Source organism: Aegilops tauschii, chromosome 7 (genome assembly GCF_002575655.3).
Source record: "Aegilops tauschii subsp. strangulata cultivar AL8/78 chromosome 7, Aet v6.0, whole genome shotgun sequence".
Lineage (NCBI taxonomy): Eukaryota > Viridiplantae > Streptophyta > Magnoliopsida > Poales > Poaceae > Aegilops > Aegilops tauschii.
Window position 1 is genome coordinate 509516848 of NC_053041.3, and position 72089 is coordinate 509588936.

A 72089-nucleotide genomic window follows, 5' to 3' on the forward strand; every position below is an offset into this window, starting at 1 on the left:
GGGTTACTAGACCCTGCACCTGGCGTGTTGAAGAGGTTGCGTGGATCGTAAACCGGTGGGAGTCGAGACTGGGCCTTTTGATGCCTCCTTCTCATGACCTCATTGGCCGCGTTCTGATCCATCGTGAGTTGGAAGGACTGTGCCTGAATCAGCTGAGTCTGGGCATCGAGAGCCGCCCGCTCCGCAGCCAGCCTGATTCCTTCCGCTGCAAGATCCTCTTTAGCTTTCATCAGATCCAATTTCAACTGTGCCACCTCCGCCTCATGCTGGGCTTGATCCGCCGGGTCAACCGTGGCGGTCAACAGGGCCGTCATCTTATCCGTGAGATCCATCAGCACCTGAGCCGGAGAAGGCACCGGGTTTCCCGGTCCAGCCGCGGGGTTCTGAACAGGCTGTGCACCAGCCATAAACACTCCAACCTGACTTGGCGGCTCAAAAAGGTCCGGAATACTGTCGCCATTGGAACAACCCATGAGCCTGCCATCTTGAAGTTGGTACAACGAGTTTGACTCATCGGTGGCCGACTCGCCGTCAGAGCCGGCGGCCGCCTCATCGCCAGACCCAGATGGATCAGAGGGCCTTCCATGGATGCATCCCACAAAAGCGCACCTTAAGGCAGGCCGGGCCCGGGCGAGTCGTGCGCGCTGAGCCGTTTCGATGAGATCGGCGCAGAGATCCGGCTCAGGGCCCGGCTCACCAACCTTGCCAATGAAGACATGAATTCCGCCGAAGGGGACCCGGTACCCGTACTCGATTGAGCCGGCGTCGGGGCCCCAGTCTGCATCGTCGACGTAGAGCCTGCCGCGACGACTCTTGGTCATCCGGCCCACAACGTATCCCTTGAGCCCTTCGAAGCTTCCCTTCAAGAACTCAAATCCACCGTGCGCTGGCCCCACGGTGGGCGCCAACTGTCGTGGAATTGTCACGGCAGATGTCCTCAAGCTAGGACTTAGTCGTGGAGCCATCGCAGCTAGGAAGCTTGAAGGGGTTATGCGGGACAAGGAACACGAGGGTTTATACTGGTTCGGCCCCTTACGGTGAAGGTAAAAGCCTACGTCCAGTTTGAGGTGATATTGATTAGGGTTACGATCGCCAGGGAGCTAAACAGTTATGCCCGGCTCTCGATGAGATTGTTGTCGCCCCTAAACCGCTGCCGGGTCGTCCCTTTATATAGGGAGGCTGACGCCCAACAGCCCTTAGAGTCCCGGCCGGCTCATAAGAGTGTCCGGCTCGGACTCTAAACTATACTTGCCTTACGCTACAAGTTCTACTATAATAATGATTGTAACTACGGGCCTTAAGCCATATCCGGGTCTCAGCCCATCTCTGGCCCATCGTCTTGAAACTTGGCTCCGGGCTTCTGATAACGACCGTACGAGTAACCCGGCCCCTCCTGGCGGGTGACTCTAAGGTCTATATCCTCAACAAATTCTCTCCTCAAATTTCACTAAAAAAATTTAGGATCACGCGGGTATCTTGGAATCGTTCTGATGGTTTTGTGACGAGAACATTGTTCTTGGTGCCTCCTGACATCTAGGGGTTGTGGCAGTGTCCCGGGGAGTTGAGCTCAGAGGTGTTGTCGTCACAATTTTATCGTTGCAGTTCTGGAATACCTGAGTTTCGCCGACATCGAAATATCTTTTATGCAGTTGTTGGTGAGATCACCTCGACGCCACCCAGTACTGGGGCGGGAGTTCGGGAGTATTGCCATAACTCGTATAACGGATGTTTTTCGAAGGTTGAGGTACACGATTTCCGAAGGTTTCTTGGTTATGTGTTGACAGATGGATACAGCTGGATCTAGGGATTGCTAGTTTGGGTGATATATTTTGTGTCCCCTGTATCCCCAACACCAGATTGCATAACCAGAAAGTTTCGGGAGTTTATAAGTGGGAATTCAAGTAGCTCTTAGGATATCTTTCCGACAGACGCATGATATGAGATTGGGGTTCGACGTCTAGTGGTCCGCCTTTCCACGGTTGGTTTTACAGTGGTCTCGTAGTGTCTTAAAGAGTCCTTGGCTATGCCGACTCGGGGACGCTTCGTATGTCATGTGCACTGCCTTGTACATGATGGTGCTGTACGATCGAGCCTGTGTGGGCCCCACCATGAAAACTTTGGACGAAATATCTATCATATGTTTGTTCCGGCTTATTCTGCAAGCCAATACTTTGTTTTGTTTTGAATTGTGGTATTCTAGTTGCTTCGAAGTCAAATGTTGATTCCATATCTTTTTCAAGTGGCTTCTCAATTAATGGAAGTGTGATGATTTACTATGGAATTCATTCGTTCATCCTCGTTCGAATGTTTATTGTGAAGACTATATGTTGCAATTTCTATCTGTTGATTCTACTTGCCTATTTGTCTATCAAGATGCTAACGGATGTCACCCTCTTCAGGATGGTTCCGCCAACGCGTCAGAATCCGGATCGCAATGAAGGGAGTCAGGTGAACCCTCCGCCAACACCTCCGCCTCCGGAGGCATGGCAAGCTATCATGGCAGCCACCAACGCCAATGCTCATATGATTCTGCACTCTTGCAAGAACGCACCCAAGGGCAAGGCAATCAAGGAAATCAAGGTCAAGGCAACAATCAGCCTCACTTTGCTACTCTCAACCAGTTTCTCGCAAATCAGCCCAAGTCTTTCAGCTACTGTGCCGAGGCCACGGATGCCGATGATTGGCTCGTGGACATCAACAAGCATTTTGAATGTAGCAATGTCAGGCCTGAGGACTATGTCAAGTTCGCTTCTTTTCAACTCAAGGACCAAGCTGCTGATTGGTATCAACAATACAAAGATTCCAGAGGAGGTCATGTGATCACTTGGACTGACTTCTGTCGGGACTTCAAAGCGCACCACATTCCACAAAGTGTTGTTGAGAGCAAGCGTGAGGAGTTCCGCAATCTCAAGCAAGGCAACATGTCTGTGTATCAATTCAACATCCAGTTTCAGAAACTTGCTCGCTTCGCTAAACAAGACGTTCCTGATGAAAAGAGCATGATCTATCACTTCAGAGGTGGCCTTAGAGAGGATCTGCAGTTAGCTCTCGTTCTTGTTGAGCCTACTCAGTTTGATCAATTCTACAATATGGCACTGAAGCAAGAGGTTGCTCAGCTCAAGTGTGAGGCTTCTAAGAAGAGAGTCAGGGACGCAGTTCAGTCTTCTTCTTCCTCACTTGTGGCAGCTAAGCAACAGAAGTTCTGGTTGCCTCCTCCTCCTCCGTTTTGTCAGCCTTACCAGCAGAAGAACAAAGGTGGCCATGGTTCTTCCAACTCTTCCAACTCTGGATATCAGAACAAGTCTCAGAATCAAGCTCCAAAGTCCTATGCTCCTTATCATCGTCCACTCTCAGAGGCGACTTGCAACAAGTGTCAGCAGAAAGGTCACTATGCTAACAAGTGCTTCAACCAAAGGCGTCTTCCGCCTCCTCCTCCTGTCAGATCTTCCAGCAATACAGTGGTCAAGCATAATCCAAAGTCTGTAAAGGTGAACATGATGAATGCATCTCAAGCAGAGGAATCTACTGATGTGATAATGGGTAATCTCTTAGTTAATGGTATTCCTGCAAAAGTCTTATTTGATACTGGTGCATCGCTTTGTTTCATGTCGAGATTGTTCTTTGCAAAGAATGATTTTACTTGGTCTTATCTGGATAAACCATTGGGTGTTGTTTCTCCGGGGAAGTCAATGAGAGCCAACTCGATAGTTCCGGATGTTTCCATCAAGATGGGAAACTATAAATTTCTGTCTTCTCCAGTTGTTCTTGGTGACTCGGATATTGATCTAATTCTCGGGATGGACTGGCTTTCTAAGCACAAGGCTCAACTTGATTGTGCTGCCAGGGAAATTCAATTGACACACTCTTCCGAGGATGTTATCATCTATGCCGCTCATGATGAAACCATTCGGTTGTTTTCTCTCAATGAGAAGGGCGAATTGAATGCCATCTCTCAGATTCCAGTCGTTTGTGAGTACCAAGATGTCTTTCCAGAAGAGCTTCCGGGTATGCCTCCTCACCGGCCAGTTGAGTTCGTTATCGATCTAGAGCCTGGCACGGAACCCGTTTGCAAGCGTCCATACAAGCTTGGACCCAAGGAGCTGAAGGAATTGAAGAAACAGCTCGATGAACAAGAGCGTCTGGGTTTGATCAGACCGAGTTCATCTCCATGGGGTTGTGGTGTTCTTTTTGTCCAGAAGAAGGATGGCACGGACCGACTTTGTGTCGACTACCGTCCATTGAACAAGAAGACAATCAAGAACAAGTATCCACTTCCCAACATCAATGAGCTATTCGAGCAACTCAAAGGGGCTAAAGTATTCTCCAAGCTTGACCTTCGTATGGGTTATCATCAGATTCGCATTCGTGAAGAAGATATTCCCAAGACAGCATTCAGAACAAGCTTTGGTTCTTATGAATATACTGTCATGTCTTTCGGCCTTGTCAATGCTCCTCCAACATTCTCTCGGATGATGAATTTCATCTTCAACCCCTATACCAATGAATTCATCCTGGTGTATCTCGATGATATATTGGTCTTCTCCAAGAATAAGAAGGATTATGCCAAACATTTGCGATTGGTGCTCGACAAGCTCAGAGAGTATCAATTCTATGCGAAGTTCTCCAAATGTGAGTTTTGGCTTGATGAAGTTCTTTACCTTGGTCACATCATCTCTGCCAAGGGCATCGCTGTTAATCCCGAGAAGGTGTCCGCAATTGTGAATTAGGAACCTCCTCAGAATGTCAAGCAGCTCCGCAGTTTTCTTGGTCTTGCAAGCTATTGCCGAAGATTCATTGAGAATTTCTCTAAGATTGCAAAGCCTCTTTCCAACCTCCTCCAGAAGCATGTGAAGTATGTCTGGTCTCCTGAGTGTGACGTTGCTTTCAACACTCTTGTCGTGGAATTGTCACGGCAGATGTCCTCGAGCTAGGACTTAGTCATGGAGCCATCGCAGCTAGGAAGCTTGAAGGGGTTATACGGGACAAGGAACACGAGGGTTTATACTGGTTCGGCCCCTTACGGTGAAGGTAAAAGCCTACGTCCAGTTTGAGGTGATATTGATTAGGGTTGCGATCACCAGGGAGCTAAACAGCTATGCCCGGCTCTCGATGAGATTGTTGTCGCCCTTAAACCGCTGCCGGGTCGTCCCTTTATATAGGGAGGCTGACGCCCAGCAGCCCTTAGAGTCCTGGCCTGGCTCATAAGAGTGTCCGGCTCGGACTCTCAACTATACTTGCCTTACACTACAAGTTCTACTATAATAATGATTGTAACTACGGGCCTTAAGCCATATCCGGGTCTCAGCCCATCTCTGGCCCATCGTCTTCAAACTTGGCTCCGGGCTTCTGGCAATGACCACGCGAGTAACCCGGCCCCTCCTGGCGGGTGACTCTAAGGTCTATATCCTCAACATTAGGCCCCAGATTGATTTGAGCCGGCTCATGTCAATCTTCAACTCTTCTGACAGAAAAAAAACTCCGGCTTACCATTCATGTGAAGGCCATAACCCGGAGTGACGTCATCCTCTGGACTCCGGATAATCCGCCGTGACGTCATCCTCCATTAAGTCCGTTTTTTACTCCGCCAGATCCGCAACGGATCTTTGCTTTTACTGTCATTCCGAAAATCGAGGTGTCGTGGGGGGAGATAACCACGTCGTGGTCTCCTTGAATCTCGCGCCCACTTATGACCTTGCCTTATAAATAGGCCGGCCCGACTGGCTCTTCTCACGCTCCCTTCTTCCTCCTCGCGCCCCTGCCTTTCTCACTGAGCTCGCACTCCGCCGCCGTCGTCTCGCCTCCGGTCTTCGTCAACCTCGGCCGCTGCATCACCCTGACTCGGACCAGATAAACGGCGACGACTCCTGCACCTCTTCAGCTCCGGTAAGTTCTCACCATCCCGTAGAGTAGATCTGCAGTAGAGTTCATCCACGTTCTTCGTGTTCATCGCCATTGCCACAAGCTTCGGTAGTTCTCCTAGTCACTGCCCTTGTTTGATCTTTAGTCTTGTATAGAACCAGTGCGGCAGTTGTTTAGGACTCATTTCAAATGCCCGTAGATCTCTTTCTACTGCATAAATGCTTCATTCGAGCTCAAGAACATCCGCTCATCTGTTTCTAGGTCTAGAAAATTTTCATTTCACCCGACTATTTTGATCCAAAGAAGTTACTGCAATACGTGAAACCTGTTTTACCACACTTAGTAAAAACTGTAACCATTGAAACTTGGCGGCTTACAATTCCGGTTTAAAGAAACCACGCGACGTAGAATCTTCCGGCTTAAAGGAAACCATGCTTCATAGAATCCTCCGGCTTAAATAACCCACTGTATTTGAGTATATACCATTAGTCCCCTTCATAAGCCGCCACTGTAGTTTTGAACTGTAGATCTCCGGCTTATAATTAACCCGGACATTTTTCCTTTTTGTCATAGACCACCAACTTTCACCATGCCTCCCAAGGCTCCCATCACTTGCAACTAGATGAGGTCCAACGTCACCAACGAGACCCTAGCCAATTTTGTTAAGTCCGGATATTTGCCTAAGAAGGAAATCATGTCCTACCGTGCCCCTGACCCGTCGGAAGAGAGACCACAGCCAAAGGACGGGGAGGTGGTGATTTTCGCAGATCATATGAGCCGGGGCTTCGCACCGCCCGGCTCAAAGTTTTTCAGGGACGTGCTCAACTTCTTCGACTTGCGGCCTCAAGATATAGGACCTAATTCCGTATCCAACATCTGCAATTTTCAAGTCTTCTGTGAAGTTTACCTAGGAGAAGAACCTAGTCTGCTGCTCTTCGGAGAGCTTTTTTACTTAAACCGCCAGAATGAGTGCGCCAACGGGCCAAGTCTGGAGCTAGGTGGCATTTCCATCCAGCGGCGTAGGGACTGTCTGTTCCCTTATGCAGAGCCGCCGAGCCACCCCAAGGACTGGAACATGACTTGGTTCTACTGCCAAGATACGTCCCCGGCTTACGAAAGCCCGCTGCCCGGCTTTCGCCCAACACGTCTAGAGCCGACTCACCCACTGTCGGACAAGCTGACTCCAGCGGAGCGCCAGCCTCTGCTTCCTACTATCAATAAAATCAAGGCCCTCCTGGGCAACGGTCTGAACGGAATCGACCTGGTCCGGGTCTGGATCTCATGGCGGGTGATCCCATTGAGCCGCCGCCCCGGCTTAATGTGCGAGTACACAGGGCGAAAGGATGACCCTCAGAGGCACAGTCGCAATGATCTTCCAGAAGACGTTGCAGAGGAGGAGACCAAGGCTCTTTTAAACGAGAGCCTGGCAGACTGCGGAAGGACCGGGTTAGCCCCCTTCTGCAAGACCAATCCAGCCCCAGCGGTAAGCCGCTGATCTTAACTTTTTATCCTCTTCTGCATATAACCTTCATCTGAACCGTTTTAAGAATCCATCATTGTATTTTTCAGGCTGATGATAAGTTCTGGCGGGTCAAATATGACCATGAGGCGGCCAAGAAAGCCAGGAAAGTGAAGAAAGCTGCCCCTCGCAAAAAAGGAAGCAGGCCTACTGCTTCGGAGCTGATGCAATTAAGCGACAGCTCCGAGTCAGAGGTAACTCCTGAGCATTTAAATCCTTACTATATTCACTGTTTGCTGCTGTCCACCTTATCAATACTTGCTCATTGACAGGTTGACACCGGCGCAAGTAACCCGGTGGTTGAAGAGGTAATGTCACTTTCCTCCGACTCGGAGCCCTTGCCACAGCTGAAAGTCCGAAGGGTAACCCAGAAAGTAAGCTTTTCACATCCTTTAGCTCACCAAGACCCTCAATTTATTTTGAAGCGACAGGTTCATGAAAGCCGGCGTCACACCCGGACCAACAAGGACACCGATCTTTCCGCCGGGTTACCCGACGCAACAAGGAAGCGTCGAACTGAGGTTTTTTCTCACTTGTACCCTTTTCATCCGTTGGCGGGTGTTATCCGTCAACCACTCAACTCTTCTGACTCCAATTATCAGGAGACCTCCCCTTCTTCGGGCGACTCTATGCAGTCGAGTCTTCTGACTTTCAAGACCGCGCCCGGGTAATGACAACCATCTCACATTATACTTGTCTGTACTTACTCTCTTTGTGCTAAATGTTTCTGTCCTTTCAGCGCCCAGGCAAAGCTCACCAAAAGAGCGAAGAAGACCAGGTCAGCCGGAGTGCCGGACTTACCTGAACCGGAGGTGACGGCTCAAGAGCCGCCAGCTGCCTCCGCCCCCGAAGCCACCAATCTAATGGACACGGCACCTGAAGCCACTGCCCCAACTACCAAGGCAACGACCGAAGCTTCGGTTAACCCGGAGGCCTCCGGCTCAGCTCCGCCAGCAGACGACCCGGACGTGGTAATCACCCGGACGGAGTTCGTTGAGCCGGGGAGACCGACCGTGCTGGCCAAATGCTCCGCGAAGGGGGAGTTGCTGCAGCCCCACCGGGTGAACCTGGACCTCTCCGACTACACCAACTTGAGCATTGGAGAGCTCGTCTCTGGCTACATCAGCCAGGTGCACAAGAGCCGGGACGCGGAGGTTGCCATGGTAAACCAGATCCACCAAAAATCTGAGGTATTCTTCTGCTGTCTTCTTACTTACTGCATAGTTACCTTTGCCATGCTAGCCCCCAAGTCGACGACTTATGATTGAATATGTTGTAGACTTAGGTTCCGGCTTACTCCAGTGAGCCGGCAGTATGTAGATAGATACGTTCAATATGCATTAGCCCCCAAGTGCCAAGTGTCTTTGCTTGGAAAGTGCTTGGGACTTATATAATAACTGCTCATGTCCTAACCCGGAAATTTATACAGGCTGTTGGTAAGAAGCTAGAGGCGGACCTTGCGGATCTCAAGAGCCGGCTGAAGACGCAGGAGATGGAGACCCGAAAGGCAAACGCCAAGTTTGTATCCAGCATCGCCGCTCAAGAGAAGCTGAAAACAGAATTTGATGCTGAGCAGAAAGCTTGGGCCGAAGAGAAGGCTGCACTGGTGACCCGGGCGGAACAGGCGGAGAAGGCTCTCTCTGAGAAGACCGCCGAGCTCTTCGGCCTAAAGTGCCAGGTTTCCCAAATGGTGGCCGCTATCTTCGGTAAGTCGCCTCACCGGCTTTCATCAAGTTTGTATATGTCATGATTCATCCTTGTCACCGGTTTATCTGATTCTGTTAAACAGGTCCCAGGAGTGCCAACCTCAACCAGAGGGTGGTCACCAAGCTAAAGGCCGTGTATACCCTGGTGGAACAGCTCTACACCGGGTCACAGCGTGCCTTAGCTGTGGTGGCCCTATCCAACGAGGTGCCAACTCATCTGGCCGAAGTTCTGCGCCGACTCGCCGTTCTGCCTCAGCGGATCCAAGAGCTGCGACGGGCCTCCGCGAGAGCCGGAGCAATCGTCGCGCTGAGCCGGGCCAAGGCATTCCTGCCAGAGCTAGACCCGGCAGACATCGCCCTGGGTTATCCGAGCCTGAAGGAAGACGGCTCAGCTTTCGATCAAAAGGACTTCGCGGCGTGCGTGAAGGCTGTACGCCCGGTGGCCACCCTCATCGGGAATGACACAGATCTGACCAAATACCAGCCGGGTTATGACGCGGAGAATCAGAGGATTCCAACCCCTCGCTATGAAGCCCTCAACCTGATCCCGTCGGCTCGTCAGCACACCTTCGCCCCGGAGATTGACCCGGCCGGGTTAATTGACGAGGAAGCCCAGTTCGAGGCTCTCAGCGGCATCGATTGGAAGTCATCAACCTTCCAAGCCTTGGGATCAGCCGGAGGAGAGGACAGGAACGAGCCGGAGACTTCCACTCAGCGGGCATCGTAACTCGGCTGTCGGTTTACCAAACAATGCTCCACCCTTGTTAGATTTGATGAATTTTGTAATAAATTAGGTGCAACAGTCTATCTCTGCCGTGCCAGCGTGCACGTATTGAATGCCAAGGTCTTTTGAAGTTGTCTCTTTAATGTTTCTCCGGGTCATAATCATCCCTTTGTTTTTCTCAACCTCAAAGAGGTACCTTTAAGTATCCTGCATAGAAAGGCAAATCACAAGTCTCAAGGCGGCTGACCGCCCTGAGAATCAGGTGTTTGAGATAGATCACCCGGAATATGAATCAGAAAAGACTGGTCCTTAATTATACCCTTAACATAGCCGTAATAACACACTTAACAGCCTGTAAGCATACTTCCGGTTTAGATAACCCGGGTAGCACTGTTGGTACCTTAACTCTGATTTACTTGCCTTGATGACACCCATGATGTTCAACTAACACTTGTAAACCAAAGTTAAGCCGGCAAAGTGAGACCCGGCCATGCACACCTTGTCATAATCAGAGTAAACTTGTGATAAAGCAGAAGAACTTAGGGGCTTCCGGTTCGAATACGACCAGAGACCCGGCCCAAAGGGGTTAAGCCAAGATTCGGATACGATCATATAGCCCCCAGTGGGTGTGGCGATGCCAATCAAGAGGATACCGACAGCTATGTTCTCTTTGGTTCGAATACGACCCATGTTTGAACAGGAAGCCCCCAAGTGATGTTTTAAAATTGTTTAACGACGCTGATTCGAATACGATCCACGTCGGTTCTCAGAGGGGTTAAACTATGATTCAAATATGACCAAAGGTAACCTCCCAATGAGCTCGGCACTTTGCCAATCAAACGGGTATTGACAGCTATGTTCTCTTTGGTTCGAATACGACCCATGTTTGAACAGGAAGCCCCCAAGTGACTTTACTACTTACGGCTAGATTCAAATACGATCATAAGCCGGATCCTCCTTTAAGTCATCATGTAATCTTGTAATAAAAACAACACGTGCATTTTTGGAGGAGAAAAAAGGACAGAGGTCCTGCTTTATTGCTTTATCATAATATACACATGGCTGAGAGAAATATGTACACCACGAGAGCCGGTGGCTCAAGTGTAGTAAGGCCGAAGCTGAGCTATGTTCCACGGCCGACGGGTCTCTTCCTCAGACTTACGTGAATCTTTGTGCTCCCGAATGTCAACGAGGTAATATGACCCGTTGTGCAAGTTCTTGCTGAACATAAAGGGCCCTTCCCAAGGTAGGGATAACTTGTGTGCATCTGTTTGATCCTGGATGAGCCGGAGCACAAGGTCGCCTTCCTGGAAGACCGGGGATTTGACCCGGCGGCTATGATAACGGCGCAGGTCTTGTTGGTAAATCGCTGATCGGGCTGCTGCCACATCACGCTGTTCATCCAACAAGTCAAGAGAATCTTGGCGCGCCTGTTCATTATCCGTCACAACATAAGCCGCCACGCGAGGTGAGTCGTGACGGATGTCGCTGGGGAGGACTGCTTCTGCTCCATAAACCATGAAGAAAGGCGTGAAGCCTGTAGATCTGTTAGGAGTAGTATTGATGCTCCATAAGACGGAGGGCAACTCCTCCACCCAACAACCCGGCGTCCGTTGCAAAGGGACCAAAATCCGGGGCTTGATGCCCTTTAGAATCTCCTGATTAGCTCTCTCAGCTTGACCATTGGATTGAGGATGACCCACTGAAGAAACATCAAGTCGGATATGCTCTCGTTGACAAAACTCTTCCATGGCGCCTTTGGAAAGATTGGTGCCATTGTCAGTTATAATGTTGTGCGGAAAGCCAAAGCGGAAAATCACCTTTTTCATAAATTGAACCGCCGTGGCTGCATCGCACTTGCTAACTGGCTCAGCTTCCACCCACTTTGTGAATTTGTCAACTGCCACCAAGAGGTGGGTCTTCTTATCCTTGGACCGTTTAAAAGGCCCCACCATATCAAGCCCCCAGACCGCAAAGGGCCAAGTGATTGGGATCATCCTCAACTCCTGAGCCGGCACGTGAGCCCGTCGTGAGAACCTTTGGCAACCATCACATTTACTGACCAAGTCCTCTGCATCAGCATGAGCCGTCAACCAATAAAAACCATGACGGAAAGCCTTGGCCACGAGGGATTTTAAGCCGGCATGATGGCCACAATCCCCTTCATGGATCTCACGCAAGATCTCTTGACCTTCCTCAGGGGAGACACAACGCTGAAATGCCCCTGTAACACTGCGATGATGCAACTCGCCATCGATAACGATCATTGACTTAGCCCGCCGGGTTATTTGCCTGGCCAAAGTTTCATCCTCAGGCAACTCTCCTCGGGTTATATAAGCCAGATATGGTATTGTCCAGTCTGGTATGACATGAAGAGCCGCCACCAGTCGTGCCTCCGGGTCAGGGATAGCCAAGTCTTCCTCTGTAGGCAACTTAACCGAAGGGTTATACAGGACGTCCAGGAAAGTGTTAGGCGGCACCAGCTTTCGCTGAGAGCCCAGCCGGCTTAGAGCATCAGCCGCCTCGTTCTTCCTGCGATCAATGTGCTCCACTTGGTAGTCCTGAAAGTGCCCAGCAATGGCATCAACCTCGCGGCGATAAGCCGCCATGAGACGATCCTTAGAATCCCACTTGCCTGATACTTGTTGAGCCACCAAGTCTGAGTCACCAAAGCACCTTACCCGGCTTAAGCTCATCTCCTTAGCCATCCGAAGACCGTGGAGCAAGGCCTCGTACTCAGCCGCATTGTTAGTACAAGGAAACATCAACTGTAGCACATAATGGAACTTGTCACCCTTAGGGGAAGCCAATACAACGCCAGCCCCCGAGCCCTCCAATTGCCTGGACCCATCAAAGTGAATAGTCCAATAAGTGTTGTCCGGCTTTTGCTCGGGCACTTGTGACTCTGTCCAATCATTGATGAAATCCACCAAGGCCTGAGATTTAACAGCAGTGTGTGGCACATATCTGAGACCATGAGGTCCAAGTTCTATAGCCCACTTAGCAATTCTCCCTGTGGCCTCTCTGTTTTGAATGATATCGCCAAGGGGAGCAGAGCTGACCACAGTGATGGGATGACCCTGAAAATAATGCTTAAGTTTCCGGCTTGCCATGAATACACCATATACCAGCTTCTGCCAATGCGGGTATCGCTGCTTGGACTCAATGAGCACTTCGCTGACATAATAAACCGGCCGCTGAACCGGATGCTCCTTACCCTCCTCCTTGCACTCCACCACAATAGCCACACTGACGGCTCGTGCATTTGCCGCCACATACAGTAGTAAGGGCTCCTTATCAACCGGAGCAGCAAGGACTGGGGGCTCTGCCAGCTGCTTTTTCAAATCCTCAAAGGCGGTATTAGCTGCATCATTCCAGACAAAGTTATCAGTTTTCTTCATCAACTGATATAAGGGCATGGCCTTCTCACCCAAACGGCTTATAAACCGGCTTAACGCAGCGATGCGACCCGCCAAGCGCTGAACATCATTTATACACGCCGGCTTAGCCAGGGAGGTGATGGCCTTGATTTTCTCCGGGTTAGCCTCAATGCCTCTGTCAGAAACCAAGAAGCCCAAGAGTTTGCCTGCAGGAACACCAAAGACACACTTGGCCGTGTTAAGCATCATCTTATAGACCCGGAGATTATCAAAGGTTTCCCTTAAATCATCTATCAGGGTTTCCTCTTTGATGGATTTAACCACAATATCATCCACGTAAGCGTGAACATTGCGCCCGATCTGTTTATGAAGACAGTTCTGTACACAACGCTGGTAAGTCGCCTGTGCACACTTGAGTCCAAAAGGCATAGACACATAGCAGAAGGCTCCAAAGGGAGTGATGAACGCCGTCTTCTCCTGGTCCTTAACTGCCATCTTAATCTGATGATAACTGGAATAAGCATCCAAGAAACTTAAACGTGCACAACCTGCCGTAGCATCAATGATTTGATCAATACGGGGGAGGGCAAAAGGATCAGCCGGACACGCTTTGTTCAAGTCCGTGTAGTCCACACACATCCGCCAGGTGCCGTTCTTCTTGAGTACGAGCACCGGGTTAGCCAACCACTCTGGGTGAAAAACTTCAACAATAAACCCGGCCGCCAAGAGCCGGGCTACTTCTTCGCCAATAGCTTTCCGCCTTTCCTCATTAAACCGCCGAAGGAACTGTCTGACCGGCTTAAATTTCGGATCAACATTGAGAGTATGCTCAGCAAGTTCTCTAGGTACACCTGGCATGTCAGAAGGTTTCCACGCGAAGATGTCCCTATTCTCACGGATGAACTCGATGAGCGCGCTTTCCTATTTTGGATCCAGATTTGCACTGATGCTAAACTGCTGAGATGAGTCACCTGGAACAAAATCAACAAGTTTAGTCTCGTCAGCTGATTTAAATTTCATTGCCGGCTCTTGTTCTGTGGTTGGCTTTTTCAGAGAGGTCATATCTGTTGGGTCAACTTTGGCTTTGTAAAACTGCAACTCCTCTGTAGCACACACAGATTCTGCATAAGCCGCATCACCTTCCTCACACTCCAGAGCTACTTTCCGGCTGCAGTGAACCGTAATAGTCCCATTGTGACCCGGCATCTTGAGCTGTAAGTACACATAACACGGTCGTGCCATGAACTTGGCGTAAGCCGGCCGCCCAAATATAGCATGATATGGACTTCTTATCTTGACCACCTCAAAGGTTAATTTCTCCACCCTGTAGTTGTTCTCATCCCCAAAAGCCACTTCCAATTCGATCTTGCCGACTGGATACGCCGACTTACCAGGTACCACACCATGGAAGATAGTGTTTGACTGGCTGAGGTTCTTATCAACCAACCCCATACGGCGAAAAGTCTCATAATAGAGGATGTTGATGCTGCTGCCTCCATCCATGAGCACCTTTGTGAACTTATATCCTCCCACCTGAGGAGCCACCACTAAGGCCAAGTGGCCCGGGTTATCCACCCGAGGAGGGTGATCCTCCCTACTCCACACTATAGGCTGCTCAGACCACCGCAAGTAGCGTGGGACCGCTGGCTCAACAGCATTCACAGCCCTCTTGTGAAGCTTCTGATCTCGCTTGCACAGACTAGTGGTAAACACATGATACTGTCCACCGCTAAGCTGCTTTGGATTGGTCTGATAACCCCCCTGCTGCTGTTGATGACCCTGGTCAGACTGTTGATTAAAGCCCCCTTGACCGTTCTGAGGACCAAAATTTGAGCCGCCGCTCGGGCCATGAAAGCCGCCAGCACCTGAACCGCTGCCCGGGCCATTGTAATTCTTAAAGGCCTTCATGATCGCGCAATCCTTCCACAGATGAGTCGCTGGCTTCTCTCTAGAGCCATGCCTTGGACAAGGTTCATTCAACAGCTACTCCAGCGTTGGACCTGACCCGCCGCCTCGGGGAGGGGGCCTCCCCTTGCGTCGCTGGTTATTACCTTGGGAGTTGGTGTTGGCTACAAACTCTAGGCTGCCATCGGCCTTGCGCTTGCCTCCTCCTTGGTTCCCTGGGTTAAACTGAGGACCCTTGCCATTGCCGTTCTTCTTTCCCTTCCCTGTCCTTTCATCATCTGAAGGGGGATCCTTGGTACCATCGGAATCGGCGTACTTGACAAGAGCCGCCATTAGTGTACCCATATCGGTGCAGTCGCGTTTTAGCCGCCCGAGTTTCATCTTTAGGGGCACAAAGCGACAGTTCTGTTCCAACATTAAGACTGCAGAGCCGGCATCCATCTTATCTGATGAATGTATGATCTCCTTGACCCGACGAACCCAATGGGTCGTGGATTCACCCTCCTGTTGCTTACAATTAGTCAAATCCACAATTGACATAGACTGCCTACAGGTATCTTTGAAGTTTTGGATGAACCGGGCTTTCAGCTCAGCCCAAGACCCAATGGAATTCGGCAGTAGCCCTTTTAACCACGTGCGGGCAGTTCCATCTAACATCATGGTGAAATACTTGGCCATGGCCGCCTCACTGACCTCCAGTAATTCCATAGCCATCTCATAACTCTCAATCCAGGCTGCAGGCTGTAAGTCAGCTGTGTAGTTAGGCACCTTCCTAGGGCCTTTGAAGTCCTTAGGTAGACGTTCATTACGGATAGCTGGCACCAAACAAGGGACACCCCCGGTCCTGGTAGGGATACCCACATCCACGGAAGTCGTCGGATAAGCCGGGGGGGTCTGGTAAGCCGTCAGTTGAGGCACTTGCTCCGCCTCTTGGCGCGCTTTGTCCTGGTCTGCTGCGTAAAAGGCTCCATTATGAGCCGGGCCATGGCCAGGGGGCGGGTCATGGCGTCGGACATTGCTTGAGCCGGTTGCTGAGACCATGTGCCGGCTGTAACTCAGGCTCTGACCCGGACGAGGGGTCGAGTGGATCCTATCCCGGCTGTAGGAGTACGCCTCTTGCTGTGCCAGTGCCGTCTGCAGGAGTTCCCTGACCCGGCGGGTTTCGATGGCCGTCGGAGAGTCGCCATCAACGGGGAGAGCCGCCAGCCGTGCTGCCGCAGCTACCATGTTCTCCAGCGGGTTATTATAATGACCCGGGGGTATTGGCACATACTGAGGCGGGGCAGGGGGCACCTGGGGAGGCCCCATCACTCGCGGCTGAATAAGGGGTCCAGACCCGGGCGCTATGACCCCTGGCGGGTTACTAGACCCTGCACCTGGCATGTTGAAGAGGTTGCGTGGATCATAAACCGGTGGGAGTCGAGACTGGGCCTTTTGATGCCTCCTTCTCATGACCTCATTGGCCGCGTTCTGATCCATCGTGAGTTGGAAGGACTGCGCCTGAATCAGCTGAGTCTGGGCATCGAGAGCCGCCCGCTCCGCAGCCAGCCTGATCCCTTCCGCTGCAAGATCCTCTTTAGCTTTTATCAGATCCAATTTTAACTGTGCCACCTCCGCATCATGCTGAGCTTGATCCGCCGGGTCAACCGTGGCGGTTAACAGGGTCGTCATCTTGTCCGTGAGATCCATTAGCACCTGAGCCGGAGAAGGCACCGGGTTTCCCGATCCAGCAGCGGGGTTCTGAACAGGCTGCGCACCAGCCATAAAAACTCCAACCTGACTTGGCGGCTCAAAAAGGTCCGGAATACTGTCGCCATCGGAACAACCCATGAGCCTTCCATCTTGAAGTTGGTACAACGAGTTTGACTCATCGGTGGCTGACTCGCCGTCAGAGCCGGCGGCCGTCCCATCACCAGATCTAGATTGATCGGAGAGTCCTCCATGGATACACCCCACAAACGCATGCCTTAAGGCAGGCCGGGCCTGGGCGGGTCGCGCAAGCTGAGCCGTCTCGATGAGATCAGCGCAGAGACCCGGCTCAGGGCCCGGCTCACCAATCTTGCCAATGAAAACGTGAATTCCGCCGAAGGGGACCCGGTACCCGTACTCAATTGAGCCGGCGTCGGGGCCCCAGTTTGCATCGTCGACGTAGAGCTTGCCGCGACGACTCTTGGTCATCCGGCCCACAGCGTATCCCTTGAGCCCTTCGAAGCTGCCCTTCAAGAACTCAAATCCACCGTGCGCTGGCCCCACGGTGGGCGCCAACTATCGTGGAATTGTCACGGCAGATGTCCTCGAGCTAGGACTTAGTCGTGGAGCCATTGCAGCTAGAAAGCTTGAAGGGGTTATGCGGGACAAGGAACACGAGGGTTTATACTGGTTCGGCCCCTTACGGTGAAGGTAAAAGCCTACGTCCAGTTTGAGGTGATATTGATTAGGGTTGCGATCACCAGGGAGCTAAACAGCTATGCCCGGCTCTCGATGAGATTGTTGTCGCCCTTAAACCGCTGCCGGGTCGTCCCTTTATATAGGGAGGCTGACGCCCAGCAGCCCTTAGAGTCCTGGCCCGGCTCATAAGAGTGTCCGGCTCGGACTCTCAACTATACTTGCCTTACACTACAAGTTCTACTATAATAATGATTGTAACTACGGGCCTTAAGCCATATCCGGGTCTCAGCCCATCTCTGGCCCATCGTCTTCAAACTTGGCTCCGGGCTTCTGGCAATGACCACGCGAGTAACCCGGCCCCTCCTGGCGGGTGACTCTAAGGTCTATATCCTCAACAACTCTCAAAGAGAAACTAGTCACAGCTCCTGTCTTAACTCCTCCTGACGAATCCAAGCCATTTGAAGTTTTCTGTGATGCTTCTCTCCAAGGTCTTGGTGCTGTGTTAATGCAAGAGAAGAAAGTTGTGGCCTATACCTCTCGTCAGTTGAAGCCCAATGAGAAGAACTACCCCACTCACGATCTTGAGTTGGCGGCAGTTGTCCATGCATTAATAACGTGGAGACATCTCTTGTTGGGAAGACAAGTGGACATATTCACCGATCACAAGAGTCTCAAGTACATCTTCACTCAGCCCAACCTCAACCTCAGGCAGACTCGATGGGTCGAAATGATTCAAGAGTACAATCCAAGTATCGAATATACTCCAGGCAAAGCCAATGTCATTGCAGATGCTTTGAGCAGGAAGGCTTATTGCAACAGCTTAATTCTCAAGCCTTTCCAACCAGATCTTTGTGAAGCTTTCCGCAAGCTGAATCTCCAAGTTGTTCCTCAAGGCTTTCTTGCCAACCTCATAGTCTCTCCTACTTTGGAAGATGAAATTCATGAGGCACAACTCCTGGATACCATGGTGAAGAAGGTGAAACGTGGTATCGACAAGGGTCTTTCCAAATACAAGTGCTATCGCATTGATGACAGAGACACTTTGTTCTTCGAGGACCGGATTGTGGTTCCTAAAGGTGATCTAAGGAAAGTCATAATGAACGAGGCGCACAATTCTCTTCTTTCCATTCATCCTGGAAGTACGAAGATGTACCATGACCTCAAGCAGTCGTACTGGTGGACTCGAATGAAGCGAGAAATCGCGCAATTCGTGAATGAATGTGATGTCTGTCGAAGAGTGAAAGCAGAACACCAACGACCAGCTGGTCTCCTCCAACCTCTTGCTATCCCAGAATGGAAGTTTGATCATATCGAAATGGACTTCGTGACTGGATTTCCCAAGTCCAAGCGTGGAAATGATGCTATCTTCGTTGTCATCGACAAGCTTTCTAAAGTGGCTCATTTCCTTCCAATCAAAGAGTCTATCACAGCAGCTCAGTTGGCAGAGCTATACACCTCCAGGATTGTCTCCTTGCACGGCATTCCACAATTGATTTCTTCAGATCATGGAAGCATCTTCATCTCTAAGTTCTGGGACTCCTTCCAGAAGGCCATGGGCACAAACATTCGCTTCAGCACAGCTTTCCATCCTCAAACTAGTGGCCAAGTCGAGCGAGTCAATCAAATTCCTGAAGATATGCTCAGGGCTTGTGTCATTTCCTTTGGCATGAAATGGGAAGATTGCCTTCCATATGCCGAATTCTCCTACAACAACAGCTTCCAAGCAAGTTCGGGCAAGGCCCCATTCGAGATTCTCTATGGCAGAAAGTGCCGTACTCCTCTCAATTGGTCAGAGACTGGTGAACGCCAACTTCTTGGCAATGACTTAATCACAGAGGATGAAGAAATGTGTAAAGTCATCCGTGATAATCTCAAAGCCGCGCAATCGCGCCAGAAGAGTTACTATGATAGTAAGCACCGTGATGTGGCTTTCGAGATCGGAGACCATGTCTACCTCCGCGTCTCTCCAATGAAAGGCACTCGTCGTTTCGGTATCAAAGGGAAGCTTGCCCCTAGATACGTGGGTCCTTTCAAGATCATTGGCAAAAGAGGCGACCTCGCCTATCAACTTGAGCTTCCTTCCAACTTCGCGAACGTGCACGATGTGTTCCACGTGTCACAGCTTCGCAAGTGCTTCAAGACGCCTGAGCGCACCATCAACTTCGAAGAGATTGACCTTCAAGAAGATTTGTCTTATCATGAGCACCCCGTTGCTATTCTTGAAGAAACTGAGCGCAAGACTCGCAACAAGTCAATCAAATTCCTGAAAGTGAAGTGGTCGCACCATTCCGACCGAGAAGCCACCTGGGAATGCGAGGACCATCTCCGTTCCGAATATCCGGAGTTCTTTCAGTCCTAGATCTCGGGATGAGATTCTCTCGTAGTGGTGGAGTGTTGTAACACCCCGGATGTAACTTTCCATATTTGTAACTCCAACTCTTGCCATTTTCGGCTATGTGTTATGATATTCCCTTCGTGGTCGGGTTTTGTCTTTTGTTTTGCATTTTGTTCTTGTCATGCATCTCATATCATGTCATCATGTGCATTGCATTTGCATGCGTGTTCGTCTCAGGCATCCGAGCATTTTCCCCGTTGTCCGTTTTGCAATCCGGCGCTCCCACCTCCTCCGGCGCATCCCTCTTGTTTTCTTTCGTGAGCGGGTGTCAAACGTCCTCGGAATGGACCGAGGCTTGTCAAGTGGCTTTGTTATACCACCGGGAGACCACCGGTCAAGTTTCGTTCCATTTGGAGGTCGTTTGGTACTCCAACGGTTAACCGGGTAACCGCAATGTTCGTTTGTGTGTTGCAGCAAAAAACCCCTCAAAACCAGTCCAAAACCCAGCAAACTCACCTCCATGCTCTAGGTCGTTCGATCACGATCGTGTGGGCAAAAACTGCACTCCATTTGGAGCCTCCTAGCTCCCTCTACCTATAAATAAGTGCCTCTCCCGAAATCCTCTCGCAGATCAAACTCTAACCATCTCCCTCTCCGCGGCCGGACACGTCCGCTCCGCGGCCGGACGCGTCCGCTCCGGCCGGACGAAATCGCGCCGCCGCCCTCGCCCAACCAGCGCCTGCCACGTGTCCCTCCGTACGCCGCGCCACCGCGGCCCGGGAAGCCCGTGGCCGGCCCCCGAAGCCCGTTGCCTCCGCCGCCCCGAAGCCCGTGCGCTCCGCCCCGAGCCCGCGCCCGTCCCCTCCTGCGCCGGTGCCGCCTCCGCTCCTTCGCCAGCCGCCGCCATCGCCGTCTTCGCCGGCCGCCGCCCCGCGCGACCTCGCCGCCGCCTCGGTGCCCGCCGGCGCCACTCGTCGCCGTCCTCCCCGGCGCCTCCATCCCCGAGCCCCGGGCCCCCCCTCTCCTTCTCCTCCGCCGTCCTCCCCGCTCCGGTGAGCAGCTCCAACTCCGGCGGCCTGAGCCCGTGCTCCAGATCCGATCCAGAGAAACCCTAGGGTTGACTTTCTTCCTCCTCCCGTTTTTCTCTTAAGTCTTTTATCTTTACAGTATATTGCTATGTTCATCGCATCATAACTCTCTGCATATAGCTCCGTTTCACGCGTGTAATATATCGAATTGTTCGCCTCATGATGCTCTTTATTTTGTTCCATTGCACCATGATCATTAGAGTCCATCTTGATGCCCAAATCTCTGGTGCAATAGTGCTAGTTGCTGTTATCTGCTGTTACTTAGCAGAACTTGGTGATTTGTTATTTTTGTTGCATTTATTCTGTGCATCTTATGGGCATGAGCTCTACATGTGTTTTGTTGTATGCCATGCCATCTTTACAGAGGCGTATACCATGTATTTTTGTGATCTCTGTGGTGACTAGCACAAGCATGCAAACTAGGCTCCGTAATGTTTCTGATTTCAGGGACGGTGATTTCTCTAAGTCTTTGTCTGCTGTTATTTTGTTTTGTTGCCATGTAAACTTGATGCTACAGAGAGATCCATGCATATTTTGGAGATGTTCAGTAAGGATATTTTGTAGATATTGTTGTAATTGATCCATTCCTGTCCTTGTTTATAATTATGGAGTGCCATAACATGACTCAATCTTGCTCTACTTTTGCTATAAAATATTTCTGGCAGATTGTTTACGTGTTATTCAATTTTGCCAAGCTTGTTATAGTTGTTTCATACATGCTATGTACTTGCTCTTGCCATGTATATCTTCATAAACATGCCATCTTGCTGTAGGTATGCTTGTTTTGTCATGCATTGCCTTGTGGTGAGTGCATCAAGCTCACCAAGATGCCTTCATATTATTGTTTCTGCCATGCTCTGTTTTCTACCAAGTCTGGAACCTGTTAACGAAACTTGCTATGTTTACATGGTTGCCATCATGTCTTCTGGTCCTTTTTGGCTTATGGTCATTATGGGACTTTTGTCATATGCATTTAGTAGAATACTTCCATGCCTTGTTTTGCCATGTTAAGTTTCTGTAGCATGTTGATTTCGTGCTCTGAACATTGCTACCTGATGCTGTTTCAGTCATGTCCAGTATTTTCACCAAGTCTGTGAACCTGATATCTTTTGCACTTTTGCCATGCTTGTTTGAACCTGTTATGTTGTGATCTAGCCGTAGCTCAGTGTTCATCTTTTGTCAAGCATCTCCTGTAGATTACTTCCATATGCTTTGTTGCTATGTTGGAGTGCTGTAGATTTGTTACTTGTTGCATTCTAAGTGCTATCATGCTGTTAATCGCAGATTCGTGTCATTCTTGTTTTGCTTGCTATTTGCAAACCGTGCATCCGTTTCCGGTGATCCTTATATCGAGTTCAACCGAAATCATCTCATCTTTTCAGTGACATGTTTGGTTTGCCAAGTTACTGCCTTGTTCATCATTTTTCTTCCGGAGCACGCATTTGCATCGCATATCATATCTTGCATATCATTCATGTATTGCATCATGTTGCTTGTGCATTTCCCGTGATTGATTGTGGTTCCATTTCTTGTGTTCTTGTCTTGGGTAGAGCCGGGAGACGAGTTCGTGAACGAGGAACCTGTTGAGTACGCTTACGAGGATCAAGCTTTCGACAACTCTGAGAACCTTGCAGGCAAGATGGCCACCCCTCGAAATCACTTCTATCTTTGCTTTGCTAGTTGTTCACTCCTTTGCCATGCGGCGCGACCTACCATTTGCTATATCATGCCTCCCATATTGCCATGTCAAGCCTCTAACCATCCTTTCCTAGCAAACCGTTGTTTGGCTAAGTTACCGCTTTTGCTCAGCCCTTCTTATAGCGTTGCTAGTTGCAAGTGAAGATGAAGTTGGTTCCATGTTGGAACATGGATATGTTGGGATATCACAATATCTCTTATTATATTAATGCATCTATATTTTTGGTAAAGGGTGGAAGGCTCGGCCTTATGCCTGGTGTTTTGTTCCACTCTTGCCGCCCTAGTTTCCGTCATACCGGGATTATGTTCCTTGAGTTTGCGTTCCTTACGCGGTTGGGTGATTTATGGGACCCCCTTGACAGTTCGCCTTGAATAAAACTCCTCCAGCAAGGCCCAACTTTGGTTTTACCATTTGCCACCTAAGCCTTTTCCCCCGAGTTTTCGCGAGCCCGAGGGTCATCTTTATTTTTACCCCCGGGCCAGTGTTCCTCTGAGTGCTGGTCCAAACTAGAGCACCGTGCGGGACCGTCCCTTGGCAACTTGGGTTATGTTGGTACCTGTACGCTTCGCTTATCCGGTGTGCCCTGAGAACGAGATATGTGCAGCTCCTATCGGGATTTGTCGGCACATTCGGGTGGCTTTGCTAGTCTTGTTTTACCATTGTCGAAATGTCTTGTAAACCGGGATTCCGAGACTGATCGGGTCTTTCCGGGAGAAGGTTTATCCTTCGTTGACCGTGAGAGCTTATAATGGGCTAAGTTGGGACACCCCTGCAGGGTAATATCTTTCGAAAGCCGTGCCCGCGGTTATGAGGCAGATGGGAATTTGTTAATGTCCGGTTGTAGAGAACCTGTCACTTGACCCAGTTAAAATAGATCAATCGCGTGTGTAGCCGTGATGGTCTCTTCTCGGCGGAGTCCGGGAAGTGAACACGGTTTGAGTTATGAATGATGTAAGTAGGAGTTCAGGATCACTTCTTGGTCACTACTAGATGACGACCGTTCCGTTGCTTCTCTTCTCGCTCTCTTTCGCATATGTTAGCCACCATATATGCTTAGTGCCTGCTGCAGCTCCACCTCATTACACCATCCTTTCCGATAAGTTTAAATAGTCTTGATCTCGCGGGTGTGAGATTGCTGAGTCCTCGTGACTCACAGATTCTACCAAAAGTTGCAGGTTCCGACGATGTCAGTGCAGATGATGGGATCGACCTCAAGTGGGAGTTCGACGAGGAACGTGGTCGTTACTATGTGTCTTTTCCTGATGATCAGTAGTGGAGCCCAGTTGGGACGATCGGGGATCTAGCATTTGGGGTTATCTTATTTTCATTTGGATCTTGACCGTAGTCGGTATATGTGTGTATTTTGGTTGATGTATGAATTATATTTATGTATTGTGTGAAGTGGCGATGGTAAGCCAACTCTTTATCCCATTCTTGTTCATTACATGGGATTGTGTGAAGATGACCCTTCTTGCGACAAACCACAATGCGGTTATGCCTCTAAGTCGTGCCTCGACACGTGGGAGATATAGCCGCTTCGTGGGCGTAACATGAAATCTCTTGGAAACACCTTCTTCGCAGTATCAATCTTTCCTATAAAAAATATTCTAAAGACTTCGGTAAAGAGCCTGCAAATGGACTGGAGCAACGATATTGTCACTTTTTCACTTACACGAATATTACCAATAACAGTTTTTGAAAACGACTTGAGTCATCCATCCAAAAGGATGGGAAGCCTTGAGGATGAACACACTTGGACTAGCGATGATCCGCTAGAAGTGCGGGTCGTTGAATCAAGAGGATGGGAAGCCTTGAGGATGAACACACTTGGACTAGCGATGATCCGCTAGAAGTGCGGGTCGTTGAATCACAATATATTCGCCATGTTGTTAACGAAAGATTTCAAGTCCATAAAGAATTAAACCGATAAAAAAAGTTTGACACACTAACATAAGCTTATCAGATCCGAAGCGGATTTACGAGGGCAGAAAACTTCTTAATCTCATGGAACCGCCAAAGAATAAGAGTAAATTTATCCTCGCAAAATACGATGATCACTACAAAGAACGCAGAACTCTTGAAGATACGAGCTGCAGCTCTGAACGAAACCGTCGCGTCTCGTATAAAAAGTTAAAAACTGGTGGAGGAAGTAACGCAGGCAGCGCACGCCAAACTGGGCTGGCCCATGAGGCGTACCTGCGCGTTTCGCCACGAACTGGACGCGGTGAGCGTCCAATAGGAGGAGCTCTCACCTCAAGTCATACTCGCCCTAAAAAAAGAGCCATACTCACCGACCAGAGATCGCCGGTCATCTCCCCACTTCGCCGGCCACCACCCCCGCTCGATCCCTTTCCCAACCAACGCATCCACTGCTCCTCCAGCCGGGCAGAGCGGAGGCGGCCGCTCGCGCGCGACGGCGGGTGCCGGCCACCTCCCCCAACCCTTAACCTCCCCAGTCCCCACCTCGCCGGCCACCGCCCCCGCACGGTGCACGCCCGCCTCCTCTCCACTTCTCTGCGGACGTCGCTCGCCGTCTCTGTTTCCTGCCGATCTCACTTCACCATCGACAGCAGGCCTACGGTGAGTGCGCTCTGTTTATACATTTTCTGCTAGATTTAATCTATCTACCTGCTTCGTTCTCTGTCCTGTGATGTGCCATCCCGTTTCTGTTAATTGAGTTCAAATTCCATGTTTTTTCTCTTTCTCTCTACCGCTAATGCCTATAAGTCAGCAACGCATGTAGAAGCACACATCAACCACAATTTAATGAGTTCATAAGTAGATCCATATTGCCAGGAGTACCTTGAGGAACAGGTATGATAAAAAAAGTAAAAAATATCCTTACCTTGAGTCCATATTCTCCATCCCATAGATTGAACCTGTGTCTATACTGAACTTGTTTGCCATTGATTGAACTTGTGTGCATTTTGCACAGTAAGTTCCATATCAAAGGTTCCGCAAGATCTCACTCACAAGTCACAAATCACTGCTGAGGGATCATCCTTGTTTATCCAAGGCCAGAGTTGACGCCCATATTGATGTGACCAACTTGCTGGACATGTTCCTTATTTATACGAGCAATGAGGGTTTTGTCGATGAGTTTGCTTAGTACTACTTCCGTAACTACATATAAGACGTTTTTGCAGTTCAAATTGATGACACGGGCAACAGTAATTAGTGAATGCCTCATGGATAATAAGATGTTATTACTGTTCTTTTTAATATTAGTTTCCTGTTTTCTCAGTCTTGCAATCAGAGTCGGGCTTATACAGCAGAAATGTTTTGGACTTGAGTCGTTGAATGGTCTTTGTGAACACAGATCGATATATGCTGTAGGATAGATGACACAGTTTGTTTTAACCCGGGATGCATGCCTAAGGTTATTGCAAGTGGTAGCTACTGTGAGAATACTGCTATTTCCTGACTAGAGTTAAATTTGTGCATTGCTGTTATACGCTTGGTAGGAAGAAATGATATCTAATATGTTGTGCTAGGTTTTTATTTGTATTCCAGCATATAAGGTTTGCATGTAGATATGATGTTAATTTCCCTCCTTTCATCCCCTTATGTCATTTGCCTTTCATCCCTTTGCTGAACATTTATACATCACCGCCTAAGCAAACAGTCATCTTTCCAACACACTTAACTAAGAACACATGCCGTTATATCTTTCATCTTTCGAGAGCACTTGACAATGGTTCATATAGCATTGTCTTTACCAAATCCATGGTTTCCTGAACATGAAAACTTTCTTAAACACCATGCCTATCAAAGTATTCCAATCTAAAAGGTCCACACAAAATTTTATGGAACTGGAGGTCGAACTCAACATATAAATGCAAGTTATAATCATGTTTTTTACCATTCACATCGATATACTGATGCATTATATGATGTCTAATGCTTTCATACAGCAATATATTGTTTAAGTGGAAACCATGATACTTCGTCCACTCGTTAAAGAACTCTATCCAGCTTTGACCAAAGATACCATCACGAGTTTCTGGATTACATGTATTAAAAGGAAATGACATCCGTATATTTGAGATATAAATTGAAATCGTACCTTCATTTTTTTTCCTACTACTTATGGTAGAAGTATTGCAGAAAATTTAGCGATTGAAGCTGCATATTCTTGACTTTGAAATGTAATAAGCACTATTATTTTATTTTCTACCGATTGTGTACCAGAGATTTGGGACTAAAATCATAAGCGAAAGGACTGAATTGAATGTTGAAAGTTGTTACGAGAATCCCAAATCTCCACTCTGCTAAATCTGCAAATCCATGATCCGCTGGGGTTTCAAGTGACAACCCATTTAGCACTGGTGCCAGCCCGTTCGCATGGAGAAGCTGGCCAAGGTCAGGGTAGTCGATTCGGGATGAGCTTGGGAACAGAGGAGAGGCCGGCCGGCACCGATGGCGAGGACCACCCCATCATTGTGATGCTCGGCTGGGGAAACGGAGGTGTCCGGGAGGTTTAGGGCGAAGCACTGGATCGATTTTGTGGGTTTACAGGAAGGCACACGTGGTAGGTTGGGGGTTGGTGACAACGGGTGGATCCGAGGGTCACCTGCCGGAGCGGGAGGACGGTAGTGGTGCTGGGCTGTGCTGGCGTGAGTGTCTCTCTTCCTTACACGCGTTGGCGAGCTAGGGGCGGTTCAGCCGTGGGTGAGAACTTGGCTTCGGGGCACGTCAGGAGCAGGATGGCTGGAGGTCCGAAGAGAAGCTCGTGGCGGCGAGCTCGGAGCTTAGGCGGCGGGTTCGATCATCCGCCCATCCTCTCACGTCGGCAGCTGTTCCTCTTCGTTTCCCAGAAGACGAAGGGCACCGGCGAGGAAACCGACAAGAGTTGTACGGGCATTTTTTTTGCCGCTTTGAGAAAGAAAGGAGAGAATAGGCGCCGAACCGGTACGCTGTTACTTGGCGGTGGCAGCACTTCGTAATCTTTTCAACTCCACTGAAAACGATTTCCTGGATCCAGGAAAATGTCGCTCCGCATTTTTACTGTGGCAGTGTTGAAACAATTCCCTGGATCCGGGAAAACGTTTGGTTGGGCTCCACCGAGTAGGCTGAGCACGGAGCTGGAGAACTTCCGAACAGGTCCTTATGGTTTATAATACAAGTATTATGCCATTGTTTCTATTTGTTCTACTTCTACATGTTCATTCAGTTGGTTCTTGCATGCAGAAAGGAACTCCTGATGAGCTTCACTGAATAATCTTTATAAATCCTTTCTTGGTCATATACTGAAGAAAAATCTTTATAAATCATTTCTTGATCATATAATGAAGAAAAATCTTGATAAACGGTTTCTTGGTCATTTAATGAAATTTGAGTTCTTACCTGAGGGTGATCACATGAAATGCCTAATGTCCATTATCAAGCATTACCATAGCATATTTAGATAGTCTCCTATCTGGATGACTTCAATTTTATGAACCATGTCATCATCTGGAAAGCTTTACACAACCAATACAAACTGTAGCTCCACCAGATCCAAATGCTCCTCTTTGGAACATGCTCGAGAATATTGCATTAACACCTGAAGATAGGATGGCAGTAGGGATGCACCTTTGCAAGCCAGAGTTTCAAGTTCATTGTAGCTTCCTTATAAGCATGGGTGAGGATTACATCTCATGTTGGGTGTTGAATCATTTATCCGGTGATGATCCTGCTGATGGCCGTACCGATGATCCTATTGATGACCGTACTGATGATCCTACTAATGGTCGTACTGATGATCCTGCTAATATTTAAGTGATTGTTGATTACAAAAGATAAGTACATGGTTGACGGAGTTTCCTTTTGGTGGACTTCTGGTTATGTGATTGATGCACTATTGTGTTCAAACAATCTAAAGTACTGATCTGGTAGGAAATGTGACTTTTGGACATGTTAGCGGTTAACAATCTAAGTACTGATCTGTTCAATATCTTCAAGGTATGATGTAAACTGAGACCTGAAATGTAATGATAATTGGATTTGGTTATGTTTGGTCTTATCTGATTATTAATTCACTCCTGTAATACGTGACCAACAAGTGGTGAGTGTAACCCAGGGAAAAAATGAACCAAACACTGCGTGGAGCTTCTATCCACACAGACATATCTTCAGGACATCAACCAAACACGGCCTAGGATTCTTTGTGTGCCTGCCTGGGAAATTTGTTAAGCACACTCAGGTTACTCTCAGGCAGGGAATATTCTCAGGCACGTTGCTCAGGGTAGCAATCAAACAGCCCCTAAGTGATTCATGCAGCCCATATTGGCAAAAATAGCTACTTCTCAGTTTCTTTCCGAGAATGACATTTCTCTGTTTTCTTCATCCTTTGGTGATGATTTCATATTTCGTGGTTTCATATTAGTCATTTCTCAGCTATTCTGTCTTATCTTGTATAACTTTGGTCATTTTTTGTACTTGTACTCACTGTATGTGTTTCCAATGCTGATACTGCAGTATGGCGGCCAGACGCAACATTCCTTATTCTGTTCTTCCTACAGAGGACAGGGATGAGGACAATATTGACCGTCGGTTCACATACACCCCAAAATCCTTGAGGAGGATCCCATGGAAGTCGATTGCCCTAGCCTTATTCCTCCTCTTCCTGGGAAGCTCTCTTCTGTTCCTTTCGTATTTTATATTCACAGGTCACATGGAGGGTGATAGCACTCAGGTGTATGGTCTATTGTTCCTGGGTATCCTTGCCTTTCTTCCTGGTATGTCAATTATACAATTATATCACTTCAGTTTCCATATTGTGATTGATATGCCACTGTTTCATCTTCCAGAGTGAATATTGTCTTATTCAAATTATTCGATGAATATTCCTATAAAAACAATGGCCACTTTCATATGCTTCCTGTAAAAACTTCCTATGTAAACAATGGCCACTTGCACCACTGGAGTAATTAAGCATGGTGCAGTTTTTTCCTCTTCTCATTACATATGTATATACTTCCTATACAAATAGGACCCCTCTAGCTGGCGACCGTTCACCAGCTAGGGGTGGGTGGCATTTGCGAACTGCCGGGATGGCAGTTTTAGTGTTTTTGGGGATGGCAGTTTTAGTGTTTTTGGGGATGGCATTTTTGCAAATAGCATGGCATTTGTTTGATTTTAGTGCAGTTTTCATCCAAAAACTGCCACCATCAGATCTTGATCGTGTGACGTGTGGGGCGTTCGTTGGGGGCGTTCCTGGTGACCATTCGCCAGGTAACATTACAATACAAATAATGTGTCCACTTGTATTGATGGAGTATGTGAGACAAGGTTTACTGTTGATATATAACTGTAACTGGTATAGGCTCTTCCATTTTTAGACGAAGCAGGCCTATTTTCGCATCTCAATTATTATGCTGAAAACAGAACTTTTCCCATTCTTCTGCATCTCTACTGTTACGCTGGAACCAAATTATCTCACTCTTAAGCATCTCATCTATAGAACCGTTCCACTTTCCAAACGAGTATAATTTTTACATGTACATATTTACATTGCTTATGCAGGATTTTATGAGACCCGAGTTGCATACTATTCATGGAGAGGAGCACCAGGCTACACCTTTGCATCCATTCCTGATTATTAGCCTTTGATTTTAACTCATCTACTGGGCAGTAAAGATAAACAGCAAGAACAAAAAAATGAAACTTCATCGAGAAAGGAATGAGCACGTATTGTTATGTTAGTACTGCAAGTATTTGACATGTAGGTGAAGCCACCTTCTGTTGACTCTGTTGTCACATAAAGATGTTTCGTCAGGCAAGCAAGACATGTGCTGCAGAGCTAAAGCTGCTCTCTTGTGCTTTGCTTGCTTGTTCATAGCTCTGTGGATTGGTGTTTTGGAGTGACTTAAGATATTAGTGATACGATTTTAGTATATTAACCTGTAAATATATATTCTTAGGGCTTTGTTCTGTTTTGCTTGCTGAAGAGGCTATATTTTACCCCATACTAAATATGTAGTTTCTATCAATTGCATTATCGTTTCAGTACTTTCTTTGGATGCTGATACTTGAACCGTATGTAAGTATGCCAATTCTCAGCAAGATTGTTATGCATTTTTAGTGTAGGACAAAGATTGTATTGCATTATTTGGTTTCAGATGACCTGCTGCACTTGTATTCCTATACAACAGAATTCACTGTTAAGATTGGTACACATCTGTATGTTGTAAAAAGGTAAAAGATTGCTTGTTCTCATTCTTATCCTGAAAATGCAACACCCAGTTTATCCACTGTGCTCAAGAGCATGCTAGGTTTGCCATTCTGAACCCTAAAATGCTAGAGCGATTATGTGACGCATCGGCTTGGAGAGTTTGTTTGAAGTCCATGGAAACGTACCTGCCAAAAGTAAGTTTCACCTCACGAGTTACCTGCATTTTTACAGCAAGTTTCATCCGTAGTTGACGCTTTTGTTGCCGGCGCTGGTTTAACTGGCGTTGTCACGATTTAATCTTGGGACAATCTAACGTGTGCTACGACTCTCTTCATGGAAAATTTCCCTGCAGAGAGAGGATGCGCATGCAGTTATATGGCCACACGGACACACCCCAAGCAAGAGCAAGGAGAATTCGAGTAGCTGGCTGGCCCTGGCCGCGCGTTCCATCTCCTGAACGTGTTACGCCATCTGCTAACCACGGGACCATCAAGTTCAACAGCTCATTTTGACACGGACACGCACACATGGGTTAAACTAAGTTATCAGTACTGATGCGATCACTTTCTACTTTCTACCGGTACCAAATATAGTCCGGCAAACAAACAAAAAAAAACTATTCTAAAGGTTTCTTTCTAAAGCTGCATTGACGATTGGGCACATGGGAGACTGGGAATCAAACCAGCAATTGACGATCAATCGGTTGCCGTTGATCTTCATATCTCATGGCGAGAATGGTCGAGAGGGTGACGGGATCCTCCGGGAAAAACGGGATGCAGGCTGCAACCGTGTCAACGCCCCTTTGGAATGGAAAAGAAAAAAAAAGCCATGGCATCGAAGAAAATGATGCCTTCAAGACGAGTGCCCAACCAGCTCCATCCGCGGCCCACCGGCTACTGTTTGGCGTGGAGTGTCTCTATTCTACTCCTTTCGTTTCAAAATAAGTGTCGCAACCTTAGGACAGAGGAAGTACTATCTTCACATCCACATGGGTGAATACAATATTATGTTCACAGTTTTGTGCCATATGGATCGTCCAATATCATTATCATCAATTTTTTAGAAGAGCCCCGGATCTGCTCTTCCTGTAATAAGTGCACCAAGCAATGCTGTCCTTGATCGACAGATCACTTCATGGTTCAGTTTTTAAAAATTCATGGCGCCGGCGGTGTAGCCGCCACCACCCACCCATCCACCCACCAGGTCTTGCAAATCGCATTCAGCCATTGACACCGTGCGCTGTACGTCGTCGTCGCAGGCAGAATCCAATCCATCGTCGCAGAAAAACAACAGCCCGAGAAGCCCTGCGGCGTTAACTACTCGCTCGACACCACACCACCCGGCGGCAGGCAGCCTCTCTCTCACACACACACAGCCCGGTGGTTGACTACTACCTACCCACTACTCTACTCACTGAGCAGAGCAGCTTTCGGGGCGCGATCCAGGAAGCCAGGAACGGCAAGCCGGCGCCGCGGCGGTGGCTCCATCGCGACGACAAGAAATGGCCACCGCCCTCCGCCCTCCCCGGCTCCCAGGTGCGTCCGCCCGTGCATGACCCCTCATCCCGCCCGATCCCTTCTCCTCCTCGCTCGAAAGTCAAAACCGTTTCGATCCGTAGGGTTTGATTCGGTTTATGCGGGCTTGGATTCCAAGGATTTTTTTTCTCTCACCATGTTATTTGGTTCTAGTTGTGCTGTTATTAACTTACTCCAGTCCCAACTCCCAGGCTAATCCAACAGCTCCTCAATCCTCAAAGCTTTCTTGTTTCTTTGGAGTTTCAGATAATACTAGATGTCTAGCTTGTTAGTGGATGCAGTTTCAGATAATAGATGAACCGAGAGAGAGAGAGAGAGCATAGGTGATGACACTAAAAAAAAAGGAAAATCTATTATCTGCAATGTGTGTAAGCTGGTTATTGCCGGCCGGCGATCTTTGTTCAAGAAAAGAACGTGAGGCCATTCCCAACACGGGTCGATATCAAGAAGGGCTATCTGTATCTATCTGTGGAGCTGGATACAGATGGGAGATGGCAAAATCATTTTGGTTAGGCGTCAAGTCAACGTCGGTAATGTCGTTGGATGAATGCAGAGCAGAACAGTGTAGATGATGGGCACGCACGCTTGTGTCGTTGGCACCTACCAACAATCCATTCCATTCCATGAAAGATTATCAATATTTTTTAGATCGACAACATTGTCAATGCTTATTATTCGGTCTGAAATCATTAAGCACATCTAATCTGTGTTAATTAGTCATTATACGTAATTGTTTCAGTTACTAGATTTTTCACCCTCGTGATTTCTGAATCCTGGCGTTGCGAACACCACCTGCATTGCAGCAGTCCCGGAGCAAGCTTCCTCGCTTCATCGCTTACCCAAGCACAGAGTTGCTGTCACTGGGCGTAGGAGCTTCGCCGCCAGGGCCGGCTCGTATCCAGGCAACGTGGGCGTCCCGAAGCAATGGTACAACCTCATCGCCGACCTGCCGGTGAAGCCGCCGCCGATGCTGCACCCGGGGACGCACCAGCCGCTCAACCCCAGCGACCTGGCCCCTCTCTTCCCCGACGAGCTCATCAGGCAGGAGCTCACGGAGGAGCGCTTCATCGACATACCCGACGAGGTCCGGGATGTCTACGAGCTCTGGCGCCCGACGCCGCTGATCAGGTACAGAAAAGAACCTGCGCTTTTCGCTCTGGATGCAGGGTTCAGGGGAACGTGGAGTGAGGTGTTTGCGGTGGTGATATGGCAGGGCCAAGAGGCTGGAGAAGCTGCTCGGCACGCCGGCGAAGATCTACTACAAGTACGAAGGCACTAGCCCGGCGGGGTCGCACAAGGGCAACACCGCCGTGCCGCAGGCGTGGTACAACGCCGCGGCGGGGGTCAAGAACGTGGTCACCGAGACCGGCGCCGGCCAGTGGGGCAGCGCGCTCTCCTTCGCCAGCACCCTCTTCGGCCTCAACTGCGAGGTGTGGCAGGTGCGCGCGTCCTACGACCAGAAGCCGTACCGGAGGCTGATGATGGAGACGTGGGGCGCCAAGGTGCACCCGTCGCCGTCGGACGTGACGGAGGCCGGCAGGAGGCTCCTGGCGGCGGACCCGAGCAGCCCGGGGAGCCTCGGGATGGCCATCTCCGAGGCGGTGGAGGTCGCGGCCACCAACGCCGACACCAAGTACTGCCTCGGTAGCGTGCTCAACCACGTCCTGCTGCACCAGACCGTCATCGGCGAGGAGTGCCTGGAGCAGCTGGCGGCCATCGGCGACACACCGGACGTCGTCATCGGCTGCACCGGCGGCGGCTCCAACTTCGGCGGGCTCGCCTTCCCCTTCATGCGCGAGAAGCTGGCCGGCAGGATGAACCCGCAGTTCAAGGCCGTGGAGCCCGCCGCGTGCCCCACGCTCACCAAGGGCGTCTACGCCTACGACTACGGCGACACGGCCGGGCTGACGCCGCTGATGAAGATGCACACCCTCGGCCACGACTTTGTCCCCGATCCCATCCATGCAGGTCTTGATCACTGCAACTCCTGTCTCCATTAATTGGCTTCCTGCTCTGTTTACTGATGCAAAGCCATTTGTGCAGGTGGGCTTCGCTACCATGGAATGGCGCCTCTGATCTCCCATGTGTACGAGCTCGGGTTCATGGAGGCCATGTCCATACAGCAAACTGAGTGCTTCGAAGGTACTGCTCATTAACTCACTTTGTTGTTCTGATCATGATCAGTGAACAACTTTTCTTTAACTGTATGAGATGAAACAGCATCTCTGAATTTTGCTGTTGAATTCTCGTCTCTTGCCATATATCTGAACTCAGACATTCCTTGTGTTCGTTGATGAATTATCTGCAGCTGCATTGCAATTTGCACGGACGGAGGGCATCATCCCAGCGCCGGAGCCGACGCACGCGATCGCGGCGGCGATCAGGGAAGCGCTGGAGTGCAAGAGGACCGGGGAGGAGAAGGTCATCCTCATTGCCATGTGCGGCCACGGCCACTTCGACCTCGCCGCCTACGACCGGTACCTGAGAGGCGACATGATTGATCTCTCACACTCCGCTGAGAAGCTCAAGGAGTCTCTGGGTGCCATTCCCAAAGTCTGATGTTAGAGATTCAGAGATTTATAGAAGAACGGTGTGGGAAGTGGGAATACAATAAGATGAACAATGTGGCGCTTTCTTGGTGCATGGCACAAATAAATTTGATCAATAAATGGCCGATGCATAAGAATGTTTCTAGAAACTTTTGGAAACGAGCCAAAAGTAAAAAGTCGTGTGTACCAAAAGCCTTATCCCAAACACTTTGATGCAGTTTTGTATCCTCAAGGTTATAAGGTTCCTGATTTTGTCAAATTTAATGGAGAGGGCACGAAAACAACATGGAAGCATGTTAGTCAGTATCTAGCGCAGTTGGGTGAAGCATGTTTCATAGAAGAATTGAAAGTGTGTTTATTTCCATTATCTTTAACTGGCACCGCATTTTCATGGTTTGCTGCTTTACCACATGGTTCAATTCTCTTATGGTCGCAATTAGAGCAAAAGTTTCATGATCACTTTTATAGCGGCGATAATGAGATTAAGTTGTCACATCTTACATCGGTTAGGCAAAAACATGATGAATCGGTCACCGATTATGTCAAGAGATTTAGACATATAAAAAACCGATGTTTTAGCTTGGTGATAACTGAGAGAGACTTGGCGGATCTTGTTCTTAATGGTTTAAAAACTCACGTTAAAGAGAGGCTAGAAAGTTATGAGTTTTTGAATATTAACCAAGTCTAACAAAAAGTTTTGGCTCAAGAGAATCGAAGTAAAGAGGTTCATAGGTCTACAACCGATCGTCCTAGAATGCATATGGTTGAATACAATGATGATAATTCACACGATGAGGTTGATGTCTATACTACTGAGTTTGTTTGGTCATCAAAGGCCAAACCCTATACATGCAATGCTCTTAAGCCGATTCGCAAGAATCGTGATGAAGAGATGAAGTTCACTTTTGATATATCTAAGTGTGATAGAATATTTGATGCTTTCTTGCAAGACAAGATGATTAGAATATCACACACCATAGCGCCGTTTGAGGAGCTAAAACGGCGTGCTTATTGCAAGTACCATAATTCATTTTCTCATGCTACTAACGATTGCAATGTTTTTCGACGACAAATACAATCAGCCACTAATGACGAACGATTGAATTTTGCTGAGATGCAAGTTGATGAATAGCCCTTCCCGATAAACACCATGGATTTGGAGGGAAAGAAAATGTTAATTCGGTCTAGCATGGCCGAATCTGGTAATAAAGATAATGTTGTTATTGGTGAACCCAGGAAAGGCAAGGAGGGCGACAAAGTCTTGGGAAGAGAGGTTATGCTTGATAAGCAACCCGATGGCAAGGAAGTATTGAAGATCACTATAAAAAATCATGCACTCGGGGGGGGGGGGGGGGGGGCAACCACAAGTACAAGAAGATACTCATGTTAAATTTATCAAGCCCAAGAATTCAGAAGTTGGCAAGTGGGAAAAGAGTGAAGCTAAGCGCAAGCGAATCAAGCCAACTTTTGATATGTTGCTATCGAGATATGCAAGTCAAGCGGCCGGTTCTAGCTCTAATCGATTCTGAAGCAAGAGTTTCGACGCTATGCAAGGTCATATGGGTCATGGACACCGACACCATGGGTGTCACAAACCCCGTATGCGCCATATTACATGAGAGACTTCAGTAGAGGATGGGGGCAGCCCCCAATGGCTCCTTATGCTTTTCATATGGGGTGGGCAGCACCTAGAAGGCCTGCTCGCGAGAGGCTTTATTATCCCGCACAAGGCCGTTTGAGCTATGGTGCTAATCGGCCAACAAAAATTTCTCCAATCAAGGCCAATAAAAAAGTGTCGCGTATTAAGTCACCTAATGCGGAAATTTCAGAATGCAACAAGCAAAAGAAGATCAAAAGGCCGATTGTTGGTAATCTTGCTACTTCTAATGGTGATATTGTTATTGTTCGGCAGGGTTCCATGGTTAATGATCATGAGGCGAGCACAAGCAAGGCCAGACCTAGGGATCCCAAATATACTCAACCTAAGTGGTGTCCTCCCGGTTTAACTAAGACCATGAAAAGGAGATTACAACGCATAAGGAACCACGAGAAGGTAGAACACAAAGAAGAGAAGCAAAGGGACGAATTGTTCAATGAAATTAGGCCCATGGCACTCGCAAAACAAGTGTGGAGGCCTAAACAAAAAGAAAACGCAGATGCTTCTACATTAGCTGCAGCAACACCTTCACCACTAAAAGAGGATGATGCGACCCCTATTACATCGTCCACACCACCTGAAACACCCACTTCAATTGAGGAAACTTTAAGCCCAATATAAACATTGGGAGATGAAGATGAGATGGTGGATTACGAATCTACGCCCGTTTACGAAGTTATGGATATTAATATGGTGTATTACTTACCTGCCGAGTTTTGTGCTATAGGTGAGGAAGAGGATGTGGCCCAGCTGGATTTTGGTCCTAAGAACACTATCTTCGAGAAGCCAAAAGAACCGGTGAAACACTTGAAGCCATTGTACCTCAAAGGTCATATTAACGGATCGTCGGTTGCTAGGATGCTCGTTGATGGTGGTGTTGTGGTAAATCTTATGCCCTATTCGGTCTTCAAGAAGTTGGGGTTAGATGATGATGCGTTGATGAAGACCAATATGGTACTTAATGGATTTGAGGGTAAAGAAAAGATAGGGGCCAAAGGTGTGATGTGCATGGAACTCACTGTGGGAAGCAAAACTTTGGCCACCACATTCTTCATTGTCGAGGTGCAAGGTAACTATAATGTTATATTAGGCTGTGATTGGGTTCATACTAACCAATGTGTGCCATCTACCATGCATCAATTCTTAACACAATGGGTCAATGATGAGGTAGAAGTCATTCACGCGGATAATTCAGCATGTGTTGCTTTGACCGATGCATCGGTGGATTGGAATCATCCCGATGTTACTTGCTTAACAGGGCATGACCTCTCAGAGTTTGATTTCCTTAGTGCTACAAGGAACGGGTCCATTCCCATATCTTTAAAGCCGATTGGTTGTAATCGGTTCCAAGGTATGATGTAAACAAGAATTTAAAATCAATGGCCGACACATAATTATCGCCCTGAGAAATATAAATGGCCGATGGAGTCTTGACATCGTCCTTAGAACAAACACAGTGTAAATTATTTTTCGGCATTCAAGCTTTGCCAAAAACAGGGGGGCATGTGTTGACACCAGATTCTGGCATCGCATGAAATGCAATTAAGATGGTCTCAAATGGAGAAATGACCTACATGAAGAAGTTTCGTATTGTCGACATGAACATCTTTGAAGTTTGGGCCATTGCCATCCGATCTTATCTCAAAGCCGAAGTTGTGTTCGAAATACTGAGATTTTGTATCCAGAGCACCGTTCGGCCAATTACGCCTCAAGGGAGGAATATTCTACATGAATTGTCTTCATCTCGTCAAAATGGTCGATTTTGATATAAAAATTGTATCAATCCGAGATCATATGTAAAATTTACAGCCACCTGAGTGCGGCCCTGTCACGGGGCAAAAGTGGCGCGCCCCATCAGACACGGTGTCTGATGGGTAGCGCGAGTAACATTCTGTTTTGCGCGAGCGATTCGGCCCCGAAGATGGCTTCGAATCGAAAAAGGATCAACACAAAATTTCTTTGCCTTGTCGAGACGGTCAAATTTGCTTTTGGGCTCATCTTCATCCGAGGTCGTCTATGGCATGTGGGGCCTAAAAACCGAACTGATGTTCCAGACTTACCTAAATCCGAGTTCAGTTAATTTTGGAAAGATTTGGACGTGATTTGGAGTCCTTTTCTTGTACGGAAAGTCTATCCGTATCTTATATACCTAAGGGGTGATGGCCGCTTGAAAAACACACAATCGCAAAACCCATCTACTTTTTACCCTAGTTTTACATCTCTCCCTGGTTCTTTCTCTCTTGTTCTTCGTGTTGAAGGGCACCGATCCTCGAGGCTCTAGGGGCGGGCGAACCGACCTAGGGCAGCCCATAGCCGTCGCGCGTCCAGACAGGGTCCCTCTCGGGCGCGTGGGGTTTCGGGTCCTGAAAAGCACCCGCCGGATTGCTTGCGTACCGCGCTTCCGGACGGGTCTCCTTAAACGTGAGCTGCGGTGCATCACCCTCGGCGTTGGAGGTACATGGTGATGTGTTCGTGTGCGAACACACTTTTTGGCGACTCCGCCGGAGAAGAAAGATCAAGAATCATCATCCACCATGTCGGATCTCCCCAAGGCTTCAGAAGTTAGTGCCGATAACATCATTAAGCCCGGTCTTGATGAACTATCGGATGAACATCGTCAGGCCTACGAAACGCTCAAGAATCAGTGTGAAGAGGCTTTTGAGGCGCTCAAGAAGAAGCGTGAGGAGCAGGATTTGGAGGCATTTCTTTCAAGCTTCAAGAAGGACCGTCAAGGCAACATCACCCCGGTTGGAAACATCAATTTCCCTCCTCTCATTGACAAACAAGATGTAATCATTGTGAGTAAAGTTTTTTCTCCAGAGCAAGTGGCTGTGATTGAAAGTCTTGTTAGTAAGGGTAATGTGATGACATACAATTCCTTCATAGAAAATACTAATGCTCAGAAAAATATGCCTCTATCATCTAGTGGTACTGTTGGTTTATCTGAAAACCCTAGTCCAACTTTACCTATTTCATCGGCACCTCCTATGCAACAATAATATAATATGTCATTGAATCTTTACCCTAGTCAAACCAACCAGCTTGTGGTTGCACCTACATATCCTAATCCTATTATGAGTGTGCCCAATTTGGTGTCAATGCCGAATCACTTTGTCACACCACCCATAGGCGCAAGCATGTTTGGTCTTCCGCTGAATTATGGTTCGACGTCCATCCCGCAAGTTGCACCACTAGCTAGTACTCAGGTTGCTCCCATGTCATTGCCACAGACATTTTCATCTACCATCCAATTTTAGCTAAATTAAGGGAGGATTTGCATAAGGTGTTTCTAGAAACTTCTGGAAAGGAGCCGAAAGTAAAGAGTCGTGTGTACCAAAAGCCTTATCCCGAACACTTTGAGACAGTTTTGTACCATCAAGGTTATAAGGTTCCTAATTTTGTCAAATTTAGTGGAGAGGGCACGAAAACAACATGGGAGCATGTTAGTCGGTATCTAGCGCAGTTGGGTGAAGCAGGTTCCATGGAAGAATTGAAAGTGTGTTTATTTCCATTATCTTTAACTGGCACCGCATTTTCATGGTTTGCTGCTTTACCACGTGGTTCAATTCTCTTATGGTCGCAATTAGAGCAAAAGTTTCATGATCACTTTTATAGCGGTGATAATGAGCTTAAGTTGTCACATCTTACATCGGTTAGGCAAAAACATGATGAATCGGTCACCAATTATGTCAAGAGATTTAGAGATATAAAAAACTGATGTTTTAGCTTAGTGATAACTGAGAGAGACTTGGTGGATCATGTTCTTAATGGTTTAAAAACTCACATTAAAGAGAGGCTAGAAAGTTATGAGTTTTTGAATATTAACCAAGTCCTACAAAAAGCTTTGGCTCAAGAGAGTCGAAGTAAAGAGGTTCATAGGTCTACAACCGATCGTCCTAGAATGCATATGGTTAAATACAATGATGATAATTCGGACGATGAGGTTGATGTCTATATGTGACGCCCGGGTAGTTAAGCTAGAATAAACCTCTGTTAATGATGCCACGTCACGATGGTTACTGTTGCTAATCTCGTGTTAGTTCAAAACCGATTCAAATTTAAATTCAAAATCAAGTCAAACGGTAAGTTTTTCAAACATTAAAACTAAAATGTTCAAAATGGGACAAATAAATCCAAAGACATAATGGTGGAGGAACCACATTTTTGTAAAAAAATATTGGAAGCACTAAAATGATTTAAACAGTAGCAAAACAACTATTTGAACGACTTTGGTATTTTATAAAATACTAAACTATTTTATATCAGGGTAAAACTTTTTATAGTAGTGTATTGTTCTGAAACATTATTTTAGGGGCTATAGATATATTTTACTAAATTAAAATTAATGTGTAACTAAAATAAAACAGAAAAGAAAAATAGGAAAAGGTAAAAAAAAGGAATAAAACAAACCCCCACCCACTGGGCCAATCGGCCCAGCTGGCCAGCCCAACTGGCCCGCCTAACCTCCCCTGGCCTATATGGCCTCGTAACCCAAACCCTAACCACCCCGTCGCCCCACTCCCCCACACTCCTCGGTTCCCCTCCCCCCGATCCAGATCGGATCGGGGCTGACCCCGTGGCCATCACCTGAAGCCGCCTCGCCGGCCCCCGCCCTCATCCTCGCGCTCCCGTCCCCTCTCCCTCAGCGGCGACCCTCGCCGCGCCTGCCGCGTCGCCCCCGACGGCCCGTCGCCGTCCATCGCCGCCCGGAGCCACCACGACGGACTGCCTCCCCGTCAACGGGCGTCCCCGTCTTCCCCCTCACGCCCCGCTGCCCCGAACCCTACAGTCCCCCCCGTGAGCTCCCTTCCTTCCCCTCTGTCGCCGGCGCCGTCCACAGCACGCACGCACGCCGCCGCTTGCCTCCCGTGCAGCCTTGCCCTGGCTCCCTCTGGCTACTGCCGCCGCGCCCATCACCCAGCTCGCGTCCGGCGCCTCCACGCCCGCTCGCGGCGCGCACCGCCGCCCCTGACGGCGTCCACCCCCTGCTACCTGCGCCGCCGCCCGCCTCGCGCACGCGCTCGCCCCCCCGCGCTTGGGCTTCCCCGCTGCTCGCCTCGGGCCTCTGTCGCGGCACCTCCCCTGGTCGCCGCCCGGCTCCCCTCCGCCCCGCCGCGCTTGCTCCGGCCGGCCATGCCCGCCAGGCCGCGCCGACTCCGCCCACCGTTAACACGGCTCGCCCCCACCGTGCCTCGCCGGCGCGCGCTGGTGCGCCCCTCGCCCGTGGCCTCGGGCATGGGCGCCCACGGCCACGCCCGTGCGCCCGCGCCCGTAACCCCGCGCGCCCGCTAAGGCCCCTGGCCCAATGACAGCCGGGGCCCACGCACAGAACGGTTCAGAAAAAAGGGATTAAAAATAATAACAATAAAATAATAATAATAAATTTAATTACTTAATTAACTAACTAAATTAATTAATCCTATTTAATTAATCTAATTAACCTATTAGTTTAACTAGACAGTAATTAGTTTAACCTAAATCCTAATTAACCTAACAGTGTATGACAGGTGGGTCCCACTGGGCCCACACGTCAGTTTGACCAGTCAACACCTCTGTTGACTGCTGACGTCATGCTGACGTCAGCAAACACTGTTATGGATAATGTTGTATTAAATTAATTAAATAAATGCTAAAATTAATTTAAATCTTTTAAAATTCATATAAAATAAACCGTAGCTCGGATGAAAATACTTTGTACATGAAAGTTGCTCAGAACGACGAGACGAATCCAGATACGCAGCCCGTTCGTCCGCCACGCGTCCCTAGCATAGTGAACCTGTAACATTTCAGCTCCGGTTCATCTGTCCGAAAACGCGAAACACCGGGAATACCTTCCCGGATGTTTCCCCCCTTCGTCGGTATGACCTACTACCGCGTTAGGGCACACCTAGCACCGCGTATTGTCATGTTACGCTTTGTGTTGCTTTGATTGCTCTGTTATTTATTGTGTTCCCCCTCCGTTACTTCTTTCCGGTAGACCCCGAGACTACCGGCGACCCCCAGTTCGACTACGGAGTTGACGACCCCTAATTGCCAGAGCAACCAGGCAAGCCCCCCCCTTGATCACCAGATATCGCCTATTCTTCTCTATACTGCTTGCATGAGAGTAGCGTAGCATGTTACTGCTTTCCGTTAATCCTATCCTGATGCATAGCCTGTCATTGTTGCTACAGTTGTTACCCTTACCTGCTATCCTACTGCTTAGTATAGGATGCTAGTGTTCCATCAGTGGCCCTACACTCTTGTCCATCTGCCATGCTATACTACTGGGCCATGATCACTTCGGGAGGTGATCACGGGTATATACTATATACTTTATATACATGACACATGTGGTGACTAAAGTCGGGTCGGCTCGTTGAGTACCCGCAAGTGATTCTGATGAGGGGGCTGAAAGGACAGGTGGCTCCATCCCGGTAGAGGTGGGCCTGGGTTCCCGACGGCCCCTGACTGTTACTTTGTGGCGGAGCGACAGCGCAGGTTCAGACCACCTAGGAGAGAGGTGGGCCTGGCCCTGGTCGGCGTTCGCGGATACTTAACACGCTTAACAAGGTCTTGGTATTTGATATGAGTCTGGCCATTTGGTCTATACGCACTAACCAGCTACGCGGGAACAGTTATGGGCACTCGACGTTGTGGTATCAGCCGAAGCTCTTTTTGACGTCAGCGACGGAGCGGCGCGCGCCGGATTGGACTGGAACGCCTGCTAGGCTAGGTCTGCTTCCGGCCGCCCTCGCAACGTGCAGGTGTGCAATGGGCGATGGGCCCAGACCCCTGCGTGCATAGGATTTAGACCGGCGTGCTGACCTCTCTGTTGAGCCTAGGTGGGGCTGCGACGTGTTGATCTTCCGAGGCCGGGCATGACCCAGAAAAGTATGTTCGGCCAAATGGGCTCGAGCGTGTTAGGTTATGTGGTGCACCCCTGCAGGGAAGTTTATCTATTCGAATAGCCGTGTCCCTCGGTAAAAGGACGACCCGGAGTTGTACCTTGACCTTATGACAACTAGAACCAGATACTTAATAAAACACACCCTTCCAAGTGCCAGATACAACCCGGTGATCGCTCTCTAACAGGGTGACGAGGAGGGGATCGCCGGGTAGGATTATGCTATACGATGCTACTTGGAGGACTTCAATCTACTCTCTTCTACATGCTGCAAGATGGAGGCTGCCAGAAGCGTAGTCTTCGACAGGACTAGTTACCCCCCCTTATTCTGGCTTTCTGCAGTTCAGTCCACCGATATGGCCCTTTACACCTATACCCATGCATATGTAGTGTAGCTCCTTGCTTGCGAGTACTTTGGATGAGTACTCACGGTTGCTTTTCTCCCTCTTTTCCCCTTTCTATACCTGGTTGTCGCAACCAGATGCTGGAGTCCAGGAGCTAGAGATCCCGAGGATGATTCTACATGGAGTTCGGCTTCGAGGAGTAGTTAGGAGGTCCCAGGCAGGAGGCCTTGCCTTTTCGATCGTTGCTACTTTTGTGCTAGCCTTCTTAAGGCAAACTTGTTTAACTTATGTCTGTACTCAGATATTGTTGCTTTCGCTGACTCGTCTATGATCGAGCACTTGTATTCGAGCCCTCGAGGCCCCTGACTTGTATTATGATGCTTGTATGACTTATTCATGTTGTAGAGATGTGTTGTGATATCTTCCCGTGAGTCCCTGATCTTGATCGTACACATTTGCGTGCATGAGTAGTGTACGGTCGAATTGGGGGCGTCAGACTATACTACTGAGTTTGTTTGGTCCTCAAAGGCCAAACCCTATACATGCAATGCTCTTAAGCAGATTCGCAAGAATCGCGATGATGAGATGAAGTTCACTTTTGATATATCTAAGTGTGATAGAATATTTGATGCTTTCTTGCAAGACAAGATGATTAGAATATCACACACCATAACGCCATTTGAGGAGCTAAAACGGCGTGCTTATTGCAAGTACCATAATTCATTTTCTCATGCTACTAACGATTGCATTGTTTTTGACGACAAATACAATCAGCCCTTAATGACGGACGATTGAATTTTGCTGAGATGCAAGTTGATAAACAACCCTTCCCGATAAACACCATGGATTTGGCGGGAAATAAAATGTTAATTCGGCCTAGCATAGCCGAATCTGGTAATAAAGATAATGTTGTTATTGGTGAACCCAGGAAAGGCAAGGAGGGCGACAAAGTCTTGGGAAGAGAGGTTGTGCTTGATAAGCAACCCGATGGCAAGGAAGTATTGAAGATCACCATAAAAAATCCTGTACTCGGGGGGCAACGACAAGTACAGGAAGATACTCATGTTAAATTTATCAAGCCCAAGAATTTAGAAGTTGGCAAGTGGGAAAAGAGTGAAGCTAAGCGCAAGAGAATCAAGCCAACTTTTGGTATGTTGCTATCCAGATATGCAAGTCAAGCGGCCGGTTCTAGCTCTAATCGGACATCACATTCAAAGCATTCAAGATTTCCTCCGAAGCAAGAGTTTCGACGCTATGCAAGGCCATATGGGTCATGGACACCGACACCATGGATGTCACAAACCCGTATGCGCCATATTACATGAGAGACTTCAGTAGAGGATGGGGGCAGCCTCCAATGGCTCCTTATGCTTTTCATATGGGGTGGGCAGCACCTAGAAGGCCTGCTCGCCAGAGGCTTTATTATCCCACACAAGGCCACTTGAGCTATGGTGCTAATGGACCAACAAAAATTTCTCCAAGCAAGGCCAATAAAAAAGTGTAGCGTATTAAGTCACCAATGCAGAAATTTCAGAATGCAACAAGCAAAAGGAGATCAAAAAGCCGATTGTTGGTAATCTTGCTACTTCTAATGGTGATATTGTTATTGTTCAGCAGAGTTCCTGAAGGAAATAAGCCCTAGAGGCAATAATAAAGTTATTATTTATTTCCTTATTTCATGATAAATGTTTATTATTCATGCTAAAATTGTATTAACCGGAAACATAATACATGTGTGAATACATAGACAAACAGAGTGTCACTAGTATGCCTCTACTTGACTAGCTCGTTGATCAAAGATGGTTGTGTTTCCTGACCATAGACATGAGTTGTCATTTGATAAATGGGGTCACATCATTAGAGAATGTTGTGATTGACTTGACCCATTCCGTTAGCTTAGCACTTGATCGTTTAGTATGTTGCTATTGCTTTCTTCATGACTGATACATGTTCCTATGACTATGAGATTATGCAACTCCCGAATACCGGAGGTACACTTTGTGTGCTACCAAACGTCACAACGTAACTGGATGATTATAAAGGTGCTCTACAGGTGTCTCCGAAGGTACTTGTTGAGTTGGCATAGATCGAGATTAGGATTTGTCACTCCGATTGTCGGAGAGGTATCTCTGGGCCCTCTCGGTAATGCACATCACTATAAGCATTGTAACTAATGAGTTAGTTGCGGGATGATGTATTACGGAACGAGTAAAGAGACTTGCCGGTAACGAGATTGAACTAGGTATTAAGATACCGACGATCGAATCTCGGGCAAGTAACATACCGATGACAAAGGGAACAACGTATGTTGTTATGCGGTTTGACCGATAAAGATCTTCGTAGAATATGTGGGAGCCAATATGAGCATCCAGGTTCCGCTATTGGTAATTGACCAGAGACGTGTCTCGGTCATGTCTACATAGTTCTCGAACCCGTAGGGTCCGCACGCTTAAAGTTCGGTGATGATCGGTATTATGAGTTTTTGTGTTTTGATGTACCGAAGGTAGTTCGGAGTCCTGGATATGATCACGGACATGAAGAGGAGTCTCGAAATGGTCAAGACGTAAAGATCGATATATTGGACGACTATGTTCGGACACCAGAAGTGTTTTGGGAGGTTTCGGACATATACCGGAGTACCGGGGGATTACCGGAACCCCTCGGGGAGTTTATTGGGCCCTAATGGGAGAAGAGGAGGGCGGCCAGGGCAGCCGCGCCCCCCCTCCCCCTCTAGTCCGAATTGGACAAGGAGGGGGGCGACGCCCCCCTTTCCTTCTCTTCCTCACTCCCTTCCCTCTCCTCTCCTACTCCTACTTGGAAGGGAGCAGTCCTACTCCCGGTGGGAGTAGGACTCCTCATGGGGCGCGCCATAGGTGGACAGCCCCTCCCCCTCCTCCACTCCTTTATGTACGGGGAGGGAGGCACCCCTTGGAGACACAACAATTGATCATTGATCTCTTAGCCGTGTGCGGTGCCCCCCTCCACCATAATCCACCTCGATATTATCGTAGCGGTGCTTAGGCGAAGCCCTGCGTCGGTAGCAACATCATCACCGTCTTCACGTCGTCGTGCTGATGGAACTCTCCCTCGAAACTCTGCTGGATCGGAGTTCGTGGGATGTCATCGAGTTGAACGTGTGCTGAACTCGGAGGTACCGTGCGTTCGGTACTTGGATCGGTCGGATCGTGAAGACGTACGACTACATCAACCGCGTTGTTCTAACGCTTCCGCTTTCGGTCTACGAGGGTACGTGGACAACTCTCTCCCCTCTCGTTGGTATGCAACACCATGATCTTGCGTGTGTGTAGGAATTTTTTTGAAATTACTACGTTCCCCAACAGTGGCATCCGAGCCAGGTTTATGCTTAGATGTTATATGCACGAGTAGAACACAAGTGAGTTGTGGGCGATACAAGTCATACTGCTTACCAGCATGTCACACTTTGGTTCGGCGATATTGTTGGATGAAGCGGCCTGGACCGACATTACGCGTACGCTTACGCGAGACTGGTTCTACCGACGTGCTTTGCACACAGGTGGCTGGCGGGTGTCAGTTTCTCCAACTTTAGTTGAACCGAGTGTGGCTACGCCCGGTCCTTGTGAAGGTTAAAATAGCAGTAACTTGACGAACTATCGTCGTGGTTTTGATGCGTAGGTAAGAACGGTTCTTGCTCAGCCCGTAGCAGCCACGTAAAACTTGCAACAACAAAGTAGAGGACGTCTAACTTGTTTTGGCAGGGCATGTTGTGATGTGATATGGTCAAGACATGATGCTAAATTTTATTGTATGAGATGATCATGTTTTGTAACAAAGTTATCGGCAACTGGCAGGAGCCATATGGTTGTCGCTTTATTGTATGCAATGCAATCGCCCTATAATTGCTTTACTTTATCACTAAGCGGTAGCGATAGTCGTAGAAGCAATAGTTGGCGAGATGACAACGATGCTACGATGAAGATCAAGGTGTCGCGCCAGTGACGATGGTGATCATGACGGTGCTTTGGAGATGGAGATCACAGGCACAAGATGATGATGGCCATATCATATCACTTATATTGATTGCATGTGATGTTTATCCTTTATGCATCTTATTTTGCTTAGATCGACGGTAGCATTATAAGATGATCTCTCACTAAATTTCAAGGTACAAGTGTTCTCCCCGAGTATGCACCGTTGCGAAAGTTCGTTGTGCCGAGACACCACATGATGATCGGGTGTGATAAGCTCTACGTTCACATACAACGGGTGCAAGCCAGTTTTGCACATGCAGAATACTCGGGTTAAACTTGACGAGCCTAGCATATGCAGATATGGCCTCGGAACAGTGAGACCAAAAGGTCGAGCGTGAATCATATAGTAGATATGATCAACATAGTGATGTTCACCATTGAAAACTACTCCATCTCACGTGATGATCGGACATGGTTTAGTTGATATGGATCACATGATCACTTAGATGATTAGAGGGATGTCTATCTAAGTGGGAGTTCTTTAATAATTTGATTAACTGAACTTTAATTTATCATGAACTTAGTACCTGGTAGTATTTTGCATGTCTATGTTGTTGTAGATAGATGGCCCGTGCTGTTGTTTTGTTGAATTTTAAATGCATTCCTTGAGAAAGCAAAGTTGAAAGATGATGGTAGCAATTACACGGACTGGGTCCGTAACTTGAGGATTATCCTCATTACTGCACAGAAGAATTACGTCCTGGAAGCATGATGTCTACTACACAACCTTCTTCTTGTAGACGTTGTTGGGCCTCCAAGTGAAGAGGTTTGTAGGATAGTAGCAAATTTCCCTCAAGTGGATGACCTAAGGTTTATCAATCCGTGGGAGGCATAGGATGAAGATAGTCTCTCTCAAGCAACCCTGCAACCAAATAGCAAAGAGTCTCTTGTGTCCCCAACACACCCAATACAATGGTAAATTGTATAGGTGCACTAGTTCGGCGAAGAGATGGTGATACAAGTGCAATATGGATGGTAGATATAGGTTTTTGTAATCTGAAAATATAAAAACAGCAAGGTAACTAATGATAAAAGTGAGCACAAACGGTATTGCAATGCTAGGAAACAAGGTCTAGGGTTCATACTTTCACTAGTGCAAATTCTCTCAACAATAATAACATAATTGGATCGCATAACTATCCCTCAACATGCAACAAAGAGTCACTCCAAAGTCACTAATAGTGGAGAACAAACGAAGAGATTATGGTAGGGTACGAAACCACCTCAAAGTTATTCTTTCCAATCAATCCGTTGGGCTATTCCTATAAGTGTCACAAACAGCCCTAGAGTTCGTACTAGAATAACACCTTAAGACACAAATCAACCAAAACCCTAATGTCACCTAGATACTCCAATGTCACCTCAAGTATCCGTGGGTATGATTATACGATATGCATCACACAATCTCAGATTCATCTGTTCAACCAACACATAGAACCTCAAAGAGTGCCCCAAAGTTTCTACCGGAGAACCAAGACGAAAATGTGTGCCAACCCCTATGCATAGGTTCATGGGCGGAACCCGCAAGTTGATCGCCAAAACATACATCAAGTGAATCATGTGATATCCCATTGTCACCACAGATACGCGCGGCAAGACATACATCAAGTGTTCTCAAATCATTAAAGACTCAATCCGATAAGATTACTTCAAAGGGAAAACTCAATCCATTGCAAGAGAGTAGAGGGGGAGAAGCAACATAAGATCCAACTATAATAGCAAAGCTCGCGATACATCAAGATCGTGCCAAATCAAGAACACAAGAGAGAGAGAGAGAGATCAAACACATAGCTACTGGTACATACCCTCAGCCCCGAGGGTGAACTACTCCCTCCTCGTCATGGAGAGCGCCGGGATGATGAAGATGGCCACGGTGAGGGTTCCCCCCTCCGGCAGGGTGCCGGAACAGGGTCCCGATTGGTTTTTGGTGGCTACAGAGGCTTGCGGCGGCGGAACTCCCAATCTATTCTGTTCTCCGATGGTTTTAGGGTATATTGTTATATATAGGAGGAAGAAATACGTCAGGGGAGCCACGAGGGGCCCACGAGGGTGGAGGGCGCGCCCCCTGCCTCGTGCTTTCCTCGTTGCTTTCTTGACGTGGACTCCAAGTCTCCCGGGTTGCTTTCTTTCCAAAAATAACTTCTCCAGAAGGTTTCATTCCGTTTCGACTCCGTTTGATATTCCTTTTCTTCGAAACACTGAAACAAGGGAAAAAACAGGAACTGGCACTGGGCTCTGGGTCAATAGGTTAGTCCCAAAAATAATATAAAAGTGTTTAATAAAGCCCATAAACATCCAAAACAGATAATATAATAGCATGGAACAATCAAAAATTATAGATACGTTGGAGACATATCAGCATCCCCAAGCTTAATTCCTGCTCGTCCTCGAGTAGGTAAATGATAAAAACAGAATTTTTGATGTGGAATGCTACCTTACATATTTATCAATGTAATTCTCTTTATTGTGGCAAGAATATTCAGATCCATAAGATTCAAGACAAAATTTTAATATTGACATGAAAACAATAATACTTCAAGCATACTAACAAAGCAATCATGTCTTCTCAAAATAACATGGCCAAAGAAAGCTATCCCTACAAAATCATATAGTTTGGCTATGCTCTATCTTCATCACACAAAATATTTAAATCATGCCCAACCCCGATGACAAGCCAAGCAATTTTTTCATATTTTTGATGTTCTCAAACTTGTTCAATCTTCATGCAATACATGAGCGTGAGCCATGGACATAACACTATAGGTGGAATAGAATGGTGGTTGTGGAGAAGACAAAAAGGGAGAAGATAGTCTCACATCAACTAGGCGTATCAACGGGCTATGGAGATTCCCATCCATAGATATAAATGTGAGTGAGTAGGGATTGCCATGCAACGGATGCACTAGAGCTATAAGTATATGAAAGCTCAACAAAAGAAACTAAGTGGGTGTGCATCCAACTCGCTTTCTCACGAAGACCTAGGGCATTTTGAGGAAGCACATCATTGGAATATACAAGCCAAGTTCTATAATATAAAATTCCCACTAGTATATGAAAGTGACAACATAGGAGACTCTCTATCATGAAGATCATGGTGCTACTTTGAAGCACAAGTGTGGAAAAAGGATAGTAGCATTGTCCCTTCTCTCTTTTTTTATTTTTTTTATTTGGGCCTTTCTCCCCCCTTTTTTTATGGCCTCTTTTTTTTCTTTTTTTTAGTCCGGAGTCTCATCCCGACTTGTGGGGGAATCATAGTCTCCATCATCCTTTCCTCACTGGGACAATGCTCTAATAATGATGATCATCACACTTTTATTTTCTTACAACTCAAAAATTACAACTCAATACTTAGAACAAAATATGACTCTATATGAATGCCTCCGGCGGTGTACCGGGATGTGCAATGAATCAAGAGTGACATGTATGAAAGAATTATGAACGGCGGCTTTACCACAAATACGATGTCAACTACATGATCATGCAAAGCAATATGACAATGATGGAGCGTGTCATAATAAATGGAACGGTGGTAAGTTGCATGGCAATATATCTCAGAATGGCTATGGAAATGCCATGATAGGTAGGTATGGTGGATGTTTTGAGGAAGGTATATGGTGGGTGTATGATACCGGTGAAGTGCGCAGTATTAGAGAGGCTAGCAATGGTGGAAGGAAGAAAGTGCGTATAATCCATGGACTCAACATTAGTCATAAAGAACTCATATACTTATTGCAAAAATCTACAAGTTCTCAAAGCAAAGTATTACGCGCATGCTCCTAGGGGGATAGATTGGTAGTAAAAGACCATCACTCATCCCCGACCGCCACTCATAAGGAAGACAATCAATAAATAAATCATCCTCCGACTTCATCACATAACGGTTCACCATACGTGCATGCTACGGGAATCACAAACTTTAACACAAGTATTTCTCAAATTCACAACTACTCAACTAGCATGACTCTAATATCACCATCTCCATATCTCAAAACAATTATCAAGCATCAAACTTCTCTTAGTATTCAATGCACTTATATGAAAGTTTTTATTATACCCATCTTGGATGCCCATCATATTAGGACTAGTTTCATAACCAAAGCAAACTACCATGCTGTTCTAAAGACTCTCAAAATAATATAAGTGAAGCATGAGAGTTCATTTATTTCTTCAAAATAAAACCACCGCCGTGCTCTAAAAGGATATAAGTGAAGCACTAGAGCAAATGAAAAACTACTCCGAAAGATATAAGTGAAGATCAATGAGTAGTTGAATAATTATACAACTATGTGAAGACTCTCTAACATTTAAGAATTTCAGATCTTGGTATTTTATTCAAACAGCAAGCAAGGCTAAAGAAAATACAATGACGCTCCAAGCAAAACACATATCATGTGGTGAATAAAAATATAGCTCCAAGTAAAGTTACCGATGAACGAAGACGAAAGAGGGGATGCCATCCGGGGCATCCCCAAGCTTAGGCTCTTGGTTATACTTGAATATTACCTTGGGGTGCCTTGGGCATCCCCAAGATTAGGCTCTTTCCACTCCTTATTCCATATTCCATCGAATCTTTACCCAAAACTTGAAAACTTCACAACACAAAACTCAACAGAAAACTCGTAAGCTCCGTTAGCGAAAGAAAACAAAACATCACTTCAAGGTACTGTAATGAACTCATTCTTTATTTGTATTTGTGTTAAATCTACTGTATTCCAACTTTGCTATGGTTTATAAACTATTTTACTAGCCATAGAGTCATCAAAATAAGTAAACAACACACGAAAAACAGAAGCTGTCAAAAACAGAACAGTCTGTAGTAATATGTAACTAACGCAACTTCTGGAACTCAGAAAAATCTACCAAAATAGGACGACCTAGATAATTTGTTTATTGATCTGCTGCAATTGGAATCAGTATTTTATCATGTTCTGGTGATTTCAAACAATTGTTTTCGTGAACAGAAAGTTTCTGGAATTTTCAAGCAAGATCAAATAACTATCATCCAAGAAGATCCTATATGTCTTACTTGGCACAAACACTAATTAAAACATAAAACCACATCTAAACAGAAGCTAGATGGATTATTTATTCCTAAACAGAACCAAAAAGCAAAATACTAAAATAAAATCGTGTTGCCTCCCAACAAGCGCTAACGTTTAACGCCCCTAGCTAGGCATGATGATTTCAATGATGCTCACATAAAAGATAAGAACTGAAACATAAAGAGAGCATCATGAAGAATATGACTAGCACATTTAAGTCTAACCCACTTCCTATGCATAGGGATTTTGTGAGCAAATAACTTATGGGAACAATAATCAACTAGCATAGGAGGGTAAAACAAGCATAACTTCAAAACTTTAAGCACATAGAGAGGAAACTTGATATTATCGCAATTCCTACAAGCATATATTCCTCCCTCATAATAATTTTCAGTAGCATCATGAATGAATTCAATAATATAACCAGCACCTAAAACATTATTTTCATGATCTACTAGCATAGAAATTTTATTACTCTCCACATAAGCAAAATTCTTCTCATTCGGAATAGTGGGAGTATCATAAGAGACTTGAATACTATAAATTGTTTCCACATTTAAAAGAGTATTGTTCAGAGAAGGGTATTCATAATCATGACAAGTTTTATAAATATAATCATCACTACTCTTTATAGCATAAGTTTCATCACAATAATCATCATAAGTAGGAGGCATGCTATCATCATAACAAATTTGCATACCAAAACTTGAGAGACTAAAAATATCATCTTCATTAAACATAGCATCCCCAAGCTTGGGACAAACATTAATTGCAGAAAATATATTCTAATAAACATCATCTTCTTCAAACATAGCATCCCCAAGCTTGGGCCTTTTCTATCATAAGCATAATCACTTTCATCATTAATAGTATGGATGGCACCAATAGTATAGCGATTGTCATATTCCAAGCAAGTGCCAAAAATATTTTCAAGATCATAAGAGGTATCATTATCTTCCGAATCATAATCATCACAACAAGCAATAGGCATAACTAGATCATCATCAAGTGCATCATCTTCCACAATTATTTTTGATTCATTTTCATGAGGCACAACAATAATAGGAGCAACATTATTTGGGAGGGATACCTTTTCACCTCTCTTCCTTTTTCTTTTCTTCTTCTTCACCACATCATATGTGGGTTCAATCCTCTTTTAGGAGCTCCTTATTAATGAGATTGGTTGAATAGAAGGCTCCTCCTCGTTACCTGATTCATCATAAGAAATAATAGGAGGATATTGGGAAGTCTCTTCCCTTTCATTAGTATTTTCTTCATCTTCTATTTCTTTTCTTTTCTTTATGTAATTGGCAATATAAGGGTTTTCAATGCAATTCACCACACAATACATATAAATCTTCTCTAGATCAAAATCAAGAAATCTATCAAGATTAAAATTTGGAATACCCTCAGTTATACGTTTCATTTCGTCATACACCAAAAGAAGACTAAGCTCTTTATGATGCTCAAGGGTAATCAAATTATCACAATTTTTGGACACGATTCGGTCATGAAACAATTTGCATTGGAGATTTAAATGACCATATTCATTGCGAAGTTCACAAGGATCGCGAAAAATATTGAATTTTTCAGCACCAACATCAAGACTTTCTTGCAACAATTTAGTTTCTGAATGCTTGTGCCTCTTGAAATATCTATCTTCCCTATTTGGTGTGTACTTGCAAACCCAATACACTCCACAAAAACCGACATGCTTATAAGAGATATTTTCATCATGACTACTGCAATCATCATTAGTACAATGGATATTCAAGGAATTCATACTAACAACATTGCAATCATGCTCATCATTCAAAGATTTAGTCCCAAACATTTTAATGCATTCTTCTTCTAACACTTTGGCACAATTTTCCTTTCCATCATTCTCACGAAAGATATTAAAAATATGAAGCGTATCAGACAAACTCAATTCCATTTTTTGTAGTTTTATTTTATAGACTAAACTAGTGATAAAACAAGAAACAAAAAGATTCAATTGCAAGATCTAAAGATATACCTTCAAGCACTCACCTCCCCAGCAACGGCGCCAGAAAAGAGCTTGATGTCTACTACACAACCTTCTTCTTGTAGACGTTGTTGGGCCTCCAAGTGCAGAGGTTTGTAGGACAATAGCAAATTTCCCTCAAGTGGATGACCTAAGGTTTATCAATCCGTGGGAGGCGTAGGATGAAGATAGTCTCTCTCAAGCAACCCTGCAACCAAATAGCAAAGAGTCTCTTGTGTCCCCAACACACCCAATACAATGGTAAATTGTATAGGTGCACTAGTTCGGCGAAGAGATGGTGATACAAGTGCAATATGGATGGTACATATAGGTTTTTGTAATCTGAAAATATAAAACAGCAAGGTAACTAATGATAAAAATGAGCACAAACGGTATTGCAATGCTAGGAAACAAGGCCTAGGGTTCATACTTTCACTAGTGCAAGTTCTCTCAACAATAATAACATAATTGGATCACATAACTATCCCTCAACATGCAACAAAGAGTCACTCCAAAGTCATTAATAGTGGAGAACAAACGAAGAGATTATGGTTGGGTATGAAACTACCTCAAAGTTATTCTTTCCAATCAATCCGTTGGGCTATTCCTATAAGTGTCACAAACAGCCCTAGAGTTCATACTAGAATAACACCTTAAGACACAAATCAACGAAAACCCTAATATCACCTAGATACTCCAATGTCACCTCAAGTATCCGTGGGTATGATTATACGATATGCATCACACAATCTCAGATTCATCTAGTCAACCAACACATAGAACCTCAAAGAGTGCCCCAAAGTTTCTACCGGAGAATCAAGACGAAAACGTGTGCCAACCCCTACGCATAGGTTCATGGGCGGAACCCGCAAGTTGATCACCAAAACATACATCAAGTGAATCACGTGATATCCCATTGTCACCACAGATATGCACGGCAAGACATACATCAAGTGTTCTCAAATCATTAATGACTCAATCCGATAAGATTACTTCAAAGGGAAAACTCAATCCATTACAACAGAGTAGAGGGGGAGAAGCAACATAAGATCCAACTATAATAGCAAAGCTCGCAATACATCAAGATCGTGCCAAATCAAGAACACAAGAGAGAGAGAGAGATCAAACACATAGCTACTGGTACATACCCTCAGCCCCGAGGGTGAACTACTCCCTCCTCGTCATGGGGAGCACCGGGATGATGAAGATGGCCACTGGTGAGGGTTCCCCCCTCCGGCAGGGTGCTGGAACAGGGTCCCGATTGGTTTTTGGTGGCTACAGAGGCTTGCGGCGGCGGAACTCCCGATCTATTCTTTCCCCGATGGTTTTAGGGTATATTGGTATATATAGGAGGAAGAAATACGTCAGGGGAGCCACGAGGGGCTCACGAGGGTGGAGGGCGCGCCCAGGGGGGTGGGCGCGCCCCCCTGCCTCGTGCCTTCCTTGTTGCTTTCTTGACATGGACTCCAAGTCTCCCGGGTTGCTTTCTTTCCAAAAATAACTTCTCCAGAAGGTTTCATTCCGTTTCGACTCCGTTTGATATTCCTTTTCTTTGAAACACTGAAACAAGGGAAAAAACAGGAACTGGCACTGGGCTCTGGTCAATAGGTTAGTCCCAAAAATAATATAAAAGTGTTTAATAAAGCCCATAAACATCCAAAACAGATAATATAATAGCATGGAACAATCAAAAATTATAGATACGTTGGAGACGTATCAAAGCACCGCTAGGTGCCAAACCTGCTGCAGGAGCTGAACCAGATGTTATGAACGTGTGGCAAAGCAAAGCTGGTGACTACTCGATAGTTTAGTGTGCCATGCTTTACGGCCTAGAACCGGGACTTCAACGACGTTTTGAACGTCATGGAGCATATGAGATGTTCCAGGAGTTGAAGTTAATATTTCAAGCAAATGCCCGAATAGAGAGATATGAAGTCTCCAACAAGTTCTACAGCTGTAAGATGGAGGAGAATAGTTCTGTCAATGAGCATATACTCAGAATGTCTGGGTATAACAATCACTTGATTCAACTGGGAGTTAATCTTTCGGATGATAGCGTCATTGACTTAAATCTTCAATCACTACCACCAAGCTACAAGAGCTTCGTGATGAACTATAACATGCAAGGGATGGATAAGACGATTCCCAAGCTCTTCGCAATGCTAAAGGTTGCGGAGGTAGAAATCAAGAAGGAGCATCAAGTGTTGATGGTCAACAAGACCACCAGTTTCAAGAAAGAGGGTAAAGGGAAGAAGAAGGGGAACTTCAAGAAGAACAACAAGCAAGTTGCTGCTCAAGAGAAGAAACCCAAGTCTGGACCTAAACCTCAGACCGAGTGCTTCTACTGCAAACAGACTGGTCACTGGAACCGGAACTACCCCAAGTATTTGGCGGATAAGAAGGATAGCAAGGTGAACAAAGGTATATGTGATATACATGTTATTGATGTGTAGCTTACTAATTCTCGCAGTAGTGCCTAGGTATTTGATACTGGTTCTGTCGCTAATATTTGCAACTCGAAACAGGGACTACGGATTAAGCGAAGATTGGCTAAGGACGAGGTGACGATGCGCGTGGGAAATGGTTCCAAGTTGATGTGATCGCAGTCGGTACGCTACCTCTACATCTACCTTCGGGATTAGTTTTAGACCTAAATAATTGTTATTTGGTGCGAGCGTTGAGCATGAACATTATATCTGGATCTTGTTTGATGCGAGACGGTTATTCATTTAAATCAGAGTATAATGGTTGTTCTATTTATATGAGTAATATATTTTATGGTCATGCACCCTTAAGGAATGGTCTATTCTTTTTGAATCCCGATAGTAGTGATACACATATTCATAGTATTGAAGCCAAAAGATGCAGAGTTGATAATGATAGTGCAACTTATTTGTGGCACTGCCGTTTAGGTCATATTGGTGTAAAGCGCATGAGGAAACTCCATTCTGATGGACTTTTGGAATCACTTGATTATGAATCAGTTGGTACTTGCGAACCATGCCTCATGGGCAAGATGACTAAAACGCCATTCTCCGAAACTATGGAGCGAGCAACAGATTTGTTGGAGATCATACATACTGATGTATGTGGTCCAATGAATCTTGAGGCTCACGGCGGGTATCGTTATTTTCTCACCTTCACAGATGATTTGAGCAGATATGGGTATATCTACTTGATGAAACATAAGTCTGAAACATTTGAAAAGTTCAAAGAATTTCAGAGTGAAGTTGAAAATCATCATAACAAGAAAATGAAGTTTCTATGATATGATCGTGGAGGAGAATATTTGAGTTACGAGTTTGGTCTTCATTTGAAACAATGCGCAATAGTTTCGCAACTCACGCCACCCGGAACACCACAGCGTAATGGTGTGTCCGAACATCGTAATCGTACTTTACTAGATATGGTGCGATCTATGATGTCTCTTACTGATTTACCGCTATCGTTTTGGGGATATGCTCTAGAGACAGCTGCATTCACGTTAAATAGGGCACCATCTAAATCCGTTGAGACGACTCCTTATGAACTGTGGTTTGGCAAGAAACCAAAGTTGTCGTTTCTTAAAGTTTGGGGCTGCGATGCTTATGTGAAAAAGCTTCAACCTGATAAGCTCGAACCCAAATCGGAGAAAATGTGTCTTCATAGGATACCCAAAAGAGACTGTTGGGTACACCTTCTATCACAGATCTGAAGGCAAGAAATTCGTTCCTAAGAATGGATCCTTTCTAGAGAAGGAGTTTCTCTCGAAAGAAGTGAGTGGGAGGAAAGTAGAACTTGATGAGGTAACTGTACCTGCTCCCTTATTGGAAAGTAGTTCATCACAGAAACCGGTTCCTATGACACCTGCACCAATTAGTGAGGAAGCTAATGATGATCATGAAACTTTAGATCAAGTTACTACCGAACCTCGTAGGTCAACCAGAGTAAGATCCACACTAGAGTGGTACGGTAATCCTGTTCTGGAGGTCATGTTACTAGACCATGACGAACATACGAACTATGAGGAAGCGATGATGAGCCCAGATTCCGCAAAATGGCTTGAGGCCATGAAATCGGAGATGGGATCCATGTATGAGAACAAAGTATGGACTTTGGTTGACTTTCCCGATGATCGGCAAGCCATCGAGAATAAATGGATCTTCAAGAAGAAGACAGACGATGATGGTAATATTACTGTCTACAAAGCTCGACTTGTTGCGAAAGGTTTTCGACAAGTTCAAGGAGTTGACTACGATGAGACCTTCTCACCCGTAGCGATGCTTAAGTCCGTCGGAATCATGTTAGCAATTGCCGCATTTTATGATTATGAAATTTGGCAAATGGATGTGAAGACTGCATTCCTGAATGGATTTCTGGAAGAAGAGTTGTATATGATGCAACCTGAAGGTTTTATCGATCCAAAGGGTGCTAACAAAGTGTGCAAGCTCCAGCGATCCATTTATGGACTGGTGCAAGCCTCTCGGAGTTGGAATAAACGCTTTGATAGTGTGATCAATGCATATGGTTATATACAGACTTTTGGAGAAGCCTATATTTACAAGAAAGTGAGTGGGAGCTCTGTAGGATTTCTAATACTATATGTGGATGCCATATTGTTGATTGGAAATGATATAGAATTTCTGGATAGCATAAAAGGATACTTGAATAAGAGTTTTTCAATGAAAGACCTCGGTGAAGCTGCTTACATATTGGGCATCAAGATCTATAGAGATAGATCAAGACGCTTAATTGGACTTTCACAAAGCACAAACCTTGACAAAGTTTTGAAGAAGTTCAAAATGGATCAGGCAAAGAAAGGGTTCTTACCTGTGTTACAAGGTGTGAAGTTGAGTACACTACAAAAAAATACACTTCCGTGATGACGTGTTTGTCACAGTAGGTCGCGTTTTTTGTCATGCATGTACATCCATGACAAATTTATGAAAGATCAAGATAGTCATACCTGTGCTGTCGTAGAAGTGTTCCATGACATTACCAAAATTATCATCACGGAAGTGTCCACTTCCATGACGATAAATTGCGCGTCACAGAAGTGCTTTCGTCAAGGGTGATCGACACGTGGCATCCACCGTAACGGAACGCCGTTAAGCTATCGGGTCGGGTTTTGGATCCGATAACCCGTTAACAGCCCCGACCAATGGGAAATTTCCACGTGTAAAATTCTTATTGGCCGGACGAAACACGTGTCAGCTCGTCAGTGGGTCAGATAGGCGCCTATGATATGTCGACACGTGCCACGGCCCACCACTGGCCCATTTAGCTTACAAAGCCGGCCCGTTTGACTTGGTCAAAAGTTAACGGACTGGCCCATGAAAAGCCTGTTAACGGTCTCTTCGCAAATAGCCCATTTTACGGCCCGTTAACTCACGGCCCATTAGGCCCTAAAGGAAACCGGCCCAACAACGTCATGTGGGCCGTCGAATATAACACCAGCCCATTTCACTTTCGGCCCATGTATGGCCCACGACGTCTTTCAGCCCATATGAGGCCTTCGTATCTTTCGGCCCTTTACAGGCCCACGGTGACTCTAGCCCATAATGAACAATAATTTTCTTTATACCCGTTAACGGCCCATGATTTACATGGGCCGTTTCCAGCCCGTGTTAGCTTTCGGCCTATTGATGGCCCATACGTTCTTGGGCTCCTTTTCGGCCCTCGATTACTTCCAGCCCGTTACTGGCCTATTCCCCTAATTGTCCAAATTCGGCCCATGGCAAGAGTCGGCCCGTTACTGGTCTGTTCCCCTAATGGGCCAAATTCGGCCCATGGCAAGAGTCGACCCATTACTGGCCTGTTACCCTAATGGGCCAAATTCGGCCCATGGCAAGAGTCGGCTCGTTTCTGGCCTGTTAACCCGTTGCGTCGTTTCCAGCCCGTCCTATATTCTGGCCCATTAACGACCCGTTATGCCTGTGACAGAATTAAGCCTTTGCTGTCCTACGGCCTGTTAACGGCCTATTACCGTGCTGGGCCGATACCAATTACGCCCGATTGCGGCCCATGTAGACCCATTTATCCGACGGCCCGAGGCCCACCGATTACAGGCCCATTTATCGACGGCCCGTAGGAGACCCATGGATCCTACGACCCGTATATGGCCCATGGTAGTTGCGGCCACTAGAAAACCAGGGAAAAAGAAGACTAGGAAATAAATAAGGCCGAAACTAACGCTAGGCTATTAAGGCGATTGCACAGATTACATCCACTCGGCATCAAAGATCGACACCAGTGCAAATATAGGGAACACCCTACACTATACAAAAATGGCTTGTTGTTTTCTTCAGCCGATGGCTGCACGTTAAGAATAAATTTTGTATCGCACCAAAACAAATTACAACTATATAACAAAAGGAAGGTTGGCATAAAACTTAACAGTCTAGCAGACAAATGCACCACCAGAAGTTCAGAAGCTCAGTTCATTTGACCTGACTGTTACGTTTTCATGCTGTATTGTCCGATGGAGCACCATAACCCTCGCCTTCATTTCCCCTAGGCTCCTGAACAACATAGCAAATGTCTGACAGTCTGGTTTCAAAACCATGCATATCTTGACGACATTGAACAATGTTTCTCGTTGTTTCACAAAGGGTCTCTGTTTGGGAATGGACTTGTGTCTTGAGCGCAGATACAACATTGCTTTGAGCTTGCATATCTTGATCATGAGGCAGTTTGGATGATATCGCCTTAACAACCAACCCAGTATTGCGCAGGAAGGTGCTTTTGGCACTGTTAGTGGACAGGTACTAACCCACTGCAGCAAGAGCTGACATTGCGGTTATAGTTGCCTCGCCACCTTCAGAAGGTGGCGGTTCCACCATTTTTTCCATAGCTCGCTGAAAAGTTGAGGTTTTACATTAGTAGTACCAGAACAGAAGATATTAAGGAGGCAACAAAACCAAACAAAATAGCTTTGGTCTATATACAGAACTTATTCTGGTGAACCCATGTAAAATATTAGTTGTATTTTATTGCAAAGTACATAATAAAACCAGGTTCCAAACATATGACCATGTACCATCGCTAATGTATTGTCTATTTCTTCACATTGTATTGAGGGCTAAGGATAAAGAGACGAAGTTTATAATACGGTAAGCATAGTATGACATCATTCATATCACAAAACAACTGAGAACAGACAAACAGGCAATTGTAATGTTGTGTGGGCAAGTCCAGCACAGAACTAGATTACGGGTCAAGATCAAAGGAACATCACTCCTCTCTTTTAAACCTTGTAAGGTGCAATGATACGCTAAGACAATTGTGTATAAAATTGAAAAGAGTAATAGACATTGGCTGCAAACCATGCAGTTCAAGGCACAAGTCAGAGTAAGTAGTAGTTAAAAGGCATGAGGATTAAGGACTTACAACATTGGCTTTGACTGGTGTAGTCATGCCCTTCTTCTTGCTGGTGTGACAGTCCTTGAAGATTTCCACAGCATTTGGTTCAGGTACCTTTTGGTCCTTGAGGGCTTTCCTCTGCATTTCGAACAAGTCAATATAGATCTGATAATATGGTACAGCAAAAAGAGTGAAACAACAGCTAATTACAAGAGCCTCGCAGTGTGCAATATAGCTACAAGATCCTGTCGTCTGTTGGAATTTCACTTTCGTATGGTTGGCCTTGTTCTTTGAACAGTTCACCTACAAGAAGATAGATTTGTGTGGCACATGCATAAATAGGACTTCAACATGTGATCTGATCACATATATATAATGTACCTGATCCTTCGGATCAGACCAGTGTTTAACAAGGCCCCTCCAGTCTTCATCCGATATATTTTCCACTCGAGATGTTTGGGAAAGTTCACTGTTAGCCTTGTCTTCAAAGTGAGTTTTCCTCAAGTTATACCGATACTATCGCAGAGCAGACTTGAAAACATGGGTGCAAGCTTGTCTGGTTGCATCATCTTGGCTATCCAACTTGAACCTCATCTGTCGAAAATTATGGGAGTCTCATTATCAGCAACCTAGAAAGTATGGGACAGAGCAAGACGATATTACTAGTTTCCATACATAACCATACTTATAGATAAATGGTCGAGGAAGGTGTTGAACTGGGTTTCATCTTTGTCATTCCTGTACTGAATCCATGTTGGGAGGATACGTACATGACACCTAACGACAACCTCTGCCTCTGATACTAACTTGGTTGACTCCGTAGCATCATGTGGCATTTTTAAACCTGCCTCAAAACAGATCTCCATTCTTCCTCCTCTAGATTTAGTTAACGTATCAAGCATTATCCCTGATGTTTGTTTCCTCTTGCGCTTAGGTGCTAGTCCAACAACGAACATAGGAAGTGTTAGTGTACATCAAACTGTGAGACTACATATAAAGAAGCATGCAACCGTAACTTGACTCCAGCAACTACCTTCTTGCTGTTGAAGCTCACAAGATTCATCTAATATTGCCAACTCGTCTTGTGTCAAGAGTGCTTGGGAAGTAGTGTCAGGTGGCAAGGGAGCTTGGGAACGTGCTGCTAGCTCAGTTGACACACGATTAAGTCGTGCAGCTGGTAGTACTGTGGTAGGTGTTGCAAGAACTAGGGCTGTCTCTGCTTGTTTGGTGGCAGCTATTTGTTTCTGTTTGGCTTTTTTGCAACTCGTGTAGCATGGGATGCCGTGTTTGTAGAATTTTCCGCTGGACTTTGACCTTCTATTGCACCTTCAGTACCAGCAGAATCTGCAGGATTCATCTGCTTCTCATTCCCTGCCATTCTGTGTTTCTTCCTCTTTCTCTGTGCCATGTTAAGTCAAGCCGACAAGAAAAACGAATAACAATTTAGTTCTTCAGAACAAATTGATGCGTGATGCAGACGAACTGAACTTTGATGTTAGACAACCACATGATAGGAGGATGTAATATGTATGAAAAAAAGGATGGAAGAGATAACCAGAACTATGATGTGTAAACTAAGAAGAAGACATTTCACCAAATTAGAAGCAATGCAATGGAAGGTAGACACCATATGAAAGATGCTACAAATATCGCTCTGCCAAGTTAACAGTGTCTCATCATAAATGGCGTTTAAACAAATGTGAAGCAGTACAAGAAATAAATCATATGCAAGATGCAAACAACATCACACTACCATGTTAGAGGTCTCTCGTCATTAGTGCCATTGCATATTCATAGCTTATGATGTGTAAACTAAGGAGAAGGCATTTCAACAAATTAGAAGCAATGAAAGCTAGACACCATATGAAAGATGCAACGAATATCACTCTACCAAGTTAAAACTGTCTCGTCATAAGTGCCATTTCAACAAATTAGTAGTACAAGCTAGAAAAGAATGTGAGATGTAACCTATATCACACTCCGAAGTCAAACGTGTCTTATGATAAGTGATTGTTGCAGGTTACACAACAGTAGTAATTTGATGTAAAAACATGGTGTGATAGACAGATATTGTATGTTCTAGAAACAGGAACACGTGTCTTATTCAAGTATAATGTGTAAAGTAAGCAGATGGAATTCAACAAAATTAGAAGCAATACACGCTAGACATCACACATAACATGCAACCACATATAACAGTGCCAAGTTAGAGGGAGCACCGGTGATGCAGCACTAGGGGAGACGTGCTCATCATAAACACAGCTTTGTTGAGTGTCTATGCATGTGTTGTCTTGGAAATCATCTTGGGGGTGTGGAGGAGTAGAAACTATAGAGGCCCTCCGTTCGGAAGGAGCACCTTTATCCGCTGCCTTGCTAACTTCCTTCCGCTTTATTGATTTTGAATTGTCAAGTAAAACCGACAAGAAAAAGCAATAAAATTCTCTCTTCAGAACTCATTCATGCATGATACTGACAATCACTACTTTGATGTAAGGCAAACACATGATACCAGGATGGAATATGTACGAAAAATAGGACGGCATGGCATGTTCACAACTGTTTGTGTAAACTAAGCAGAAACCATTCCAGCAAATAAGAAGCAATGCAAGCTAGACACCACATGAAAGATGCAACCAATATGACTCTGCCAAGTTAAAAGCGTCCCATCATAAATGGAATTTCAACAAATTAGAAGCAGCGCATGCTATAAATCATATGAAAGATGCAACTAATATCGCACTGCATATACTAAAGGTGTCTCGTCATGTTGATTGATGCGGGATACAAAAAAACAATAGTTTTATGTAAGGACATGCTTAATAGACAGATGTACTATGTACTAAATACAGGAAGGCATGTCACATTAACAGGTATAATGTATAAGCTAAGCAGACTAGCACATGCAGTTTAACCAGATTGGAAGAATTACAATCTAGACACCATATGCAACATGCAACCACATATCACGCTGCCAAGTTAGAGCAAGCACGTGCGATGCTAGTGTAGGGGAAATGCTGTAATCAACTACAGAGCTACGTTCACTATCTTCATCTAGCATTTCTGTTTCTTGAGAATCATGTCGGGAGGCTGACGCTGCATTCTTTAAATGAGGAGTAGTCCCCTTGCCTGTCTGCCTCGTCATAAGTGATTGATGAGGGATACACAAGAACATTAGTTTGATGTAAGAACATGGTTAATACACAGATGTACTAGTATGTACCAAAAACAAAAAGGCATGTCATATTCAAAGGTATAATGTGTAAGCTAAGCAGATGCAATTTAACCAAATTGGAAGCAATACAAGCTAGACATCCGGCTGGAGCGGTGAGCATGATCATCTAGGACCTGAGAGCCTGGTGGGAGGCGGGCTGCTTCGCCACCATCGCAGCTTTTTAGTTGGCTTCCAGGTGATGCCTATCTTTGCTGGGCTTGTCACTGGCTCGGCCAGTGCCCTGACTAGCTATTTGTCTTCTAGTGCTCACGGGATGGTGGTTCATGTAAAAAAATATCTTTCCTTATCTTACCGACTTCGGCCTTTCGAATACAAGCTAGACACCATATGGAACATGCAACCACATATGACACCGCGAAGTTAAAGCAAGCACCTGGGATGGTGGTTCATTGCGAGCGGGGTCATCAACTCCAGAGCTACGTTTACCGTCTCCATCTGCTGACACTGCACCCTTTATAGCGCTGTAACGTGTCTTGCCTACCCGCATACGAAGCTGGAGCGACTTCTCTCTTTTCTTTTTGTCTTCTCTCATGGCAGCGGAGTCTGAAATACCCTTGCATAAAAACACAATAGTGAGAGTAAGGGTGAAGTGTGTGCAGAACTAGTGCACTGTAAAAGTAGCGGATAGTAGGTGGCTGAAAAATAAATGACAGGAGACATATGATAGCTCTACGACATTGCATGGCAAACAAAATTAGATTCTACTCCGTATGATTTTGTAATATATGAGCACAGGAAATGCAGGTACTCCTCCAGCACACCACCACATGTGGTCATATATAAGACAACAGTCGACTGAAAATAAATAGGTCAGTCGATTTTTTTAATGAACCGTCCGATCTATAAGGAACGGGCAGATGGCATTCGTCTACCTCCCGCCAGTCACTGTTGACGATCTTTCTCGAACCGCTAGCGACCACCGGCCCAGACCCCTGCCTCCGCCGCCCCGCCCTCCCATCGACCTCACACCAGTGCCGTGCTTGGCAGCGCCCCCAGGCCATCCCTTTAATCTTGGCCGACCTCCAGATCGGGCGCCAGTAGCTCTACGCCGCACACGCCCCTAAGATAAACACCAAGGCGCGGCTTCCCCGGCGTAATAGGCGTACTAGCGCCTGTTACGCCGGGGAATGCTTCCGTTAATTGGGAATCAACTGGCCAGAAATTGAAATTCAGGGGGGCGAGGGACCTCTAGCTAAGGTGAAATAGTATATGAGGAGAAACCCTGTGCATCGCGAGTTACTAGGAACATCTAGTATCAAGAAGAAGCGGTCAACTAGTGTCTTCTGTGGGATGAATACCGTGCAAGCAGAGACGTAAGATTTGCACAAATAAGGGAAGAGGAGTACCTTTTTCGGTTGCCGGTGTGGTCACCTCCACATGTCGCGCCGATATTCTTCTTTTTACCGGGGAAACCGATGTTCTGCAGGGTGCAGGCTTGGACGAACTGTGACGCCCTCGATTCAATCGTACACTAATCATACACGCAAATGTGTACGATCAAGATCAAGGACTCATGGGAAGATATCACAACACAACTCTAGACACAAATTAAAATAATACAAGCTTTATATTACAAGCCAGGGGCCTCGAGGGCTCGAATACATAAGTTCGATTACACAAGAGTCAGCGGAAGCAACAATATCTGAGTACAGACATGAGTTAGACAAGTTTGCCTTAAGAAGGCTAGCACAAAAGTAGCAACGCTCGAAAAGGCACGGCCTCCTGCCTGGGAGCCTCCTAACTACTCCTGGTCGTCGTCGGTCTCCACGTAGTAGTAGGCATCGGCGGTGGCATCTGGCTCCTGGGCTCTGACATCTGGTTACATCAACCGAAAAGAAGAAGAAAGGGGCAAAGGGGGAGCAAAGCAACCGTGAGTACTCATCCAAAGTACTCGCAAGCAAGGATCTACACTACATATGCAACATTATCAAAGGAAGGTTGTATATGTGGACTGGGCTGCAGAAATGCCAGAATAGAGAGAAGGCCTAGTCCTATCGAAGACTAGCATCTTCTGAAAACCACCATCTTGCAGCAACAGGAGGGAGTAGGGTAGCATAACTAAAGTAGTATTAGTGTTATCATCCTCGGCAAGAGATCCTTTCTCGACACCCGGCGAGAAAGCAATCCCAGAGCCATACTATCCAGTTATCATCTCATATCCAAGTCTCATCACAAGTATCCAGTTCTAGTTGTATCGATCGGGATACAACTCCAAGTGTCCGTTACCGTAGGACAGGCTATCGATAGATGTTTTCTTCCCTCCAGGGGTGCACCAACTTACCCACCACGCTCGATTAACTCTGGCCGGACACACTTTCCTGGGTCATGCCTGGCCTCGGCCAAACAATACGCCGCAACCCGACCTAGGCTTAATAGAGAGGTCAAGCACGCCGGTCTAAACCTATGCCCCCAGGGGTCATGGGCCATCGCCCCGGGAACTCCTGCACGTTGCGTGGGCAGCCGGTGAGCAGACCTAGCTACCTCCTTAAAAAGACAGGAGCTTACCAGTCCAACCCGGCGCGCGCCGCTCAGTCGCTGACGTCTATTAAGCTTTGGCTCATGCATACGACGCAGAACGCCCATACTATGCCCACGTGATGGTTAGTGCTATCAGGCCAGAGGCCCCTTGGATCAAATATCCAAATCGTAGTGGATTAGGAACGCGCGGTAACAAGCAGAGACTCACAAAAGACGTGACCCCGTCGCCCCGTCTCGAGGACTTGCGGCAAGGGCTAAGAATGCCCGGCCACGCCTCGTAATTATCTCGCGGGCACCCTCCAGGTCAACCCGTCTGCACATCACTCGCAATTATGCTCGCACAGGTACCCCTCAGGGTCGACCCGTCTTTAGTAACATGGTTCAGTGTAAAGTCATAGTAACCATAGTAACTGTGTGTCCAAACATCAAGGGGAAAACCCGAGGAATCACCCCCGGTGAATTCCACTCGATGTAATCATCAAGGTGAATAAGAGGAATCACCCCCGAGGTTCACACTTGAGGGGTTGCACGACAGAGTCGTATCGGAAGTGGTTAAGGCGGAATCACCCTCGATGACCACGACCGAATAGCTACACTACAGGGTTAACATCAGAAGTGCTGTAGAGGTCTCACCCTCGGGACTCGATAGTAACCCAATAGTGTCAAGCAACTAAGGGGAAAGTGATGTGCGGTGCCGGGGCCTGGTCTTCGATCCCGTTGATCGGGTCTTCGATGATGAAGTAGGGGCAACAAGGACAAGGTGGGGGTCACTAATGGATCACTAACCAACCTATACTAAGTAGTTTAGGATAAGCAGGTAGGTAACAATAAGCAAGTTACAAAAGCAGGCTATGCATCAGAATAGCAGCAATCAATTACAGTAGCAAAATCTAATGCAAGCATGAGAGAATGGAATGGGCGATATCGGGATGATCAAAGGGGGGGGGGGGCTTGCCTGGAAGCTCTGCTGTAAAGGAAGAAGTGTCGTCGACGATGTAGTCGATCACAGGGGCGGTATCGGTCTCGGGGTCTACCGAAGAGAAGAGGGGGAAGGAACAGTAAATATAAAGCAAACATAGCATCACAAAGCAAGACATGACGATAAGCAGAACTAGGGTCGACCTAACATAGTACTATACGTTGCAGACGGAGGGGATAAACATCTGAGGATGAATTCCCGGTGTTAGGCGGATTCCGGAGAGAGGAAAAGAGGGGACAGTTCCATGTTCAACATGCTAGAGGCATGTGACAGATGAACGGACCGCGTACTCGGATTCATTGGATTTTTCTGAGCAACTTTCATATAGAAAACATTTTCATCCGAGCTACGGTTTATTTTCTATGAATTTTCAAAGTTTCTAGCACTTTCTGGATTTATATAAGTTAACAGCAATCTCCAGAAATGGAATATGACATCAGCATGATGACAGGGTGATGTAAGCAGTCATTTGACCCGCTGACTAGTCAAACTGACCAGCAGATCCCACCTGTCATAAACATTGGCCTTAACAGAGTTTAGTTTCAACTAATCTAACTAATTAGATAACGAGGGCCCACTGTTAGTGAGTAATCAGTTTAAATTTAACTAAATTAATTAATTTAATTAGTGTTAGGGGCGGGGCCCACCTGTCAGTGACTGGTGGTCGCCTAGTCAGCGAGGTTGACCGGGTCAACTTGGTCAAGGGGGGCGAGCGGGGGCCATTGGGGCCACCGGTCAGTGACCAGGGTGGTGGCCCCGGGCGGCCACGTCAGCGGTGGCGGTGGCGTGCCGGCGGCGGATATTACAACGGCGGCGACGCGCCGGAGTCGGCCGGAAAAAGGCCACAGAGGGCCTCCAGACCGGCGGTTTGGACCTACGGGTGCGTGCTGGCGTCGTGCATGCGGTGGTGAGGACGGCCGATGCCGGGGACGGTCCGAGCATCGCCGGCGTCGAGGTTTGCGGTCGCCGAAGTTGGGCGAGGATGCAGTCGGCGACAGGGGGCATGAACGGAGGCGCGGGTGGGCTCTTCCGAACGCCGGGTCGACGCCGCGTCAAGTGGTGGTATTAGGCGATGCTGGGGAGGCCGGAGCTGGCCGGAGTAGCGACGGGGAGCGGAGGTGGTGCTCAGGCACCGTTCGAATCGTGGCGGGAGCGACCTAGGGGGCGGTTGGGGCTGCAGCTCGGTGCTGCGCGTCTCCTGGAGCACTCCAGTGACTTGCGATAGGGCTCGGAAGCGCGTACGGCGCGCGGGCGGCGGCCATGGCGGGCGGCGGAGCTCACCTCCGCAGGGACGGCGACGGAGCGCGCTAGAGCGTGAAAGAGAGGGAAGGGGGCGGCACGGAGGCTCACCTAGCGGGCACATGGTGGCCTCGTGAACGCTTAGGAGCAGCAGAAGCAGCGAAGCGGGGCGACGGTGCTCGTCGGAGCCAAGTACGATGACTTGGTCGGGGCGGTGCTGTAGCGGGCTTCGGCTCGAGCGGGTGGTTGGGGTCGTAGTAGTGGACGTCGACGGTGCGTCTGAACACGGTGGCTCGTCGAGGGGGGCGGTGGTTACGTGGGCGAGCAAGCGGAGGCGAGGGCAGTGGCGACCATGACGGAGAGGAGAAGCAGCAGCGCGTGGGGGGGGGGGAAAGGGGATCTGAGAGGAGAGGCGGAGAGGGAGAGAGGCGTGGAGTGGGGGAGGGATCGAGGCGCGCGCGTGGCGGCCTTATCCCCTCGCCGACGACGGCGAGTGGGTTCGGCGGGGCTACGCCCCTGTTCCGACCCCGGTCGGGGGAATAGGGAAGGGGACGGGCAAGGAGGATCTGGGCTGGCTCGGGTGGGTTAGGTGGGCCGGCCCAGGTGGGTTAGGTCCAGGGGGTTTGCTGTGTCTCTCTCACTTTTGTTTTCTCTAACAGTTTTCTTTTCCTTTTAAACTTTCTGTTTTCCAAAACTTTTCAGAACCAAAACAGTTTTATAAATTATAAAACTTACACCTAAAATATCATCATGTTTTAGGCTACTGCCAAAATTAGTTTAGCACTTAAATAAAACAGGTTAGCATTTTTACAAATTAAAAAGCATTTAAACAAATGTTATAAGCACTGTTTTAGCTAATTTAGTGCACTTAAACACTATGTGAAAAAGTTGGTTCACTACCAATATTAGTTATGGGATTATTTGGCACAAGATGAACATTTTAGATTTCATGTCTGACAAATATGATTTTTTTACTTTAGATTGGATTTGAATTTGAAAAGTGATTTGGATCAAGTGAAGATTAGCAACAGTAATGTGATGACATGGCACCATTAACAGGGGATTACTGTAGCATGACACTGGGGGTGTTACAAATCTCCTCCACTACAAGAAATCTCGTCCGTAGATTTAAGTGGGGAAGTAAAGAGTAACTTCGAAGAACTGACCCTTATAGGGTTAATTATCTAGTGAACAATTCAGGGAATGAGGCAGAAGTATCTCTCGAGTTGAAACTTAATAAACATCGAGAGCAAAGTAAGAAGGTACAATAGGAAGTTTCAAGCGAATGGACAAATTGATACCTGAACAGAGTGTGATAAAGGGGTTCAGAGCATCGGGAATAGATCATCTCTTGAAATTTGGGGAAAGTACAAACTTTGCCCCCCTCTTAAATTTCGAACCTACTGCGGGTCGGGGGTAGGATGGTAATCCCAGGTATCCCAAATAGTGGGCGGGAGCGATTTCGGCCGCGCGCATGTGTGCTTAGGCGGCCATTGTGTATGAATGTTTTTCGGATGCGGTTGCGTGGCGTCGTGATGAAGCTACAAACCTACCCCGGTTTAGACCTTTGGACGTCGGGCCGGTAGGTTTCACGGGTCGGAGTTATTAGAAAAGTAATTTCCTTGTACTACCAAACATTGGTCTCACGCGGTTTCGGGCGAGTAGAGGCTCTTTCGGCGCTTTGTTCGAAATTTTGAAACACAAGCATTCACGTTTAGAGTACTCTTGAACTATGAGGATTGACCTAAATAGACAACGTTATATTTGACCTTGTATGTTTGAAAACCTCATTAAATTATCCGCTTCTTTTTGAAATTTTGACACTTGAAAATCCTATAACTACGATTATTTTGGAATGGAGGAGCTAAATTTGAATATATTTTGTACACAACTACATATGCTATTATGTACAAAATTAGAGCAAAGATTGGTGCCCCCATAATTTAGGTATGGTTTACAAATGCCATGATATCAAATTCAAATAATTGAATGTACTTCATGTTGAATTCGATTTTTTAAACCACCTTAATTTGA

The 72089-nt window shown here is 46.7% G+C and overlaps 2 protein-coding genes across 4 annotated transcripts; both read left to right on the plus strand.

Annotated features, from left to right (window-relative positions):
- Positions 1–24747: 24747 nt before the first annotated feature.
- On the plus strand, positions 24748–30595 carry LOC109767968 (uncharacterized). Of its 2 annotated transcripts, XM_040394382.3 has the most exons (4): positions 24844–25183; positions 29063–29322; positions 29759–29818; positions 30110–30576. In XM_040394382.3, exons 2-4 carry the CDS (start codon positions 29064–29066, stop codon positions 30187–30189), a joined length of 399 nt encoding a protein of 132 aa, XP_040250316.1. In that variant the 5' UTR covers positions 24844–25183; position 29063; the 3' UTR covers positions 30190–30576. The 2 variants fall into 2 exon arrangements, with proteins under 2 accessions (XP_020182295.1, XP_040250316.1); XM_020326706.4 differs by lacking the exon at positions 29759–29818 and having other exon boundaries at positions 24748–25183; positions 30110–30595.
- Positions 30596–31836: 1241 nt separating this feature from the next.
- LOC109767967 (uncharacterized) lies at positions 31837–35148 on the plus strand. Of its 2 annotated transcripts, none has more exons than XM_020326704.4 (5): positions 31837–32293; positions 33097–33421; positions 33507–34261; positions 34337–34435; positions 34602–35148. In XM_020326704.4, the coding sequence occupies exons 1-5, from the start codon at positions 32260–32262 to the stop codon at positions 34850–34852; spliced, it is 1464 nt and encodes a 487-aa protein (XP_020182293.1). In that variant the 5' UTR covers positions 31837–32259; the 3' UTR covers positions 34853–35148. The 2 variants fall into 2 exon arrangements, with proteins under 2 accessions (XP_020182293.1, XP_020182294.1); XM_020326705.4 differs by having other exon boundaries at positions 31870–32293; positions 33100–33421.
- The last annotated feature ends 36941 nt before the right edge of the window (positions 35149–72089 follow it).

What these genes read in the sequence shown, in the direction of transcription:
- LOC109767968 (XM_040394382.3), top strand. Translation starts at nt 29,064, where the DNA reads ATGGCGGCCAGACGCAACATTCCTTATTCTGTTCTTCCTACAGAGGAC. An exon ending in TATCCTTGCCTTTCTTCCTG is followed by an intron (nt 29,323 to 29,758) that starts GTATGTCAATTA and finishes TGCCACCATCAG; the next exon opens with ATCTTGATCGTGTGACGTGT. An exon ending in TCCTGGTGACCATTCGCCAG is followed by an intron (nt 29,819 to 30,109) that starts GTAACATTACAA and finishes TTGCTTATGCAG; the next exon opens with GATTTTATGAGACCCGAGTT.
- LOC109767967 (XM_020326704.4), top strand. Translation starts at nt 32,260, where the DNA reads ATGGCCACCGCCCTCCGCCCTCCCCGGCTCCCAG. An exon ending in CGCCCGACGCCGCTGATCAG is followed by an intron (nt 33,422 to 33,506) that starts GTACAGAAAAGA and finishes GTGATATGGCAG; the next exon opens with GGCCAAGAGGCTGGAGAAGC. An exon ending in GCAAACTGAGTGCTTCGAAG is followed by an intron (nt 34,436 to 34,601) that starts GTACTGCTCATT and finishes AATTATCTGCAG; the next exon opens with CTGCATTGCAATTTGCACGG.